We start from the raw sequence: 60,948 nt of genomic DNA, 5'->3' as shown, positions 1-60,948 counted from the left end.
GCCTAAGTCTGATGAAGGCATTATAAGACGCGGCGTTCCGCAAGGATCAGTTCTTGGACCTCTGTTGTTCTTAATATTTATTAATGATCTTCCAGAAAATATTTTAAATGGAACTCCTTACCTATATGACGACGACACTTGTTTGATTCTGGGTGCAGAGACTCAAGAAGAATTGCAGAATATCGTGGCTGGAAAAATCTCTCAGAATGGTTCTCCGCAAATGGTCTGTCGCTCAATGACAAGTGTTACTACATGATTTTTAAACGTGCATTCAACTCAATGGACTGTTCTCTAAATCTCCCTTTTGCTAAATCGGATTTAATTCGTTTTCTTGGTATCGAACTGGACCCATACTTAAGGTGGCATGACCACATAAACTATGTTGTGAAACGTCTGGGAAGTGCATGTTATTCACTAAAATCGATGGCTAAACTTAGCGATAAGCATATCCTGAGAACTATTTACTATTCATATGTCGAGAGTATAATCAGGAATGGCATTGAAGTATGGGGCAATAGTCCAAGTGTAAATAAAATTCTACTGATGCAAAAAAAATGCATGCGCTTCATTGAAGGTTACTTCCCTTATAAACAACAATATACTTACAGTAACTGCGTTGTATATATATATATATATCAAATCTGTTTATTTGTTTATAAAAATTTAAGTTCACACAAATCCAAAAAAGAATGTGAGAGATACCCGCTTCGCCGCAATTTTATGCTACCTGAATCACACTTTGCATACTATAAGATATCGCAATTAAAATGTATTATAGTCTTGACATAAACATTAAGGATTCCAGTAATGTTAAGGAGTTCAGTGCAAATCTTAAGACATATTTAATAAGTAGACCATTCTATAACCTGGACGAATGCTTTGGTAAGATATTTGATTAACACAGACTGACAATTACACTCATTTTATTTAAATTTGTATTGTTTTAGACTTTTATTTACTATTTGTAGAATTATATTATGTATTAATCTGTATAATTATTCATAATTATTGTAATCGGAATGACCTTATCAATTTTAATTATGTGTTATTTACTGGGTATCTATATTTAGACATGTTTAAAATTAATTGCTTGTACTATTCAAATTAGTTTGATAATGTGTATCCACTACTGCATGGATTCTTCCTAATTAGCAATAAAGATACTGAGTATTGGGTATACGACTTTTTAGATTACGAGGATAATAGGGATGATGTTATGCCAAATGAAGTAGACTATTAACTTATGTTTGATTTAGATATTTTCTATATTGTAATAAATTACTTCTTACAGATTAGTATTTTCCTTTTCTCTTTCATGGGATGGAGCTATAAAAAACCTACCTAGTTATTTCAAATTAATAATCAAATTTGGTATTATCATTTTATAAGAGTATTGAATGATTGACGGTTAGTTTCAGTAGACTTATATCGGGAGCTCATAAACAATATAAAAGGTAATCACGGTCTATATAAGTCTATTGTCATTTTATATTGTAGTATTTGTCATACTTTCCATTCAGATTCCCACAAGACGCTATTCGCAGAGAACTATGGAAAAAAGCTGTCTAATTAGAGAGACATGAAATTGATTGGATGCCTGGCAAGAGATCTAGAATATGTTTTATTCATTTCAAAGATGAAGATTAAGAAGATTTCCACTTGTCAAAAAAAAGAGTTCACGCAGCTTAACACTTTCGGTGCCAGGTGCGGTTTCCAGTACAAAATGAACACACGTGTTCCACTGTACCGATTTGTACTGTTTTTTGGATGAAATAATATAACTGAAAAAGAAATCACTTATTGATTCGAATAAATGCTATCTTCCATAATATATAATATAATCCAAAAACCAGTGCTATACACGGTGTTCGGGAGGAACCCAGAAGATTCTAATAACAGCGCATTCTTGTATGGCTAAGACATTTTGTCGAATCTTTCTTCCGTTGTGCCCACAAGATGCTATTCGCAGAGAACTATGGAAAAAGGCTGTCCAATTAGAGAGACACGAAATTGATTGGATGCCTGGCGGAGCCCTACGGGTCCGCGGAGCACACTTTGAGAATGGCTGGATTAAAGGCACTGTAAACGTATCGTCTTATTTAAATGTAGGCGTTATTGTGTATACGTGTGTTAATTGTGCCGAGAATTTGAACGGTAATGTTCTCAAACGCGGCTTCCGTGTTTTATTTCCGTTCACTGTGCGTAAGTAACAAGGGTTAGGTAACAAAACAAACATTTCAGAAGAAAATTTGTATAATAGGTACTTTAATCTTAAATGTATTAGCACTTTAGGAAATACATACTTTATGATTGTAATAATAATATAAAATAAAACTTTAAATACACTTATATGTTAATCGGAGGAATCGAACCGGAGGAAGCTGGACTCATCTGACGACAATTCCTGAAAAAAAAATTTAAAGCAAATAGAAATGGTAACTGTACAATAAGGGTAACCTAGCAATTAAAGGTGAAACTTATATGACGTTGGTAATTGCTAAAATCACTTTTAAATGCTAAATATGATTACTGTAAATAGCACAATCGGATTAGGACTAACCTCGAAATCTCTTCCAAAGTTATGAAATTTGGTATGTATGTTAATTAAAGGTCTCTTTTTCATGTCCACACTATTTGACATTTGGGGACCTCGAGGAATCGCAGCCATCTTGGAAAATGTGTACCATCCTGGAGAAATTTGCGTTTTACTCTAAATATACATTCTCTATGAAAATATGGTGTAAGGCAACATTAAATCTTATTAAATTCTACACAAAAAAGTCCCAGGTATCTTTGCGGAAAAAATACATCTTGTTATAATAGAAAATAATTGCTGAATCCAGATTTAGCGCTTATGGGGATTATATTAGACATATATTTCTTAAAGCCTAATTCATATAGACTTGGCACATAATTAGTTGTAGATTTTTTTTATTTTTTCATGGCGGGAAAAAAATTGAGAATTCAAAGTATTCATGGAGAAAATATTATTTTGCTGGCTTTATGCATTTTAAAGTTTTCGTCCATGGTAATTGAGAAAAAGAGATTGATCGTGCACAAATACCTCACAAATTCTTATTGGTCTGGGAAGACAGCAAAGTCGCTTAAGATGCTAAAAACTAGTGTTTGTAGAGTCATAAAACGTTGCAAGGAGACTCTATCCGCCAACAGGAAGATACCAACTAATCGGAGGTATGGTACAAGTAATAAGATTTTGGAAAAAAAGTCCTAAGGTCAGTCAAACAAAACCCAGGACTGCCTGATTACGATTTATCACGAAAATTCATAGAATGTCGTAGTACTGTAAATATGATTCGTTTCAGAGGTGGCTATTAAGAGCTATCGATCAATTAAACATTCAAATTGGACCGTTAAATAGAACCAACAAGCTAAAACACGAGCTCGAATATTGTGCGACAGAGTTTTGACAAAATTCGAAGGTTGCTTGTTGTTGAACGACGAGACGTATGTAAAACTCGATTTTAATCAACTGCTCGGTTCGAAGTTTTATATGGCCGATAGTAGAGTACATTTGTACCCGAAAAATATAAGTTCGTGAAACTTGACAAGTTCGCAAAAAAAAAATGATATGGCAAGGAATTTGAAGTTGCGGCCTTAAGACGAAAAGTTTTATTACATCGTCAACAATAAAGTCGGCCATTGCCATTTATTAGAAACCGATAACACGCCCGTGAAATTTTGGCCTGATTTAGCCAGTTGCCACTACTCCCAATTTCGATCCATCGAAAACTACTTGGCAATCAAAAAAAAAAATTAAACATGACTAGTCAAATTGTCTAGGATATCAATTCGTTTCGATCTACATGGGATCAACACGCCAAGAATGTCGAAAAAGTGTTGTGCAGAATATGATGGGGTCCATTACGATAAAAGTTCGTAATTATTTATATAACAGAGATTTATTTATTTATTTTATTTATACATATTTAAAAGCTAAATACATAACTATTTAAAATTCACTTTCTTATATCGTTTTCTTAAAAAAATAACAATTTTTTAGTGCGTACCAATTCTATATAAACTATGCTTTAATATGAAACTTGGAGGAATATGAATTCCACTATTGTCTATACATTTGTACACGTTCTACCCTAATATCAACATTTTACTGGACTGCGACAAACAGAAAGTAGGGTTATGGGTTTAAATACTGAAAATCAGTACACCCTGTAGCTCAGGTTCAGGATACTGGACGGATTTTTTAAAATGACGTATCGGTATTCCTCTTGCCCTTCACAACCTGTTTACACTGGTTTTATAAAAAAAAAACAATACAGCCGCCTTGAGAGGACGCCGAATATTAAATCATATTTTTTCTTCTAGCGCCTAAACTATTGAGTGGATTTCAATTAAATAGACATCAGTAGATCCATAATTGGTTCACGAGTACTATGCAATACAAATTTAAATCCTGACCAGTAATATATGATCATTTTCAAGAGGGCGCTGTTCTTACTCATGTATAGGGCGACAGTTCAGTATAGTGTGAAAAAATTATCCCCTGAAAGGGTATAAGCGCAAAATCTGGATTCAGCAATTATTTTCTATAACAAGATGTATTTTTTCCGCAAAGATATCTAGGACTTTTTTGTGTAGAATTTAATAAGCTTTAATGTTGCCTTAAACCATATTTTCATAGAGAATGTATATTTAGAGTAAAACGCTAATTTCTCCAGGATGGTACACATTTTCCAAGATGGCTGCGATTCCTCGAGGTCCCCAAATTTCAAATAGTGTGGACATGAAAAAGAGACCTTTAATTAACATACATACCAAATTTAATAACTTTGGAAGAGATTTCGAGGTTAGTCCTAATCCGATTGTGCTAAAAGCAGTAGTACTGTTTTGAGGTAATGTGGGTGAAGCTGAAGACCAAATGTTTTGCAAATATTAGAAACTAGTGGAATGAAAATTGTCTTAAACATTACGTACAAATGCTTTTACTGAAAGCTGTTTTGTACAGAGTTAGAAATTGCTTAGAAAAAACGGCAACTCCTGTCACAATTAAAAGAATTTCTTATTGAAATCTTTGAAAATCGAACAAATTTACCCGGGACTAATTATTCGGTTCCTTTGCTATTTCCAATGTACACTAACTGATAAATAATTGTTATATGATAAAGAACTAATAATAATAATAAAATAATTTTTGAATATCTGAAAGTTCTACTTTTGATGAAATGACTCATAGTTGACCCCCATTGAGACATAATTATGTTTACTTCAATCAAAACAATTTATACGTATGCAAGGTGACAAGGTCAACCGTTATTACGTCTATTTGTTAATTTTTAAACAACGTGTAACTATACTACAGCTCCTACCTACCATCGGTAGTACTATTAGTTATTCTGTGCTACCATTTAGTGATAAAGGCACAGAATAACTAATAGTACTACCGTACAGAAAATTCGCTCCTTTACAAAAGTCAGATTTAGGTATAAAATTATACCTATACTCGCCGCCTGCAAACAAAATTGAAACTTATAACCGCGCACGAACCGTGAATCTTCTTTGCGCGCCGCAGTTTTATGACCGAGCTGCGACTGTCGGCACGGGGTTGTCACTTGACAAGTTTTTGTACCTATACCTACTTATTTATTATTTTTAAGACAAATATGTAGGAATTACAAACGTTGATTCTGTAAACATAGTTTTTTTATCCGGAGATGGTATGTCTGATTCTCACGGAAGTAGTTATGCCACAGAAGTACTTATTTCTTTGAAAATATGTCGGTCAATATAGTCCGGAATTAAAAAAAATGTTATTTCTGCTTCCTTGTTCTTCCGTATATTCACACATCCGTAAACAGAACAATATCTATAGATTTAGGTTTCGAAGGCATTATGCATTTTCAATTTTGCGCGAGTCGAGCGGCAGCCCATTGCCATACTCCTGCCCGGGAGGCGCGCCGGCCAAATGTACCTAAACTGCGAAGTGACACCCCCCTGATAAAGGTTTGAACTACTTGGAGGGCAACACGTAACATAGAGGGCGTTTTACCGAATCGTATTCAAATAGTTGGCTATTTTGAGAATTAGTTTCACCCCAAACCTACACGGTGTATGAGGAAAGTCAACAAAATCCGTTGGAAAAACAAGTCAAATTCTTGGACGATATTTTTTTTACTTGGCAAAATGCGTCAATGTGTGTTGAGGTAATTGCGTCTATGTACTTACACACATTTGCCCCAAAATCAGTGGTCAACAACCTTTTTCTTGATACGTAGTTTTAACAGTATAGTCTAACCCGTTCATATAAAAATACCGCAAATCGATGTACAGGTTATTCGTTTGGCACACACATACTAGAGGCCAAAACAAAATTTTTGACCCGCAATTCCTAAAAAAATTTCGCTTCGGGGGGGAGTGGTAAAACATTATTTTTTTTGTATGGAAAAAAAAAATTTTTTTTCATCAAGCCACGCCCCGCGCGAATTATAATTATTATTTACTTAGGCACCTATTACAGATTTATTATTAGAAAATAATGGTTCACGGTTTATGCATAAGGTTTATGTTTATCAAATTAAATGTTTTTTATTTTATTTTTATATTTCAGTTGATTGAATGAAAGGTAAATTGCGGTTTACGATTTATGACGTATAAAAAAAACTACTTACTAGATCTCGTTCAAACCATTTTTCGGTGGAAGTTTGCATAGTAATGTACATAGTATATTTTTTTTTAGTTTTATTATTCTCTTATTTTAGAAGTTACAGGGTGAAGTGTCTCTCGCGCAAACTATTCAGTTTAGAAAAAAAAAATGATATTAGAAACCTCAATATAATTTTTGAAGACCTATCCATAGATACGCCACTCGTATGGGTTTAATGAAACAAAAAAAAATGAGTTTGTTCTAAGTATGGGGAACCCCCAAAATTTATTGTTTTTTTTTTAAATCTATTTTTGTGTGAAATCTTAATGCGGTTCACAGAATAAATCTACTTACCAAGTTTCAACAGTATAGTTCTTATAGTTTCGGAAAAAAGTGGCTGTGACATACGGACGGACAGACAGGCAGACATGACGAATCCATAAGGGTTCCGTTTTTTGCCATTTGTCTACGGAACCCTAAAAAGAGCACGGAATAATTGTGTATTTCTGCATTTACATTCAAATAACCCAAAATTTGTTAGTTTCTAACTAAGAAATCCCCAAGATGTCATTTCGGCACTACTTTGAAAAAATATCGTATCTCACATTGCTACTTAAAGTTGAAACTTTGATAGGCAGCATTCCATACATAGATAAGTAGGTACTACATTTTTCTTTTAATTGACAAAATAAGAAGTTTTTTTCAAAGTAGTGCCGATATGTATTTTATCTACGCACATATCGTTAGTGCTCTAAAATGCGTTCAGAAACCGTAGGAAATGACCAGCATTATTACAACCAATTTTACTATGAGAACTTTCTTATCTGTGGTAGTAGGTAAAATCTGTACTTTAATGTTATTACATTATAGATTTTTGTAAGGTTATGAGTTTAAATTGGTTTAAATTTGGAACAGCTGTCGGAACTCAAGGGGTCTTTATTCTAGTATCCATAGATATTAAAACAGTTTTCGATACGAATTCAGTATGTTGTTTTAATATAAACCGAGCGGCATTTGATCTCGAGTGACATGAGAATAGGGAATTCATTCGTTTGTTTATAATTTAAAAACAATCGTCTTGACGGAGGATCGAATTGCCGCCATTAACTGTTGTCATTTGTTTGTTGGTTTTTTGCTGTTACGAAAGTAGAATTGTGAAAAATTGTTTGTAATTTACATTTTAGTTGAAAATATAAGTAGTTTGATTCTGTATTTGTTCAAATTTATTTTTTATTGCATCATTTTAATATCTATAGATATTGTACAGGTAGCACTAGTAGCAATGCAGGTCATTTCTCTACGGCTTCTGAACCTATCTTAGAGTACTTGTTGCGAACGCAACCTTTTATTTGTACAATGCAGTAGCTAAACGCAGCCGTCGGGCTCGCTTACTATGCGGAGGCTTTCTAAAACGCACCAATAGGAGCGCTCCACATAACTTGTATCGCGGCCAATTAGAGGCACCTAAATTCAAAGTACCTTTTTACCATTCAAATTTAGCTTAATCACTCTTGCATCAGCCTCCATACTAGAACCACCACTTCTGCACCCTTTAACCGTTTTCGTCAACTGTACCTTGTTGTAACGTAACCAGCACCTATTAATTATAAGTTTACTACAAATCGAAGTCCTTTTATATGTCGTCGAGACCTGCACGGCGGCTCCAGTACTAATGATATGTGTGTAGATAAAGTAGTGTATGCAACTGTACATAATTAGGTCTTAAAACACTCGTGTGATTCTATTTTGAAACCCTCTAAAGCTCGTTTCATAAAACCACACTTGTGTTTTAAGGCCTCTCATTATGTATCAATTGCATAAACTACTATTGTATGTCATTCAAAATTTAAGACATATAGCAACAGAACATATAGCAAATTGTGAGGGAACGTTTTGCGAAGGAACGTAATGCGAAAGGGTCAAAGAAATTTCGCGAGATTATGCGTGCTAATATTTGTACTTAAAACAGTTTGTCACGCGTCATAAGATCTAATCAGTGAGTCCTTGTTAGTACATGAAGGCACTGTGGGGTGGGTCGGAGCTCACTTACCAGAACCTCGTCGTCCTCCAGCGCTATGCCGTCGATCTCCTTATCGATCTCGTCCATTATGTCGAGGGGGTCCTTGTGATTAGATGTACTGTCCGTCGGTTTGGTAACAATACTGAAAAAAAAACCATTTTATTTAGTATAGGTTTTGTGGTAATTGGATTGTCTGAGTATAACATTTGATAATGTAGTCACAGAATAAGTAATAGTATTATCATTATCATACAGAACGGCCACGCACCGCCCCGCCCCGACTCGAATTACCACGCCCCGCGACAGAAATCTGGCGGACTTCTGGCGTACTCTCAGTTCGGTTAGCGACGCGATGACGAAACGTTCAAAATACCGGTGTATTGTGCTAAGGCTTGTACCGAAAAAAAAAAGCTAGTAGTAGTAGATTTCAAACAGCTGTAATTTTATTTCTAAGCAAGAAGACTACGGCTTTCTAACCGCGGTAAAAAGTTATTATTATATTATATATTCCAATATAAATAATTCTGGTTTTACGCTATCCCGCTATCTATAGAAGATCCCAATTTCGGTTTTTCACTTATATCTTGGAAACTTTGCATCTTAGAGGCATGACTACCTAGACAAACAGAAAGCTGATTAAATTTGCTACCAGTTTAATTTAGTTTTCAGGATATTCTGTTTTGAAAATTTGTTTGGGGCTCTCAATTTTATCTTGACTTCTACATCAGTGAAGCTACTAGGTACTAGGCCATGTTTGGTATCGCTTTCGTATAAATCGGGAGTACTAAATTTATTTATGGTATCACATTGACATAGTGGTGTGTGCTGCAACTACTACTATTAGCTACTAGGCCAAGTTTGATATCGTTTTCGTTTAAATCAGGAATGCCGAATTCATTTATGATATGAAAGTGACACCATAGGGTATTTGACAACATTAAAAATATATAACGAAATGCTGTCATCCTGAAAGATAATAAACTAATAAAGTATATTTCACTATATTTGAATGTAAATTATGTTTATTTTTTGGAAAATAAACGAAATAAAATTTAATATTTTATGAAATTTCTGCAGGGACGTGAACGCTGTGATTGGTCAACGCTCGGATGACGTCACACGCGGGTAAACATTCTTGATTGTCTCGAGTGTTTTAACTGTTTTATTTGTATTTAGTTAATTTTAGTTATTGTTCCACAGTTTTCTGATATATTCCGATTTATCCGTATATCTAGTGGCACAATATTCAAAAGAATCTCAAAATGGAGCCGAAATACTCGTATGTGAAAGCCGACAGCGGCAACCTACCAGACATAGACGCATTAATGGTTGCACTTTTCTTTAAAGATAATCCGGATTACTATGCTGCGGAACTTAGAAATGTAAAAACAGCTGTGTGAGTATACGTAGAAATTGTTTATTTACGAACCTTTCGATTTCGATGATACGAATACGACGACGATATATATATAGAATACGATGACGAGAATAGTATCTCCATACTGCACTTTAGTTTGAAAGAAAAAGTATGCTACTAACTACCTACTAATGCTGAAAGAGCTATGTTATGAGGTTATGTAGTAATACATTAAATACCTAGATCTTGTTTCGTTAAATACAACAAAATCTGCTGCTTTAATTATAGTTCGTAGATTTCAAACAGTCCCCTTTAGGCTTATCCTTTGTCTATTGTTAAATGAAACCGCTCGTGCTACTTACTAGCATAAAAAAACGGTATGGCCGTTTTAACCGGTTATTCAATTACCACTCTATGGAGATTGCAATAAGGTTTAATATGAACTAATGGGAAAACATATTCCTTAACTGTGTGGTCTTTGCGGTTACTGAGTGTTTTACTGGACTTTCGATCGCATATTTATAATTCGATTGTAAATATGTTCCGACCGTAGGAAAGCGCTAAGACCACCGTCATATTTCGACCATGGGAAGGCGCTAATATCAGCGTCATGTTCCGACCATGGGAAGCCCCCGATAATAACGTGTCGCAGCCGCCGATAATAAATGCAAGCTCTAGCAGCCATCACTCGAATGTGCCCGTGGTTGATAAACGGACCACAAGAGTACTCTAGTCGCTAGTACTCGACGTAGTGTTCTTCAAGTATATGACAGAGTTCGAGGTGAAATTGGACGACGTGGCTCCGTAAAACGTACAGCGTTTCTCACAAATCCGCCCCTGTCCCTTACCTGGTTCGTGCAGCGTGGCGAGCGCGGGCTAGTCCAATGCTAAAAAAAACCAGTGTAAGTGCGCTCTCCGATAACGCGCCTTTGTTACGCATATCGATGACACATTTTAGACTGGTTCTGTAGCGTTCGACTTGCCGGCACTCAGTAACCGATAAGACCACACAGCTAAGGAATATGTTTTCCCATTAGTTCATTTTAAACCTTATTGCAATCTCCATAGAGTGGTAATTGAATAACCGGTTAAAACGGCCATACCATTTTTTATGCTAGTAAGTAGCACGTGCGGTTTCATTTAACAATAGACAAAGGATAAGCCGAAAGGGGACTGTTTGAAATCTACGAACTATACCATATTTATTTACAGTTAAATATTACTTACATCGAAGTTGTCTTCACACATAAAAACATTTGTATGCGCTAAAATGCTCTTTGGGTCTCTTCGCGCTAGTTTTAACCACATTTTTCTTTTTTTGGGATTCGTTGGAATGGAAACAAACGATTTGTCTAGATTTTTCATAGTCGTACTTGAACATTGCGGCACTATACACCATTTATGTACCATTTTACAGTGAAATAATGAATTCAATGCACATAAACCATAAGATTAACTAAGATCATTGACTGAGTTTACTTGCGCGTGACGTCACACGTGTCACGTGATTAGCCCCTTTGCAAAAACAGCGTTTAAGGCGCGTTCAAAATAAATAAACTTTAACATTGTTTTTTTATATTTAATACAGTAAATTTCACGGAAATATCAATGTAGTGTAATCAATTAAATCCATTTTCAAAAATTAGACAATTTTTTTTTTCGAAGTAAAAACACAAAAAATAAGAAAAAAAAAATACTTTTTTTTAAGTTCCTCTTCACCCTTATAGTTTAAATTAGGTATAGAGATAGTTTGGTTCGAGATAGGACATATAGTAGTTTATGCAACTGATACATAATGAGAGGCCTTAAAACACGTGTAGTTTTATGAAACGAGCGTTAGTGAGTTTCATAATAGAGTCACACGAGTATTTTAAGGCCTAAATATGTACAGTTGCATACACTACTTTATCTACACACATATCATTATCACTCTAAGATGGGTTCAGAAGCCGTAGGGAAATGACCTGCATTGCTACTTAGTGCTACCTGTACAATATCTATGGACTATAGATATTAAAATGATGCGTTAAAAATAAATTTGAACAAATACAGAAACAAACTAATCATATTTTCAACTAAAATGACAAACAATTTTTCACAATTCTATTTTCGTAACAGCAAAAAATCAACAAACAAATGACAACAGTAATGGCGGCAATTCGATCCTCCGTCAAGATGTTTTTGTTTACATTATAGATAAACGAATGAACTCCCTATTCCATGTCACTCGAGATCACATGTCGTACGTCGTACGGTTTATATTAAAAAACATACTGAATTGACGTTTCGTATCGATAACTGTTTTAATATCTATGGATACTAGAATAGAGACCCACTTGAGTTCCGAAAGCTGTTCCAAATTTAAACTCATAACCTTACAAAAATCTATAATGTAATAACATTTAAGTACATATTTTACCTACTACCACAGATAAGTTCTCATAGTAAAATTGATTGTAATAATGCTGGTCATTTCCTACGGTTTCTAAACGCATTTTAGAGCACTAACGATATGTGCGTAGATAAAGATAGTTTTTATCTCAAAAATCATCCTTTAAATGTGTGAAATGGGGGGTGGCGGGAATTCAGCTTCTTCGCCGGAACTGAATTCTTGAGGTTGATACTGTTTAAGTTTAGGCTTGAAGCACAGAACTATATCAAGATAGAAGAAAAGAGTGTATGTAACCTCGCGTGGCGAAACTACGACCCGGTGGCTCAATTGCTCGCCGCGAACTTCAGTCTGCTCCCGATCGATGTCTGCTTGCGACGTCAGGTTTTAAAAACAAAATGGTTTCTTGCGCAATAATTAACTGTTCAAACACTACCAATAAAGTTGGAGCTGTTAATGGATGTATTTCCTTTCATTGGTAAGTACAATTTGTCCTTAAATATCTGTTATTGATTAAAAAACTATTTATTTTATTATTTTCATCAAAACAGTAGCGGGAGATTGTGTGCCAAGCTAGCTTTCCATTGCGGCTTAAATTTGACGAGTCAGACTTGGCGTGCGTTTAAAACCAGCGATGTAAAAATAAGCTATTCAAACTGTCGAGCACTGTCGCGAGTCACGTTCAAGGTCGATTTCTCATTTTTTCTGTCAAAAGTAAGAATAGTGCTGCACACTGCGATTTTCTTACTCGATTATTAAAATCGATTTTGAAAACAGACGAAACGATAATTACGTTTAGCAAACGCCTGAGGGAGGCCACAGGTGACCCTCGCGCGGGCGGCTTTCTCGCGCAAAGATTGGCTATAGCAATCCAGCGCGGGAATGCCGCCTGCGTGATGGGCACCTTGCCTAGGGGGCAAAATTTAGAAGGGCCTTTTATGTAAGTATTTTTAAGTTTATTTTTACTTTAGTATTATTATTTAGTTTGTAATTTGTTTATTGTTTAAGTATCTTTTAGTTTTTTCTTAATTCTTTCTGTAATTTATTTTAGTTAAATAAATAAATATTACCCATTACGTTCTTATATTATTATGCAGCTATATAATGTACGTAGTGCAAAGCAAATATTATTAGCAAACAGGTTATGGTTACTTGTATATTGCAATTTTGTTTTAGTTTTCCGAATGATCCTAATATTAAAAATAAATGAATTGAAGCAACTGGTCGTAAAAAATGGTTTCCTACGCAAAATGTTACACGCTCGGTCTCTCTACAAATTGCTGAACTCTTTCCTTCTATCTTGATATAGTTCTGTGATTTTTATTTTAAAATTTAATTCAGGCAACAAGGCCCATATTACATATACCTTATAGACTAACATACATATAAATTTCATAAACTTAAAAACTAAACACTATTTTGGCAATAGAACGTCGTGGCTCCGTTGAATCGTCAACGTGAATTATCATTTCCTCTGTTGAAAATAATCTTCATTTCTTCTGTCGGTTCTTATCGATATATTAGAATCTATGCCGTGTTCTAATCGATCTGTGAATCGATGCTTTTGAATCGTTTCGCGCGGCTTATGTTTCTCATCACTAAATTACGCTCGTGACGTCGAAGTACCTACGCAAAATGTTACACGCTCGGTCTCCCTACAATTTGCCGAGCTCTTTACTTCTATCTTGATATAGTTCTGTGGCTTGAAGTCATGTTTGGTATAATTTTAAACTAAATCAAACATGTAGAGTTGTAGACCATCCCAAATTTCATTTAAATCGGTTCAGCGGTTATTGATTCCCCATACAAACTTCCACCCCACTTTTCATAACCAAATTTCAACGAAATCGGTAGGAGTTAAAAAAAGTATTTAATTATTATTTTGTTTTTATGAAATAGAACTATAAAAACGGATTATATCGCGTATATTGAGTTTATAATACATCCCGACGTTTTGAACCCTTTATAGCGTTCGTGGTCAACGGGTGACTGAGGAAAAACTACAAAGTGCAAAAATACCCACATACAAAAATAATGAACCATCATAGACTACAAACTTTAAGGCTGGTTTTACATGCAAAATCGGTTCATAAGGCTAGTTATACAATACAACTATTTTGAAAGTTAAAACTTAAACTTAACGTAAAATAAAACTATGAAAACGGATTATATCGCGTATAGATACTTATATTTTTACTAGAAAATAGTTGTATTGTATAACTAGCCTTATGAACCGATTTTGCTTATACAACCAGCTTTAAAGTTAATAGTCTATGATGGTTCATTATTTTTAGGATGTGGGTATTGTAACGTTAATTTATGCCTTTAGTTTAATATTCTTGCCAACCGACAAGTATCGATGTCGATATTGTCGATACTATCGACTTTTCCAATCGCGGCCCCGAACCGGCTTCTTGTTTACGCGATAGCCGGCGCCATGTTATAACGGGCCGCCGCAGCCGCCATTGGAGATCTGACTGCAGCGCTGTACGCAGTACGCACGTCGCTCGTGCATGAGAGCGCTAACGGCCGCGCCTTGTCTCGCGATGCCGAAAGTAATACTACTTGTATAGGGAACAAGTGCTCTTCCACTGCTGTGCCACTAAGTTTCCGATATAATCAAGTGTAGCTGTTTTCCCCCGCTTTGGGGTCTACCCTACGGCTAATTGGTCGTTCAACCTCCGCGCCTGTGCTCCTCTCGCTGTCCAGCGCTAAACGCCGGGCTGCCACTACGCCAGGAACGCCAGTCCAGGACAGTAACATCCAGCTACACACCGATCCAAGTGCCGTCACCAAAAAGGCTAACGACCCACCCCTAATAAAACTCTATTTTTGTAGCCTAGGCCTTGTCACTCATCTGCCGTAGATACCTAACGCTACAGTATTTTTGCACTGTAGTTTTTCTTCAGTCACCCGTTGACCACGAACGCTGTAAAGGGTTCGAAACGTCGGGATGTATTATAAATTCAATATACGCGATATAATCTGTTTTCATAGTTTTATTTCATGAGTAACTATCGCGGTAACCGAAGACAATATTATTAACTTAACGTAGGTAACTTAAAGTTTATAGTTTATGATGGTTCATTATTTTTGTATGTGATGTGTGTATGATTTATGACGGCTCGGAATAATTTAAACGTACAGAAGCCTCACAGAAGAAAAGCAAGATTTGAGCTTCTTTTGCTTGCTAGGGTTGTTAAGCTTGCGCCCCATTCGCGTCGCTCAGCATAATCAACAAAGCGCCTCCTTTGGCAAGTAACGACGCACACGGCACATGTAGCTGCCACAGGCTGAAGCAAGTGCAGGCGCAGGCAACTTGCTTTAAAAGTATGTTCAAGTTTGATGCATTAATAAATCAGTTGTGCCTGTAATCACGCAATCAATCAATCAGGTCGCGCGGTTTACTGCTGGACGGCACGGTTTTGTACCGTCGTTTGCAAGCTGCATATAACTTGTACAAGTTACACGCACTGTGTGCAAGTACCACTGCAAAGTGTACCTAGTACGTGGTTTTCGATACGAACCTGTCGCTGCTGGGTCCCTGCGCGGCCTTGGCCAGCTTGTCGTCGTCGGGCGGCGGCGCGGCGGCGCGCTCGGGCCGCTTCCACCGCCCGTACTGCGCCGCCGCCGCCTTCTCCGAGGCGAGGTCGCGGTCGATGTTGCATTGCTTCCAGTTCGACGGGTACTTCGCTAGCTGTGAACTGTCCTCAAAGCCAAACTCGTTTTGAAACCTCTCCAGTTCTAATGATTCCTGTTGACAAAAAACGTAGGATACACTTCGATACTCGTATACAATGTAATGTACAACCTTGCCAGACTTTATTATCCTGGCTCTATGAGCTGTAGACCTCGCAAATGTTGCCATAAACTGAATCGTCAATTTTACACATAATCATCGAATCTGCTCACAAAATTTCAAGAAAATTGGTTGGAAAAATTCTACCGGTAGAGGAGAGCAGCCGGACTTACGAAAGCCTTTGCCCAAGCTGAAACGAAGATGCTTCGCGCTCACGCACTCTATTATGATTCCGCTTTCACACACAAAACATCTGATTAGTCCGTACGGTCTTTTCCAAAGGGAATATATACACATTTTACAGTATGCACACTTTTTAAATGTAAATTAGTAAGAACTAGTAGGTAGGTTACTAACCGCAAATTCAGGGAACAAGTTGTCGTAGTTGTCGGGATCAGCGAGTGACTGTCCGGATCGTTTGTTGATGGCGCCGACAGACTCGCGCCACAGTTTCACCACCTCGACCATCTTTGAAGGAATGTATGATCTGCAACAAAAACACAACAAATTTAGCACTGAGATTTCCAGAGCTTATACAATTTTTGACATTTTACTGTAAATAAAACAGATTGTTTTCATTGTACGTATACTTCTGATAACAAAATATTACGGTCCGTTTAGTAAGTATTACATTGGTGGAGAGTGGATTGAAAAATAAGGCGTCAAGGCGATTGAGCGCGGTGTTAATGGCGAATGTGATGTTGTCGTCATTATGAATAAGGATATGGACATGAATCGCGAATATATAACATTATGGTTTTACCATAGCAGGGTATATTAGAATGGTGAAAATCATATTTTGTAAGTGTAAATATGCGTAACGTAACAAATTAATTAATAATAATCAAAAATATTTAAAATAATGCCCAGTATCAAGTGAGTGCAAACGCCAATAGGAGCGCGTTACGTCACGGTGTGAGAAACACCCACAGACAAGTTGTCAAACTTGACCGTAATCCATACGTCACCACCAAAGAGTTTGGATGTTGTATGTTTTGTTTCGCCACTAGACATTTCACGTACAAAAAATATTATTACTTGATATAAAGTATTTATTTATTTGTTATTAAACAAATAAAATGTTATATTATATAATACGATATTTCGCTAAAATATTTTTAATTATTTGGCTGAATGGAACAATAAAATGGAACTATCATTGGTACGTTGGCTGTCAGAAACAGAAAAAAGAAAATTTAAAAAGTTTAACCGGCGCCCGCTATTTGCACTCAAAATTTAGTTGCATCAAAATAATTCATCTTAAGGTGGTTCGACTAGGTTACCCAAAGCTTAAACCCCGCTAGATGGCGTCACTTTCGCAAATTTTCAGGTTTAATTTTTTTGTGGAATAGTGTTGGTATCTGTATACTTAAAAGTATGTTTAGCGCACTCTTTACATAAATACTGAACTATTATAATAAACATTGAATACTTCATTAGTGCAAAAAACACTTTTAAAGTCGACAGAGTGTTTCTGTCATGCTATTTCCTACTATTACTCACACATGCAAACAGTGTTTCCGTGATGCTTGTAGTAGACAATTTCATGCAGTGTAAGTATGCTGCAATGGCGTTGCGGTATGTTCGTGGAAATACGTGCAAGAGGATTCGGGTTCGAGACTGGTACGTCAGGGGTACTTTTTTTGTCCTTTTTGTGTTATCTTATGTTTCTTATACCTTTTATTCTTCGAATTCTTGTCCGATTCCGATATAACCGAAATATATTTCAGTGATATCGGAAACGGCTCTAACGATTTCGATGAAATTTGCTGTAAGGGGTTCGATCTAGCTAGGTCTTATCTCTGGGAAAACGAGCGTTTTTGAGTTTTTACTTATGTTTCCTTTTTCTCCCAGATATTCAGTATTATTAATAAATTAGTTTATAACGTTTTATAAAAATATGTGACGTTTTGAACTAAAAGGTACCACATTGTCGGTTGTCGATTAAGTTGATTTCATTTTGAAGCTTTATGGAATTATGACAACAATAAGTAGGTACCCGTTTGGTTGAAAACGCCACATATATTGAAAACCTGACTTTCACAAATCTCACCTTTTTGGGTTCTTCCAACTCAGAAAGGATGGAGAATACTGACGATTCTTAGTAGCACTAGCCCAAGGAAGTCCAGGTTTGTAAGTGTCAGGTATCAGTTTTTTTTAAAGCGCTAAATATAGTTCTACAAGTAAAGCAATCCCTTACTGCCCAGCCTCTATAGTATTTTTCAAACTGGAAGCGTACGATGATAGATTTCATCTCCATACAATTTATAACCTAATAATGCCAAATGTTGCAAAATTATATTGAATTGAGATCTATCATCGTACCCTTGCAGTTTGAAATATTTATTTACGATACAAGTGCGGAAAAGAGAAAATTCGAAACGAGTGGCGACAGATTAAAACACGACCGCAGAGAGTGTTTTAAATCGACACGAGTTGCGAATTACCTATTCGCACGTGTATCGTACAACGTTTTACAGTACATATGGCCCTTTAAACTTTCGACATATGCATGAAAAGTGCTCTTTACGCACTAGGGCGAGAAAGTTGCACCATATGTACTGTAAAATACTTTTTAGTACATATGGTGCTACATATACGTTACCGCCCTAGTGCGGTAATTAGTACAATACGTGCATATGTCGAAAATGTAAAGGGCCATAATTATGTACTGTAAAACGTTGTACAATACACGTGCGAAAAGGTAATTCGCAACTCGTGTCGATTAAAACACTTCCTTCGGTCGTGTTTCAATTTATCGCCACTCGTTGCCAATTTCCTACTTTTCGCACTTGTATCGTAATGTACTAGTAATAAAGTAGTAATTGTAAAATAAAATTAAAACTTTTTTTATATATTTTTTTTTGGATTCAAGTAGGTACAGTGAGTAACAACATTGCATGGCCTTCTAATTATAACTATTGTAGAAAACGGGATATTTATCATGTTTATTTATATTATTTATTTCTCGATATTTTGGCCGGTCTTGCAAGACCAGTCGTTGTGGAGATCCCTGGGGAGGCCTATGTCCAGCAGTGGATGTCTTGTTGGTGTAGATGGATTCACACAACAAATGAAATAACATTTTTTCATATTTGTTATCCGTAGTTGTCCCTGTACCTGAAAGAAAAATAATATCATGATAGCACAAAATCTCTAATGTTATAGGAAGAAAGATGATGCAACAATATGGATTCTAATAAAGTTCATCATTTACTTACCTAGTAATAATTGTGTTTTTCATTCATAGACAAAATTCCATAATTTTCATCCCCAGGAAATGTTTTATTTTCCTTTATTGCAGTGAGGATGTCCTGATTTTTTCTGGCTAATGAAGGAAAACATTTTATTTCCAAGAATGCCTCTTCATTTTGCACAATACCTAAAAAAACCTAGAGTTAGTGACACATTGACTATTCGGCAACCAAAACAGTAATAATTACATTATATAGGTATTGTTCACTGCTTATATCTACCATTACGGAAGAAGTGAGAATTATTTTCTAAAAAGATCGGCACGAGAAAATTACAATGTACAATGAAGGAATGAAACTGTACCCACCTTACGAAACTTCACCATCATGAATTCCGCTTCAATTGAGTTTGAATTTTTCTGGATTTTCGCGGACCAGAACACCGATGATTTTTGTAACTTGATTTAGACGTTGCTATCATTTTCAATTTATACAAACAAATTGATAAGCATAGATGTAGGTATCCATGTTGATAAGTCACAATAAACATGACCCTATGTGTCAGTGTCAACACTGTCAAATAAAAATGCACTAAACATGACGGCACTGCAAATCCTGCCAGGTCGGCCAGGCAACGTCGCCAACGTCATAGAGCGGCAACGCCGCACGCAACGTATTTGTACACGACATTTGTGACACACACATACGTAAAATTGATGAAAAAATTACGTTGATTTATGTATGATTTCTGTATGAAACAAAGTTTTTCTATTAATTTAGCGCAAACGAATATTCGAAAGTAGATAAATGAGCAAATATTTGTGTAGTAATAGTGTGTAGTGCCTTAATTAAAGCAGACTGAATTTTGTATGAAAATCGAACCACCTTAAATTGTAGCCGAAAGTGTTTTTGTATGAAATCAGTTATTGTGAATATTTTCGGCAATGTATTTATCATCGCTGAACGTAATATATGTATAGTGCCGAATTAACAACATCATTCAAGTTAAAGGCAAAATTCGTAACTGTCAGTGTAATACTCATGCCTCATGTAACAAATATTTGTTTTATTGTGATTTTTTCGCAAATGTATTAAAAAACATAGGTCATGGTACATGAGAAAATGTTATTCATTGTTTAGCTTATAACTTTTAGAAAGAGAGAAATTAAATACTACAGCTTTTGATCTACGCTATGACTGACAGTTTAACAGCAGTTAGTTTATTTATCACATCGTGTCGTCATCAAGATCACGTGACAGGTTGGAGCGTTCAGGCTCGAAATTTTAAACACTAAAGTAAACTCGATTTTATATTAATAATTAATAAATATTTTTTTTAAATAAGGTACAGGGGGACAATTTCGACTGCGGGAAATTTCAACTAATCGAAATATCTTCCACGTTTTACATTTTTAACTAGAGTGCCATATATGTCCAGATAGCGGAAAAGATTGTTCATAATTTCACCACAGATGGTGTTAATAGACCGAATGCTTTCTGAGTTACGTGGCCACTTTGTTTTTGACGAAATCCGTTGTGAGCACGTGCGAGTTGACTCTTCAAATATTCTATAAAAATATTGGTTTTTAATGGGTCTTTTTAGTTTTTAAGTTTTTCAAAGGTGAATCCCATATTTATAGCTTATTCTATGTTTGTATGTCACTGAATGTAATGTAATTTATGTTTCAATAGTAATTTGGCGATAGTTTAAATAAGTAAATAACCCCGCTAAAATTGAGATGGCGGCTAATTTTTAGTTGAAATTACCCCTCCATATTTTATATGAAATTAAACAAACACTAGTGATGTACACGATTCAAGATTGTTATCGATGCAAATACCTCATTTAAAAATGCTGGCACTGTACAGGACTATATTTTTATTTTATTTATTTTAGTATTAGTTAGTTATACCGCTAAGCTTAAGTGGGACTGGGCTGGGTATGTCTGCCGCATGTAACCTGAAAGGTGGGCCAAAATGGTTACCGAGTGGGACCCATGGAACGCCATAACTAGTGCTGGCCGGGGTGCAGGTAGGCCGAAAAGGAGATGGCGGGACGACTTGGACGCATTTTATCCGGATTGGCGGGAAACTACAAACGACAGGGTTGAGTGGAGGAAGCGAGGGGACGCCTTTGCCCAGCAGTGGGACACTAAATTAGGCTAGAGAAAAAAAAACTAGTATGCATCCCGCGTCAAATTGAATGTATACATAGTGTAATATGTATATGAAATTAATCGTTGTCATTGTTAGATTATGATGGTGAAAACTAGAGATGGGTAGGGGTGAGTAAATACTGAGTATTTACTCGGTATTTACTCAAAGCATACAGTAAATACTCGTATTTACTCATTTTGGTGAGTAAAACCGATTATTAACAAAATTTCAATATTTTGGTGAGATTTAAGTACTAAATTGGTTTTTATTTAATTGCGTTAACGTGTATTAATGATATTTACGTTATAAGAAGCTTATCACGCTTAGTTTTTTGGCAAAAAGGTGATTATCAGTGAGAGGTAATTTGGAATTTAGCGGATATAGACGTGATAAAGTATAGTTAACAATTTTGTTTTAAATAAGAAGGTACTTAATTACTTTCAAAGTTACTTAATTACTTACGTTCTACATAAGTGCATGTTGCAAGCTGATTCACATATTATATACAGTTTTTAACCAGTTGTTTATTAAAATAAAACTGCGACGAAAAGACTTTACAATATAGCTCTTACCAGATAGCGCGGCGATTGTTACATAGTATGTATAGTAGTTCTTACGGCTAACTCTTTGTCTAAATAGTCAGTAAAACCGCACGTGCTACTACCTGCAAAAAAGGTTCGGTCATTGGCATATAATTCTAATAGGGTATTTGACTACTAGTCATATCAGTTTCTTTTTTCGAACTGTCAAAACGATTTTGCTACTATGGAGTTTATATGAAACACTAGCATGTGACGTCACAATCAAATTACCTACTCTTTATAGTTTTATACGGGCTTTAAAATAGAAATTGTGTCTAAAAATAACTGCTGTCTACGTTTCTCTATTAATCTTCTGGTGCTTTATTTCATACATGGTATAAAATAATTAATTTTAAATACAGTCAAATATAGCTTATTTGACTGTATTTAAAAAAATATGTGAACCTGTAGACACATTATCGATTAATTCTAATAGACACGAGTCCCATCACTACTTACTATGGAGACCAGTTAAAAGTTACCCCGTTTAAATCTATTAAGTCTTTTTTGCAGAAATAAACGTAGCTACATAAATAAACGGGTTCAATATAGATCCCTTACGCCATAATTAACCACAAGAGCTCAGGTTTAGCCGTGCAAGTTCACTGTAATGAAACTTATTGTGAATACATCAGGGACCGGCCCGCTATCCCTTATCAGGGTTTTATATTGCATAAGGCGTAACTCACTATACCCTTTGCCAGACGAAACCCTTTCATTTTGCTTTTAAAAACCTTTATATAAATCTAACACATTTGAGTAATCGGTAGCCCAAATACCCTTACAAAACCCTTATCTTCCGCTCACCAACACCTTGCATATTGCTTATAAGGGTTAGCCTTATAAAGGGCTTCCCTTTTAGCATATAAGCGTGCTAATTTAAGTCGTCTACCTTGTTCATAAAGCACATATTACTTCGAATCCGAGCGATCGTCGGCGGCGGCGGCGGCGTTCTTTGACTAGTCACGTATTTTCTTTCCTTTTAATACACTAGCGTAGATATATACTAATCCTGTCTCTTTCACGCAAAGGGAAACCTTTATAAAAAGCGCTCAAAGATAAGGGTAACCCTTATTAAGGGCTAGCCTTATTTTTGGTTAGCTTTTCGGTAGGGGTTAGTCAAAGGTAGGGGTATGAATGGGCTTGCAGTTCAAAAGGGAAAGTCTTTCAATGTGTTAGCCGTGTTTAAGGGACGCCCATTGAAAGGGTTTTATCGCGGAAAGGGTTGTCCGGTCCCTGGAATACATAATTGTAATTGCCCCTCGACCGGATAATTACAACTATTTTTGCCTTTTTATATAAAATGCTCATTTTAAAGTATACAGACCCAACCAACATTTTTGAATGTGAGTCTGAAAAAATTAAACCAAGATAACTAATCTACAGTATGAAGGATATCAGTTGCACTTTATAACTTACCAGTCGAAATTGCCCCCCTGTACCTTAGGTATTTTTTTTGTAATAATTACGTGACTATCTACAAAATTTAAACAGTTCTAAAAAATTGGGTAGGTAAAGTTTTTTGAAGATAGGCAAATTATGTTTTTATCCGATAGTATTCGTCATAACGATCACGGAAATGCAGCTCTTTTATTTTTATTTCGTTTTATTTATTAAATATATTTTTTTAAGTGACCGAGATGACGTTTGTGAAATTTAATAGCAGATCAGGCACTAATGCCTGTGCACGTGATTTAATTGATGAGATAGAAAAAAAAACGATGTCACCTGTCAGTGTCACTTAGCTGTCATTGCCGAAAAATGTTAATAACAAAATGTTTAATGTATGTATTTCACGGATACGTACAGGAGGGCCCTCTAATTTCGGCGGCATTGTGCTTATCACTGTTATGATAATAATTTAAAATCATAACTAGGTCCATGTGGGTCAAGTTTGTAGAATTTGCTTGCATAAACTCGCTCATCCTTCTTGCAAAACTCAGTCCAAGGGTCAGCGCAGGGGTCGGGTCGTCGTAAGGGAAGAAAACGTTGTCCAATAAGCAGTGCCAAGTTGTCGAAAGTAGATTCAATATTTGTCCAAATACTCGCAGATGTCGTGGGAAATCAGAAGTCCTTGGGTCGTGCTGAGCTGAGGTCGTCAAAAATATTAATGATAACCATAACAGTAACAGAAAGGGTTGGGCCGTTATGTCTGTTATTTTTCGGCAATGACAGCTAAGTGACACTGACAGTTGACATCGTTTTTTTTCTATCTCATCAATTAAATCACGTACACAGGCATTAGTGCCTGATCTGCTATTAAATTTCACAAACGTCATCTCGGGCACTTAAAAAAATATATTTAATAAATAATACGAAATAAAAATAAAAGAGCTGCATTTCCGTGATCGTTATGACGAATACTATCGGATGAAAACATAATTTGCCTATCTTCAAAAAACTTTACCTACCCAATTGTCAACATCCTAGGTCTTACCTGGCGAAGAAGGCGGCCTCGGGCAGGCGCCGCCGGGCGATGAGCAGCTGCAGGCAGGCGTCGAGGCGGTTCAGCGTGAAGTTGGCGGCGAACGCGATGTTGTCGTCGCCGCTCGCCGCCGACAGTGTCGCCACCTCCTCCAGCAGTGCTTCGTCGGCTGGAACATATGCAACGATTATAGCATAGGCATAGATTAGAGCATAGGAAGCGATATACTTATAGTGTGGAAACCAACAAAATGTAATTACTATCAAAGTATTGTGTGTGTCAAAGGCGCGCATTTATGAAACTTATATATTATGCAATAAAAGGAACTGTTTTACCCCTGAAAGGAATATAACGATTATTTAGGTCTTAGCCGTAGCTTGAATCAATAATTAAGATTACCTTTCGATTCGTAACAGACTATCATTTCTTATTTGTGGTATCATGCGAGAGCGAGACAAATGCTAGGTTATCGCGCTCTCTCTCTCGGTTTGTGGCAGCGCCCAGAGGCCATTTTCTTTTTCAGTACGTCCACTTCAGCCGGCAAGGTCCTGAAGTATTGGTTCAAGCTACGGCAGAAACCTAAATATCCGTTTTATTCCTTTCAGGGGTAAAAAGGTTCTATTTAGGTATTATGCCTTGCTTGAACCAATTATTGAGACGTGTTTACTATCTGCCGGCGCTGCCCAAGTGTACTGTGAGAGAGGGGAAGCAATGTAAATATTATAAGCTATTAATTTAAAAATTAAACTCAATGGAAATAATCTAATTCGTTATAATTAATATCACAAGAGCAATAGCTGAGGGAAATTAGCTAAAATTACGGCATAATTAATGGAAGACTTTTTTTAATTGGGATATGTACGTTATGGACCGAAGTTATTTTTCATCAACCCTCCCCATCCCTCCCCCCTCTGCGTCACCCCCCCACACCCCCGCAAAGGGCCCGAAACGCGGTTTTTCTCAAATTTTAAGGAAACCGTTCAGGATACAGAAAAAGTGTGGAACGAAGTGATCATTAATAAATTTGCTATTTATCTCTTATACACACTACAGTGCTATCACTAATAGTTTTTGTGCAATCTGTCACCAAAGATGCAAATTTTTAAGCATTTAACGTTTTTTTCTTTTTTAAGATAACTTTTCTCAATAAATACTCATCATATCGCCCAATTTTGTTTTATTTAAGTAAATTGTTAATATGTTCTTTAAAACGAAGTATTGTAAGTATTTATTATTAAACTCCTTCATTTAACGATTTTATGCCATTTTCAAAATACACCCTCGTCAAACATTTTTAAAGTCAGCGAATATCCTTATTAACCACTTGTCTGTATGAAACGGACCCTGACCGAAATTGATACCTAAAGCACAACCCGAGGGTAAACGCACGATTTTCGACCACCACATACATATGAAAAGTAATGTGCGAAAGAGATATAGATAGTTGGATCATAGAGTAACTTATACTAGAGCGGTACTGTCATAGTAAATTTTGTAACCACAGAAAATTCACTGCCATCTGTCGACACACTTTAAAACTAAAAATGAAGATTTATAAAAATACGTTAAAATGTATTTAAATATGGATAAATGATTTTTTTTAATTTCATTAATTATTTTTTTCTACTCGTCGAGTATAATCTGTGTATTACAACTTCACACGCAACACTACAACCTTACTCTTTGCAACGTTGTATAGTCTATGGCACTTCCGACTCAAGCATAAGAATTTTATCGATACGGTTTAGTCAATTATAAAAATTTTGAAAATGGAACTTCATACATTTTGATAAATTATTTTTTGTTTAAGGAGACTCGATTCAAAACATTTTATTTTATGTTGTAGTAGAAACAATTGCTTCATAAGTCAGAAACGTGCATGTGACACCCTTTATATAGCAACATTCATACCCTACGAAAACCGCTTACCGTTGCTTGTTAGTCTCCATAGGCTACGGTGGCCAAAATCGAGAAAAAAACAGTCTTAAAATTGAATTTAGCGCGGAGCAGGTACCAGGGCCTCATGAGTTACGAGGAGGTGTCGTTGACCAACCCGCCGGGGGCGCCGGGCCCGCGGCGGCCGCGGCCGGGGCGCACACGAGTATGAAGGTATCGCGGGCTGCGGCAGCTCACGTATCTTAGCTGTATAGGTGCTTTTGGTTTTGGTTTGGTTTGGTGGTATGATTCTACTAGTTAAAAGTATAATTTTTTTTTGTCTCGTAGAAAAAGTATTGTATACAATAGTGATATAATCAAGCTTTTCAATCTCGTACCTTAGTTAAGCAACTCAGCAAGCTTCGTTGCTTAAACACGGTACTCGACTGAAAAGCTCTCTATTATATCACGATTGTATAAAATACTATTATGATTTTGACCCATGTTCTTTCATTGATATGCGTTAAAATTGTTAAATAACAACGATACCGTTAACGCCATCTATACGACAGTAGGCCAAAGCTAGTAGCGCCCTCTGAACGAGAATCAAATTTTCTTGATTTTCTAGGCACGTCTTTTTCTGAGACTGTATCCATCTATTACGGAGTTATATCTATATATGGTTGGATTTTGCTGTTAGGACACTCTCTACGAATGGGAAACGTAAACATTTCAAAAGTTCCCACGTGTGTCTAATGTATATGGTTCCGTGGTTACTTTTTAGAATTCCGTACCCAAAGGGTAAAAACGGGACTCTATTACTAAGACTCCACTGTCCGTCTGTCTGTCACCAGGCTTAATCTCATAAACCGTGATGACAACACGGGCGCTTGTTTTTTAAGAAATTCTGCACCTGAATAGATATTCAGGTCAATTTGGTATAAATTCAGATATTATTTGTCAAATAAACTGGTCGGAATGTCTATCCTACCTATTCATAAACATTGTCTTAAACTGAAACCAAAGATAGATATAACTCTGTAATAGATGGATACAGTCTAAGGAAAAAACGTGCCTCGAAAATCACGAAAATTTGATTCTCGATCAGATGGCGCCACTAGTTTTGGCCTACTCTCGTATAGAGGGCGTTGACTGTTTCGTTTGTTATTTATAATTTTAACGCATACCAGTGAAAGAACATGGGTCAAAATCATATAAGAATCATTAATGCAAATAAAAAAATCATTTATACATATTTAAATACATTTTAACGTATTTTTATAAATCTTAATTTTTAGTTTTAAAGTATGTCGATAGATGGCAGTGAATTTACAGTGGTTACAAAATTTACTATGACAGTACTGCTCTATCTTATTATATCCTCATTGCTGAAACTGAAAAGTCCAGACTCAAGGTTTGTCAGAGAGCAATGGAACGCAGCATGCTGGATGTTCGTAGAACCGACCAACCGAGCATATTACATATAAACACCGCACTGCGATCCAAAACCGGTATTGTGGATGTGGGCATGAAGGTCGCAAAGCTATAAGTGGGCTCAATGGGGCTGGGCCCTCACGTTGGCCGAATTAATGAACTAGCCACATACTGGCTTCATCAGGATGGACCTCGGGGCAGAGGAAGACCAAAATGGAGGTGGCAGGACACATATGGGGGGAGGGATGGGGAGGGTTAATGAAAAATAAGTTCGGTCCATAAGGTACATATCCGAATTGAAAAAAGTCTTCCATTAATTATGCCAAGTTTTCCATATATTTCGTTCCAGAAGCAACGTACTACAAGTTATATCACGATCAGCGCTTTGGCACGCACAGACTCCTAACTTAATCATATGAAGAATAAAAATACGCAGCGTCGTGTACGTATAACGCACAGCATCGCAAGCACACAGGATCCCGTCCAGTAGATCTGTGCGAGGGCAAACTGCAAAGTTTGAGCTCCCACATGTACATGTGTGTGTTTTATGATAGAAATCAATGAGAAGATTCGTGAAATGGTGTTTCTTGGGTAACAGAATCTGATGCTTGGCAACATACGGTAGGTTGGCCCGATTTATTCTGCCGGCGACCCTGAGGAGTCCGGCATCGTCCAAGAAAGGTTTCAGTTTCTGAAGATGTTTTGTACATCTATCGTCTTTGAGAAGCGAGATGTCTTCAAAAAGCATGCCTTTGGACACGTGATTATAGTTCGACTGAAATGAGAGCCTGTTTTGTAGGAATATTAGTTTCACTTTACGACATTTATATATGAGGTAACGCAATATCTTGTAGTAATATGATGTGATGAATAGCAACAAATCGAAAGCGTACTGAAAGAAAAAATGGCCGCTGGGCGCTGCCACAAACCGAGAGAGAGAGAGAGAGAGCATCGATAACCTAGCAATTGTCTAGCTCTCGCATGAGACCACAGATAAGAAATGGTAGTCTGTTACGAATAATAGAAAGGTAATTTCAATAATTGGTTCAAGCAAGTCATAATACCTAAATAACAGGTTTTACAGCACGTGTATTAAATTCTCTGGTGATGACGAGAAGATGGTGAGATGTCTGAGGGTATAGAAAAGAATAGAATAGAATAGTTGTTTTATTGCATTGCACGGGTGGATCGACACCGGCAGTAATATGTGAAAGAAGTCCTACCAGTACTGGCGGCGAAGAGCAACAGCGCACTATAATCCTGCGCCTTCTGGTAGCAGGTCTTAGTTAGCTGCTGGTCAGCGTGCGCGGCAGCGGCGGTGCCGAGGCGCGCCCAGCGCGCGGCCGCGGTGCGGGACGGCACGCCCTCGGCCGCCGCCGCCTCCTCGGCCAGCGCGCGCGCGCGGCCCAGCTCGCCGAGCGCGAGCGCCAGCTCGAACTGGTGCTCCGGCTCCGTCGATACCGCGAGCGCCTGCTGCTTGAAGCCCTAGTAACACAAAGCTCCATTTTATATATGCTTCCATTTAATTTGTACTGTCAATAAATATACCGTGATATTTCACGGTCATTCAGCACCACTGCGTCATATACACGCTTCAAAATTAAAGGCAGGTAGTAACCTGACTACCTGGTACCCGGTAGGAACCTGTAAACCTGTTAACACAAGCATTTATTATGCTTCACTTATTCGCATATCAATGCATAGATAACCTAGCAAGCTTCAAAAACAAAGCACAGAATTGCTAGCAAAAATCATATTTGTATTTTTCATTTGTCAATAAAATACTCTAAAGAACGCTCCGACAAATAAAAGTCGAAATATTGTAAAATTAATAATATTCCTCGATGAAAATCAGGACTTTACGCTCATTATTAGAAACAAAGAGTACTTGTTCTAGTAAGAGCGTCTTCTTGTCTTTAGGAATATAATTTTAAATATTAGAAAAAGGACTAATTAAATTAGTAATTAAATAAAACTATGAAAACGGATTATATCGCGTATATTGAATTTTATAATACATCCCAAAAATCGAACACGTACACACAGGATGACACGCATTATCGTGAAGCGTTCCACATTTTTGGGATGTATTATAAATTTAATATACACGATAAAATCCTTTTTCATAGTTTTATTTCATGAGTCATGAGTAACTATCGCGGTAACCGAAGACAATATTAAATTAGTTTGAATTTATTTGATGGTCGTTTACAAAAAACCGTGTAAAGCATTGAATTGTGAGCTCTTATTTGTAAATTTTGAGAAATTTACTCTGCAAAAGTTGAACATTTTGTATTACTAATATCCTGTACTTTGATATTTTTCCTACATCCCTTTGAGAAAGAGAATCAAAGTAAAACGTATTAAATGTTCTCTTTGAAACAGGTCATTTTCATACTCAAGCAATCTGCAACGTTTGCTTATACGATTGATATACATAAGTATTTATGAAATTATAATATATTTTCTGGGCAATTTTTTGAAAACTACTCGAATATCACCGATACGTGAGCGTTCTCATCCTCAATTCCTCAGTACCGCGGTAGAGCTTGTAGAGGTAGCACGTGTGCTGGTCTCCGCACGTTCAACGGCGACGAGGTTTTTTATTTATCGTTGTGTGCGGCGGGCGCCGTGTATAACGCTATACTGTTGCGTGTAAACTGCAACTGAGAAACTTTTATCCTAGTACTGTAAGTATTTGTTTTTATAGTATTATAATAGTATAGTAATATAACAAATTACCACTAACTAAATTTGAAATGACCTGACATTTTATAGGTACTAACTTAAAAAAAACCAGGCCAAGTGTGAGTCGGACTCGCGCACCGAGGGTTCCGTACTTTTTAGTATTTGTTGTTATAGCGGCAACAGAAATACATCATCTGTGAAAATTTCAACTGTCTAGTTATCACGATTTATGAGATACAGCCTGGTGACAGACAGACGGACAGAGGATTCTTAGTAATGGGGTCCCGTTTTTACCCTTTAGGTACGGAACCCTAAAAATGGCTGACTACAAATCCTTTTGATGACATGTCAGAATATAGAGGTTTCAATAATATATACATGTAACAAACTAAATTAGTAGCTTCTGTCGGTTGTTCTATACTAAAGCAGGTCTCCGTTAGGTAGGACGACGAGCGAAGTTAGGAGGAGTGTTACTCGTAGGTTGAGCTGCAACAAACAGCGCGCCACTGCGCAAGCGAAGCGAGGGTGCCGTTTGAGTGGTGGAAATAATATATATAGTATGTATGTTCTTAGACCTACTAACTGATATGGTTCTTGATCGTTCGACTATATGTATAATTTTTATGAAATTTAACTTTTGTCCAATATGAAATTATCTATATTGAATGTTATTTAAAAACAAATGAGACATTTTGACATTATACAATTCGAGTTTTATACAATGTAAATCTTATATTACCTATTCAAAATTATACAAAGTGAGCGTATATCTTTATTTTAATAATTGGTACATATAATATTATATTACCCTTGATTGGTACCCATGACCACCTTCACCATCATCATCATCATCAGGCTTCGTCATCAGACCCTGAGTACTAGCTCGTTTCTAAACCCTCGTTAATACAAATTAATTGAACAATGGGATTTTATTATACATATAGTAAAAATAGTAAGTATAATTATAATTTATTTCTAGTAAAAAAATACTTAATTATTATTAATTGTATGTCTTTTCCATATCTCGGGACCATGGGGTCCCGGACCCTTTGGGAGGCGTGCGTGGGGCCGAAGCCAACAGCCCTCTGCGCTGCGCGCTTAAGACAATAATTTAATCTAAAAGCAAGGGATACACGTGGCGGATACCATCCCCGAAAGCACAATGTGATATACTGATTTAAACTAACACGATTGTCACTCATAATTTTAAAACTAACACGGGACTTAATCGCGTACTAACTTACGTTTATTTATGGCCTGACGTTTCGAACGTGACGTTACGTTCGTGGTCACAGGCAGACTGGCGAGGCATTGTATCAACATCTTCTTGCCTCGCGGGTTTTGCGAACTACCCGCACTTGATCTTGATTATTAACTTGTACGCTAGGGTTGTCACTTTGCCTACACACAACACTCACGACATCCGATGGTACGTGGTGGGATGTTTTTCCCCCTTACATTTGCTAATTACTGGATTCCACGAAGACGAAATCCCGTCCCTCATTTTGATTGAAATTTCGATGTTTTTTGATTTCAATTGCTTCACGTACCTTCCTGCTGTGGTAAAGACGTTCCGATGAGAGGACTTTGGGACTATGGAGCTCAATCCAGTGGTTTAGTCCCGACTGTAGCAAATGTTCGGCTACCGCAGACTTATCTATTTAATAAACGTAACATAAATAAACGTAAGTTTGTACGCGATTAAGTCCCGTGTTAGTTTTAACACAATGTGATACATCCGGAGATGGTCCCCGCCAGGTGCAAAACTATTGCAGTGCAGCACTTTTGTGCTGCGATGGGAACTAAGGTCATGGGCTATTGATTTGAATGTTGGATGGACTGGATAATGGGCTATGGGGGGAGACTAGCGGACACCTGCCGTGACAATCAGTGTCAACATTGTGTAAGACAGGTGGTGACTCGCCTACTCATTTAGTGGGCCCCATAATGGCCGCACGCACAGTGCGACAATAGGGCAACACTTCAGAGCGGCTGTGAGGTTGTATAGGTAATCCGTTCAGCAGGCCGCCGGCGTTATGACATTTTTAACCGACTTCAATTTCATAGAAAGAAGAGGTTCTTTATTCGGTTGTGGCTATTTTTTTTTATGTATGTTCACCGATTACTCCGAAACCCGTGGTCCGATTTGAGTAATTATTTTTTTGTTCGAAAGGAGCTACTTCCAAGTTGGTCCCATATTAATCTGGTTCTGATCTGATGATGGGATCCCTGAGGAATTAAGGGAAGTCCTCAATTTTTAAAGGCACATGTATGGTGATTTGGGTGTTTTCATAAGCAACTTGAGCATTTTCTCTCGAAAACGACCAATTTTATGAAGTGTACCTGATGATGATGATTGTTTTGATGATAGTGATGATGATTTTTTTAATGTAGGATGTTCAGCGATTACTCCGAGACCCGTGGTCCGACTTGAACAATTCTTTTTGTGTTTGAAAGGAACTACCTCCAAGGTGGTCCCACATTAAACCTCAATTTTTGAAGGCACATGTATGGTGATTTGGGTGTTTTCTTAAGAAACTCGAGCATTTTCTCTCGAAAACCACCAATTTGATGAAGTGGAGCTGATGATGATGATTGTTTTGATGATAATGATTTCAGTGATTACTCCGGCACCCATGATCCGATTTGAGTAATTCTTTTTCTGTTTGAAAGAAGTTACCTCCAAGGTGTTTTCGTAACATTTTTTGTTTTGATCTAATGATGGAATCCGTGAGGAATTGAGGGAACTCCTCAATTTTTAAAGGCACGTGTATGGTGATTTCGGTGTTTTCTAAAGTAACTCAAGCATTTCCTCTCAAAAACCACCAATTTGATGTAGTGCAACTGTAGCCTAACCACGAGTTTGACACTAAATATTCGCTAGCGTCTTCGTAACTTTGTACACTAATATTCCAGTACGAGCGAGATGCAAAAACAGTAAGTTACGCACACGATAGCGAATATATCAATGTCAATCTCGTGGTAAGGCTACTGATGATGAAGACTACGGACGAAATGTGGAACTTCCCTCGTATGTGTATTATGATTTTTGATGTAGGTAGTGTTGGAAACAACCAAAGAGACTGAGAAGTGAGGGGTAGGTGTGAGAGGTAAAGTGCGGGTTAGGGTATTAGTATTTGGGGGGTTTGGGGGTTGAGGGGAGGTGAGTTGATGGGTCAGGGACTGAGGGGTTGGTAGTTAAGGGATTGGGGGTTAGGGTTAGGAGTTAAGGGGTCTGGGGTTATGGGTTGGTGGTTTAGGGTCGAGGGGTTCAGTGATCAGGGGTTGATGTGCTGTGAGGTTGAGTGATCGGGAGGTTTGAGGGATTGGGACAGTGGCGGGGCGGAGAATGGATTTAGTGACAGGAATGATTTCCCAGACGGACTCGAGGAAAATTCTGATTATTTAATAAAGTTTACGAATTTAGAGTTATACATGATTATGTTTTTCATTCATGCGTCACGCTCTTAACAATGTCAAAACTAAAAATGGAAAAATAATAACTTTTATAAAAAAAAAGTTAAACCGACTTCAAAAAGGATGAAATAAAATATGATCCTTTTAAGGGTTCCGTGTTTAAGTATATGCGTTACCAACTGATATGTTTGAAGTCGGTGCCAAGCCAAATTTTGAACCATATATATATATTCATAGTGATTTTGGTGCAATTCGATAAGGCTGCGGCTATATAAGTATGTACGTTGGATTGCCTAACGCAGCATACTACGTAGGCGAACAACACGCTAACGCTAAGCGGCGCGGCACGGCGTCTTAATTAATCCTTTGATACCTATAGAAGTGTCCTACGTGGGCGATCTCTTTGCGAACGCGAACGCCTTGGGCCGGCCGCGCCGCGCCGCGTCGGTTCGCTTCGCGTTCGCGACTGTTCGCCTATGTAAGACGCAGCGTTACACGACGACAATAAACGAACTTTCTGTATGTATTTAAGAACACACCTCAGAACAGAACACACGGTTGAACCTTCTTGGCGCAGTTCGTACCATGCTTGTCGGCACATTAGTGTAAATCTAATGCGTTTATATCGTCGTATTTTTTAAAGAGCATTTCTTACTAATTCTTGAACAGTCCATAGCACGCAAGTGTGGGATTGGGACTGAGTTATTTTCTGTCGCTTATCCAGAGGACTACATTTCAAAATAAAAAACAATTCAAGGAACCTTCATGCCAAATTTCAGCTAAAGCGGTTCAGTTATTTAGCCATGAAAGGTAACAAAGAGGCAGACAGAATTACTTTCACGTTTATAATATTTGTACAGTTGTAATGGGATTTATATACATAAAGCTCATTATTTTTGACTGGTATTGTTACTACTTGGCTTGGCACCGACTTCAAACATATCAGTTGGTAACGCATATACTTAAACACGGAACCCTTAAAAGGATCATATTTTATTTCATCCTTTTTGAAGTCGGTTTAACTTTTTTTTTATAAAAGTTATTATACACTCAACCTGGAGCATAGGTCCCGCTCTTGCGACTCCACTCTGGCCGGCCAGTCAAGGCAAGCACAGAGGCGAGGGCCAGATGACAGGGCCTCTGGAATAAGGGTCCGCGGTGTCGCCACAAGCTACCCCCCGCGGGTTTATTATTAATATTATTATACATAAGTACATTTGCATTGGATTTTGTATTTTCGTACAAAATAAAATTTATTAGGACTTAAAAATTTGATTACAGATAGTGCCATTATGGTGGTTTTCGATATGCTTCACGAAGGATCAAAATTGTTTAATCCATCATTGTAGTGCGAGCGAGAGGGAAAATATGGTAGAAAGGATCGGCATACTGAGCTCGCACAGCGCGTAAAATATCTAAACTCACTCAACGCCGAAACGTGAGAGTGCTCTTAAGACCCACGCGAGTTATGAAGAAATATGCGCAGATATATTTATGAGTAATAGTAAATATAAGCATACCTGTTTCTCTAGGAAGTGTGCGACCCTGGTGCGGTGTTCGTGCGGCACGGTGGGCAGCACGCGGTCGGCCGTCTCGAAGTCGCCGCGCATCACCGCCGTCTGGTACTCTAGCACCGACAGCAGCAGCGAGTACGATACCACGTTCAGCTCCTTGTCGTTTAAGTATAGCCTGCACATGCCAATTAAATAGATACTTAGTAACGTATTTAAGAGCATACACTTACAGATGATACTCTTCTTATTGTTTCGAATTGAAATTTCAAACCATAAAAGATTTTTCATAACACTTGCGCAGTAAGCGTGTTATTTCACGCAAGTGCAGCGGGAGGTAAAGTCCATTTTACTCCCACGGGAGTTATAGCTATTCTTTAATCATGTCACTATACGAACAAAGTAGGTTCTAAGTAAAAAACTTGTTAAAAGTCAAGGTATAAAATGAGGATTACTTTCAAAATACTGAAGATTATAATTTATTTGTTTTGTTTATGTTAAAAATATTTAATTTGATTAATTTAATAGCCGTTTAAAATATTTTTACACAAATTTCAATTGTGTCTGAATGCGAAAGGGTCGGTGTCTACGATGCCTTGGGTAGGTTCAAAAAATTATGAAATGGCGGACGAATGTCTGAAATGTCACCGTATTTAAGAATGATCTCGTATAAAATTTAGTTTTTTTCGTTGCAAGCGTGATGAAAAACATTGTGGGTGTGTCCAGGGGTAAGAATATTGTTACTCGAGTCTTTAATTTACTTCAGCCTGCAGTCATGAATATATAGACTATCGTACAATATTTCACTTCCTGTCAACGTGGGGGGTTGCACAATGTACAGTCACGTTCCGTGATTGTTGAGCCATTTAGGGTTCTAGCTAAATTGGACAATCCATAGCGTAAATATTCAACAACCTTTTCAGCTAGGACTGTAAATGTCTTAACAATCGCGGATTGTACTATATAATTCAAAATGGCGTCGTCCAAGTCTTAAAACCTAGGAGGCAACATATTAAGGGTTTACCTTGCCTGTAATTGTAAAGAGCTCGCAAAAAGACACGGCATAGATATATAGCGGGTGACTAGCCCATTTGCAAGTTAAAAGACACGGCATAGATATATAACGGGTGACTAGCCCATTTGCAAGTTAAAAGATACGGCATAGCTATATAACGGGTGACTAGCAGTTGCAAGTTAAAAGACACGGCATAGATATATAACGGGTGACTAGCCCATTGGCAAGTAAAAAGACACGGCATAGATATATAACGGGTGACTAGCCCATTTGCAAGTTAGAATACACGGCATAGATATATAACGGGTGACTAGCCCATTTGCAAGTTAAAAGACACGGCATAGATTTATAACGGGCGACTACCCCATTTGCAAGTTAAAAGACACGGCATAGATATATAACGGGTGACTAGCCCATTTGCAAGTTAAAAGACACGGCATAGATATATAACGGGTGACTACCCCATTTGCAAGTTAAAAGACACGACATAGATATATAACGGGTGACTAGCCCATTTGCAAGTAAAAATACACGGCATAGATATATAACGGGTGACTAGCCCATTGGCAAGTAAAAAGACACGGCATAGATATATAACGGGTGACTAGCCCATTTGCAAGTTAAAAGACACGGCATAGATTTATAACGGGTGACTACCCCATTTGCAAGTTAAAAGACACGGCATAGATATATAACGGGTGACTAGCCCATTTGCAAGTTAAAAGACACGGCATAGATATATAACGGGTGACTAGCCCATTTGCAAGTTAAAAGACACGGCATAGATATATAACGGGTGACTAGCCCATTTGCAAGTTAAAAGACACGGCATAGATTTATAACGGGTGACTACCCCATTTGCAAGTTAAAAGACACGGCATAGATATATAACGGGTGACTAGCCCATTGGCAAGTAAAAAGACACGGCATAGATATATAACGGGTGACTAGCCCATTTGCAAGTTAAAAGACACGGCATAGATTTATAACGGGCGACTACCCCATTTGCAAGTTAAAAGACACGGCATAGATATATAACGGGTGACTAGCCCATTTGCAAGTTAAAAGACACGGCATAGATATATAACGGGTGACTAGCCCATTTGCAAGTTAAAAGACACGACATAGATATATAACGGGTGACTAGCCCATTTGCAAGTAAAAATACACGGCATAGATATATAACGGGTGACTAGCCCATTCGCAAGTAAAAAGACACGGCATAGATATATAACGGGTGACTAGCCCATTTGCAAGTTAAAAGACACGGCATAGATTTATAACGGGTGACTACCCCATTTGCAAGTTAAAAGACACGGCATAGATATATAACGGGTGACTAGCCCATTTGCAAGTTAAAAGACACGGCATAGATATATAACGGGTGACTAGCCCATTTGCAAGTTAAAAGACACGGCATAGATATATAACGGGTGACTAGCCCATTTGCAAGTTAAAAGACACGGCATAGATATATAACGGGTGACTAGCCCATTTGCAAGTTAAAAGACACGGCATAGATTTATAACGGGTGACTACCCCATTTGCAAGTTAAAAGACACGGCATAGATATATAACGGGTGACTAGCCCATTTGCAATTTAAAAGACACGGCATAGATATATAACGGGTGACTAGCCCATTTGTAAGTTAAAAGACACGGCATAGATATATAACGGGTGACTAGCCCATTTGCAAGTTAAAAGAGTAAGAGGTTCACAGTCGGCTGGCTAATTTTATAGGGGTATGTGGACTATGTGGGTTGTAGGTTAGAAAACTCCTGGATTAGGTAAGGGATTTGCTAGCCTCAGGCTGAAATCTGAATCAGGGGGAGAAAAGTATAGCAGCTATGATTGTGAAGGGCATATATAGTTCTCTAATTCCAAAGCCTTCTCTAAATAAATAAATATTATAGGAATTCGCTTAAAACTGTTATAGACTGGATGGGTGAAAACAACCTAGTAGTAAATTTAGAAAAAACAAAATGCATGCAATTTCACCTCCAAAGGTCAGGGTCCTCGGATGATGTTGTGGTCAAATATAAAGAACAAAATATAGAACACGTAAATTCTGGGGCAATGCTGCTGATTGTGATATCATGCCTTTATTTAAAGCCCAAAAGAAAATTGTACGAGCTATGTTTAAAGTTAACCAAATGACAAGCTGTAGACTTTTGTTTAAGAAATTAGGCCTGTTACCACTCCATTATATGTATATTTACGAAGCATGTGTATTTGTAAAACAATATATGGACCGATTCACTGTACATGTAAATACTCATCCTCGCCCAGCTACAAATACGCTAAAAATTCTTCCCCCAAGAAATTGTATTTCAAAAACAAGCTTTTATACAAATACCATCTACACAATGGCCCCTAAATTGTTTAACAAATTACCGGATCTGCTCAGAAAGGAACAGCTGTCGATATTAAAGATTAGGTTAAAAAAAATATTAAAAGATAAATGTTATTACAATATTGATGAATTTCTGATGGACACTTTGACAAATGAATGATTGACTTATATAATTACCCATTAATCATTATTTATTTTAAATTATTAATCAAAACTTATTGATTATTTTTATTTTAAATATAGTGACATTTCTAATAATATTGCATGCGCATATTACAGAGAACAAATTGTTTATAACACCTGTATTCATTACCTGTAATGCACAATTGATGAATAAATGATTCTAAATGATTCTAAACAAGACATTATTATACATTATTACACAAATTTACTAAGTTCCACAGTAAGGTCAATAAGGCTTGTGTTACTTAGACGAAGATATATATATATATATATATAGATACTTAGATAGAAAACACTTCTTGTGTCAGGAACAAATATCTGTGCTCATCACACAAATATATGCCCTTACCAGGATTTGAACCCGGGACCATCGGTTTCATAGGCATGGAGGGTCTCTACCCACTAGGCCAGACAGGTCGTCAAATATCGCAGTAGCGATTGTTTGCATTACCTGTTCTCCTTGGCGACGTATCCGAGGATGTACATGGTGTGGTCGAGATGCGATATTGTAACGATCTCGCCGCCGACGTAATAGTTCAGTCTGTTTAGCGAGTTGGTGTAGATGAAACAATCGCCCACCCACAGCCCTGTCTTCACTGACTCGTTCACGTCGCCAACCACCTGAAATATAACCATCATAATACCATACAATATCCCCTTTGCTGACTGCTCTCCTGTAACCCGAAAGGTGAATGGGACAGGATTCACTTCCTCGGGCTTGCCTTAGCCAGCCGTTCAGAGTGGAGTCGCGAGAGCTGCATTCTCGTGGGTAGATGTCGAAACGTAAAGTGGCGAGTTGGTTGGTTGGTTGGATTAATACATCATCTGTGAAAATTTCAACTGTCTAGCTATCACGGTTCATGCCTGGTGACAGACACACGGACAGACGGACGGACAGCGGAGTCTTAGTAATAGGGTCCCGTTTTTACCCTTTGGGTACGGAACCCTAAAAAAGAACTAAGAGGTAATTTTTTTAGTGACGATGAAGAAGTGAAAACGGCTATTTTGGCTCATTTTGAGGGCAAAGATAAAAAAATATTTTTTGATGGTCTACATAAATTAATTAGTCAATCTGAAAAATGCGTTAAACTCAGGTAAATATATTGAAAAAGAAAAATACTTCTATTGTTTTACTTAATTTTCAAATACTTTATATCTTCAGATACGAGGGGTACCTCCCCTCGTATCTGTATCCACGCTGTGATATTCTTTCATATCTTGATCAGATGTATTAATTGTTATATTATGTATGAGGACTAGGACTAGGACTACCTCCCCCTGGGTCATCAGCATCATCGTCTCCACCGCCGCACCGCCCATGGCGGTGAAATATATACAATAAAAACTTACCTCATCATCATCTCAGCCGAAAGACGTCCACTGCTGGACAAAGGCCTCCCCCAGGAATGTCCACAACGAACGGTCATTCGCTGCCCTCAACCAACGGCCCCAATGCAAAGAATTTCTCAACAAGTGGATCTAAGGATGAACATGGAGAAGCCGAAAATTATGACAAACTTCCATGTTGTACCCACTCCTTTGAAAGTTGGAGAATCTACGCTTGAAATTGTTGACGACTATATATGCCTGGGACAAACAGTCCAGTTAGGTAAGTCCAACTTTAAGAAAGAGGTTGCTTGTCGAATCCAACTTGGATGGGCAGCGTTTGGGAAGCTACGTAACATCTTCTCGTCCAAAAAACCGCAGTGTCTTAAGACGAAAACTTACCTAGACGATGACTATGATGATTTTATATATACAAAATATAATAAACCAACTAATACTAATGATATTACAAACTAATTACACTGAGTTGACCAACCACACAAAAAATATTTAAAATTTGTTAAATGTAATTTTTTTTCGGTAATGTGGTTGAGAACGGTGTTTGGGCTATAATGGGCCTAATTTGTCACCTCGAAAGCGTCCTCGATGCCGTCGTCAGTGATGCCGGTGTTGGAGGCTCGCGCGCGCGTGACCACGGCTGCGTTGAGCCGCAGCACGTAGTACGTCTCGTCCGTGGCCAGGCACACCAGCGACCCGCTCTCCGACCAGTACACGTGCCGCGGCTGGATCTCGATGCTGCACATAACACTCAACTTAGTGACGTTCCACAGATTATCAACAGTTACATTGTAAGTATTGTAACGGAATACTGCACTCGCTAAGGCATTGGCACTTTTGCATACATATTACAGAGTGCAAGGTTACTGACGCAGAGCTGGGAACTCTTTAGTGTGTCAGAAGCCGCATTGCCCTTCATCTTCCAATTTCTTTGGGTATTGACATAGCAAGGTCAATGATGTAGTAAACATGTAAACTAAATAAACTTCCACATACAGGATTCCAAAATACATTTGAATATATGTAAGGATTGGTCAGTCGCATGCTTCCCGCGAGGAGCAGGTTGATTGTAAGTAGATGATTTAACAGTTGTGTAGCGTAGTGTTAATGCTCAGGCATGATGTGCGAGAACTAGCAAGAGATGCAAGTTTCATTACGTTGCCGTACTACGTAGGTACACAAAAAACAAAGCATCGATAAAGTACCGCAATGTTATGTAATGAAAGTAGTAACATTATAGACGTAATGAGCCAGCTTACACAAAAGTGCATAAACAACATTTAGTAGTACATTATTGCCGAGGCTCGGAAGTAGCTACTTGATGGCTGAGAATTCGTTTTAAACGGACGATCTTGGGAGTCCGTTTAATTGAATCCGAAGCCAGCAAGTAGCCTTCCAGCCGAGTCATATATAGTGCTTTTCTCAAAAATGGCGCAAATATAATAGAAATATTTTACAGAAGCAACGTTATTATGTATATATTTTCACAGAAAAAAGTAAAAAGATTTGCTTTGCCGCCTTTTCATTTTTTTAATTAAAAATAGAAGTGTATTTTTCTGCTGAAAATACGCCAACCTATTTGAGACACAAAAATAGTCGCGATACCAACATTGTAATTATAAGTACTGATCATCTGTTTGGCTGTTTAATGGACCTCGGCCTTCATTTGATATGGCCACTTCAACTTTTAAAATGTTTGGAACTCGACAAATAATGGAATTTGTATGCAACATTGCAGTCCCGAAATCGAGACTGCAATATTTTTTACTTTTTAATTTTTTGACTGACCATAAACTACGCACTTCGCGACCTACTTTTTAACCGGCAACGTCGACTTTGCCGTCTATTTTTGAGAAAAAATAATATACAGTCCGCTGACAGACAGACAGATGGACAAACAGACAAACGGAAGGACTTTGGCCTAATAATAGTTCGTCAACCTTCGGGTGAGGCGGGATAACGAGTGAAAATAATACTTTATGTTTATACAGATGGAACAAGATATGTAAACATAGACATAGTATATACAAGTAGTTATAGACGCGCCACCGAGCGACCGGGGTAAGAGAAAGAATATTCATATAAAATTTGGGCAGCATAGGATTTTTTCTCTTTCACTCTTATAAATTTCGGTATTTCGCCATCACCTACCTACGATGCCACCCGTTCGGTGATAAGGTCAAAGCATGGCACTATTTTCCCTTATAGGAATCGCAATAAGACTATCTTTTTCTATCAAAGAATATCAGGCCCTTGTATGTAAACCATTAAGTGTGATTGAACTCTAATTTAATCACTAAAGGAAGTAGGAAAGGGAAAGAATTACGAATTTTCTTCACATGACAAAGTTAAGTTTTTTTTTATAAACATTCATCCGCTTTAGCCCAATAGGAAATATTATATAACATAATAACAGGTGTTTAATCTACTCAATACAAGCTAATACTATTTAATTTATGTAAACTTGTTTTTAAATCATACTATTTCAATATTTTAGGTATTTATTCATTTGGGGTAAAAATATCTGCTGTAAGGTTATGTTGCAGTGGCGAGTAGTTTCTTGTATTTCTCTAAACCTAGGGCATATTAATATTACAATTTACTTAAATGGTGTTTAAAAAAACCGGCCAATTGCGAGTCGGACTCGCGCACCGAGGGTTCCGTACTTTTTAGTATTTGTTGTTATAGCGGCAACAGAAATACATCAACTGTGAAAATTTCAACTGTCTAGCTATCACGGTCCAAGAGATACAGCCTGGTGACAGACAGACAGACGCAACAGACGGACGGACAGACGGACAGCGGAGTCTTAGTAATAGGGTCCCGTTTTAACCCTTTGGGTACGGAACCCTAAAAAAATAAAGCATAATAATAGTTATGTTGGTTTCGACTTAAATTTAAATCTTTACTGATAATGATAAAATAAACGAAGTCTAGTGATACTTCCTATTATTTCCAAAAAATCTTACATCTTACTACTCCAATCTTACATCTTACTACTTCAATGTACAGATCTAATGCAAAATGTCCAAGCAGCAGTAACAATATTACAAAACTCGCATTGGTCTAACAAGTAGAATGTTAAAAATAACAACTGGTACGCACACTTAATAAAATTAGTTTTTTACCGTCTTATCAACTCCAGGTGCTCCCAGTCATAAAAGGAGAATGCCATTCCGCTGATCGACTTCACTCCTAGCATGTACCCGCCAAATATTCCTACGAAACAAGACAATCATCTCTCAACACAATGATAAAGCCAGGCAGATTCAATGAGATAAAAATTTATTGGAATTCTTACCTTCAGCTCCATACTCAGGCTTGAAGCTTTTTCTTTCTTTAAAGTTCTTAAAAACTTTGATTGTGCTGGAGTTCTCTAGCGTCGCATACTCCGAGCTGTCGAACGCCCACACAAACTCCTGGGCGGTGCCGAAGGCCTTGTTCCTGAGGGCCATAGCTGTGTAAATGATGTATTCTCCATCACCACACACCACGACGAATCTGCCGTTGGGGTTATGTGCAATGGTTTGAGGATAGATTTCACAGGACCCCATGTCTTTCGCAACTACTGGAACCCGTTCACCGTCTCTCATTTCAGTACCTGACATAGATAATACCGTTACTATAATACAATTACTAGGTCAACTTTAATAAATAGAAACGTTATGAATTTATACCAAGATTACCTTCAGGTAAAGCTTTCAAATTAACTTGTTGCATTTCGGAATGTTTTGCCCAGATTATTTTGCCTCCATTGACATCCATGGAAATAGCTGGCTCTTCCCTACCAACTTTGATCATTATGGTGCCTTCATCATAGCTGAAATAATGTTTTAGTTGAATAAATGAGTACTTATATGAAAAACCTAAATTTACACAAAATAGTAATATTTATATCAGAATACATCAATACACTTACCCAATAGCCACATTATTCGAAGCGTGTATTGAAGAAATGGTCCAAACTCTTTCAAAGCCATAATTAAGCGAAGATTCGAGTCTGTAAGTTCCGGCGTGCCATATACGGACAGTGCCGTCCTCGGAACCGGTCAGCAAGATCGGCAGTTCCGGGTGGAATGAAACAGCCGAGACATTTTGCGCGTGACCTAGATAACAACCATTATATTGCATAAGTTGCTTGAGATCAACAATCATTGCCAGGAAAATTTATAAAAATACTCACCTTCCAGGGTCTGCACACATGTTTTGTTCTGGTAGTCCCAAATTTTGACGAGACGGTCGTCTGCCCCACTGATGAGGTAGGGTTTGTCCCCTCCATGGTAATAGTCAACACAGTTCACCCCTTTCTCGTGCCCTTCTAATGTGAAGTTTGATGTGGAAGAGCCCAGCTGCCATACCTGAATTATTGAAGAAAAGAAAAAGCTATGAAACATGCTGAGCATTTTGTAAGAAAATAAAATCAAAAGGGGCATAACCTACCTTCACAGTAGTATCAAGACTGGCACTTGCAAAAGTGTTATTGTCTTTGGGGTTGATGACAATTTGCATGACATAATGAGTGTGCCCTTCAAATACCTGCTGGCAAGCCCAGTTTCGGTCCCAATTCCATAATTTTATCAATAAATCATCTGCAAGGAAAATCAATTATATGTTAACACATGTTCAATAAGCCATGTATTCTTCTTAAGCACTTAATGGTCTTCATGTAATAATAGTCCAAATATTAAAATGATAAAAAAGTTATATTCACACAAATTACTTACCACTGCAAGTCATAATGTAAGGTTGTGTGGGGTGAATAGCAATACATCGAACATAATCTGAATGGGCTTCAAACGAGTGTATTCTCTCCAGGGTGTTGTAGTTGAACACCCTTATCTGCATGTCATCAGAACCTGTGACTACCCAATTTTTTCTGGGTACAAATTTGGCCGACCGCACAGGTAAGTCCATGCATACCTGTAATATTGGGAATATAGTGCATATTAATTTTATGGCTACTAAGTGAAAAACATTACAAACAAATGGTCATCTAAAGCATTTAGCATCGGCCCATTTTGTAGTTGTTCATTTGCAACAGCTGAACAAACAGTATGATAAAATCATATTTCTGCATCTTAACAATGACACATTTTAATAATAAGTACATAATTAATTGTGTGTGCTAAAAACTAATTTTGTATAAAGTCAATTATTGACTATTGTCTTTTAATATAGTCTTACCCGTTCGTATAAAAATACCGCAAATCGATGTACAGGTTAGCCGTTTGACACACACATACTAGAGGCCAAAACAAAATTTTTGACCCGCAGTTCCTAAAAAACTTTCGCTGCGGGGGGTGGTAAAACATTATTTTTTGTATGGAAAAAAAAAATTCCAAAACCTATGGTATGTGGTATCTTGCGAAAGGGCTTTTTGAGGCGATTCTAAAAATATATCACATCATTACATATCGGGCATTTTTTTTAAATTAAAACAAAAATAATTTTCGAAACATACCAAGTTTGGGCACCTCCAGACACGATATGGCTGATTTTTTTTGTAAAAAATGTTAATGATACGTTATATCCTCATGTCTAACTCCAAGAAAGCAATTTTGAAAATAATATCATTAACATTTTTTTTTAATTTTTCAATTTTACAAAGTGACGCAGTTCTACTTCAATACCTATTTCACGAGACTTATGGAACTATACTGCAGATATGGTACATATTAATCATAAAATGATACGTAATATCCATATATCGAACGGGAAATACCTCTTTAACCCTTTAACTGCGCCTTTCATCAGTTGGTATAGTTTGTTTGGTTTATGACACAAAATATCGACTTGGTATGTTTCGAAAATTCTTTTTGTTTTAATTAAAAAAAAATGCCCGAAATGTAATAATGTGATATATTTTTAGAATCGCCTCAAAAAGCCCTTTCGTATGATACCACACTCGATAGGTTTTGGAAAAAAAATCTTTTCTTCCATACAAAAAAAATAATGTTTTACCACTCCCCCCGCAGCGAAATTTTTTTAGGAACTGCGGGTCAAAATTTTTGTTTTGGCCTCTAGTATGTGTGTGCCAAACGGCTAACCTGTACATCGATTTGCGGTATTCCTTTGAAATTGGGGTCGAGCGGCTTCCGCTAATAGAAGTAATATTTTTGTTTGATATTGATATATGAATTACCTCCACTCCAAGAGAGTATCCCCGAAGGCCCCGAAGGTTTGTGTTCTTCTCCCACTCTCACTGAGCACAATGGATGTGCGTGCTCGGGACCCATGATATCATGTTTTTGAATTTTAATTAGTTTTGAGTTTTAACAAAAAACAAATAATCAATGAGTTCCCTCAAAAATATAATTACGCATTTTGAGAAGCAATTTTCATATTTTTAGCTTTTGTGCATTAATTGTTACAAATTTTTAAAGTGCATTTTAGATCTATGTTTGTGATTTTTAGGGTTCCGTAAATAAAAATAGCCTTTATTTCTACTATTACATTTGATTACATACGAGTAATATTATGTATAATCAGTTTAAAGTTTATTCAGGTAATCGTAGCCGCCTCCGTGGCGTAGGCCTCCCCCATGCTCTTCCACAGTGCTCTGTAACGAGCCTCGTCTTCCGTACCCAAAGGGTAAAAACGGGACCCTATTACTAAGACTCCACTGTCCGTCTGTCTGTCACCAGACTGTATCTCATGAACTGTGATAGCTAGACAGTTGAAATTTGATATACATAACATTGTTAACTACCTACAAAAGTAACACGCCCTTAAAACTTAAAATATTGCTGTAGTTTTATTGTGAGTATTTCATTATTTTTTGATTTATGTTATTTCTAGTGATATGGTATTTAAGGTAATACTTAATTAATGAATAGGTTAAAAAAGAATAATTAATTTACATATGAAACAGAATACAACATTATATTCAGAACAAGATCATACTTGAATTAGAATGTGGAGTGAAATCCATTTCATGTTTTGGGCAAGTATCTTTTATTCTTGATGTTTGCTGGTGACACCAGTTAATCTCAAAAAACTCAGTATTATGGATTAAAATATAAATCCCACTCAGTACATGCATATTCATGCATATAATGATTAGGGTTTCTGCTCGAGAATTCTCGAGGAAAGAAATCTCGAGAAATTTGTCCTCTAGTCGAGACGAAAAAAAAATCTCAATGCCTTGCGAACTCGAGAAATAAATCTCTTGTGGTAAGTAAATATAAAACACGCGTATAACACGTGATGTGTCCATAGTAGTACAATCGGATTAGGTCTAACCTCGAAATCCTTCCAAAGTTATGAAATTTGGTATGTATGTTAATTAAAGGTCTCTTTTTCATGTCCACACTATTTGACATTTGGGGACCTCGAGAAATCGCAGCCATCTTGGAAAATGTGTACCATCCAGGAGAAATTTGCGTTTTACTCTAAATATATATTCTCTATGAAAATATGGTGTAAGGCAACATTAAAGCTTATTAAATTCTACACAAAAAAGTCCTATATATCTTTGCGAAAAAAAATACACCTTGTTATAGAAAATAATAGATGAATCCAGATTTAGCGCTTATACCCTTTCAGGGGATATTCTCTTAATATAAAACTTGGAGGAATATGAATTCTACTTTTGTCTATACATTTGTACACGTTCTACCCCAATATCAACATTTTACTCGACTGCGACTTAAACAGAAAGTAGGGTTATGGGTTTAAATACTGAAAATCAGTACACCTGTAGCTCAGGATACTGGACGGATTTTTTTAAATGACATATCGGTAGATTCCTCTTGCCCTTCACAACCTGTTTACACTTGTTTTATTAAAGAAAAATCAATACAGCCGCCTTGAGAGGACGCCGAATATTAAATCATATTTTTACTTCTAGCGCCTAAATTGAGTGGATTTCAATAAAATAGACATCAGTATATCCATAATTGGTACACGAGTGCTATGCAATACAAATTTACTCAAATAAACGGAGGAAAAATGTTTCGGACTAAAAAATGTGATTGTAAAAACAGATTGTAGGTCTTAAATGGGGTTTAAACAATAGTGATAGTAATCAAATTTGACACCTACAATGACTGGGATTCCTGTTTGATTGTCTTAAAATTTCAACTTCGGGGACCACAGGGATCAGACGGAATATGAAAAAATGTTGATATTGGGGTATAACGTGTACAAATGTATAGACAAAAGTGGAATTCATATTCCTACAAGTTTCCTATTATGAGAATATCCCCTGAAAGGGTCTAAGCGCTAAATCTGGATTCAGCTATTATTTTCTATAACAAGATGTATTTTTTCCGCAAAGATATCTAGGACTGTTTTGTGTAGAATTTAATAAGCTTTAATGTTGCCTTACACCATATTTTCACAGAGAACGTAGATTTAGAGTAAAATGCAAATTTCTCCAGGATGATACACATTTTCCAAGATGGCTGCGATTCCTCGAGGTCCCCAAATGTCAAATAGTGTGGACATGAAAAAGCTTTAATTAACATACATACCAAATTTCATAACTTTGGAAGGATTTCGAGGTTTGACTTAATCCAATTGTACTAAAACTCTTGTTTAATTATTTAAAATGAAAAAAAAGCCAAAATTGCATTCACGCGCGTACTTTAAAATTGACTAAGGTCTGTTTACAAACAAGTGACAATATGGCGCGCATACCTAATGCGCGCGCATTCGATGAAAGGGCGCAAGGTCAAAAGGGCTAGGAAGCGCTGCTCCAATTTTACCTCTTTCTTCATAGAAAATCTTCTGTTTCACGTGCGGAACTGTGGCAAAACTTCTCTTTCGCTCTTATTGAATTTCCTATTGATTTCATGTACTAAATCTTTATTATAAGAGCGCAATTCAAAACGCTCCACTTCATGCGTTACCTATGATTCCTATATGAAATTATAGGACTAGGCTGAGTAGTATAGGCTGTTTATAAACTTATAATGAATAAAGGTAATTATTTAATTGGTATTGACTTTTTTACAATAGATCTTAAATAGTAATATATTAATTAGGTACTATAATCTCATTATGATTATTTATGGGAGTGCACTGCACAAGCGCTCCTTAAGGCGAGCCGCGCCTGATGGTCCATAGCCATGTAATAGCAAATATCACAAAACAAATTTAGTATTGATAAATCAAATCATCTCGATATATTCCTTTTAGCAAGTTAGCACAATTTTAAGTAGCAGCTTCATTGTTATGTTGAGTATTAATATTATGTAGTAATACTTGTGTAAGTTTGTCACATCGAGGTAAATTAATTGACTTTAATTTTCTTGCCTTATAAAATACCATATTGTGGTTGGTTTACATTTTGTTAAATACCTAAAGAAATATACTGTAGCATATATCACATCGCGGCATGCATGCCAGCATCTAGTTTTTTTTTTGTTGTTGAATTTTTGATAATTAAGTGCAATTTATGGTAACTAAAAATTTACCATTTGTTAGATTATTGGATCTCACCTACGACTCCTATGAGTCTAATTTGTAATAAAGCAGAAAAATGTAAATAACATGGTATTTTATGAAACTCAAAATTTCTCGAGATACTCAAGAAATCCTGGTCGAGAAGTCGAGAAAGGTTGAGAAACCAGAAATCCTAATAATGATACAATTATACCAAAATAAAGGTAGTGTTATTAAGATTAAGTCCCCCTGTAATTGGAATCAACAAAATAAGCTAGCCAAAAATATAGATTAGGTTGAACAATTGACCTCGAATCTCTTGATCTGCAGCTGAGTGTCATAGTTCCATATGTTCACGTCACCGTTGTAGAGCGAACATAGCAGCCAGGGCTCTGTGGGGTGCTGGTCCACGCACTTGACGCGGTCCGACCTCGCCGTCAACTTCCTTTTGATATCCAGTCTCAACGGCTTTAAAAACATTCACATTTTAATGAAAAACACTTCAATATAAGGCAACAGAGTATATCAATAAAATATAGTTAGCACAAACGCCGAAGTATAACGTTGGCGATAATGACACACTATGTAAGTTGTTTAACTACGATACGTATGACTGCACCGATTATTTTTATATTTTATGAAATCTAAATCACAAGCAATACCTTATAAATCTTACCATTTTTTTAATTATCAAACATGAAAAATTATAATGCAGAAATTAGTGGCCGAAGAACCATGTAAGTTTGACAGGGTGGGTGGACGTGTCACTTAATTTTTTTAACTAACCACAGATTCACGAAACATTTTAGAAGAGGTTAGTATAAGTTTGTCAAAGGTCTGTCTCATTTCAAACATAGACAGAGAGAATCATACTATCTTTGTCTTACATTAGTACTAGCACCCAAAAGAAAAGGAGGAGTATAGTTTTTTTGTTCCTAATTACTGATAAGATTTGCTTGACCAACTTATACGCATATAGTTGGTCAAGCAAATTTTGTCAGTAGAAAAAGGCGCGAAATTCAAATTTTCTATGGGACGATATCCTTTCGCGCCTACATTTTTTAAATTTGCCGCCTTTTTCTACTGACAAGATTTGCTTGACCAACTATAGTATTGTCCAATAAAGGGTTGCTATTATTGTATCAAGACTACAGTTTGTCCAAGGACATCTCATTTCAAACATAGACAGAAATAATCATACTCACAATAGGCTATTTGACTAATTTTTGAAAATGGTTTTAATTGATTGTTTATGACTTAATAATTACACTACATTGATATTTCCGTGAAATTTCCTGTATTAAATATAAAAAAACAATGTTAAAGTTTATTTATTTTGAACGCGCCTTAAACGCTGTTTTTGCAAAGGGGCTAATCACGTGACACGTGTGATGTCACACGCCAGTAAACTCAGTTAATGACCTTAGTAAATCTTATGGTTTATGTGCATTGAATTGATTATTTCACTGTCAAATGGTATATAAATGGTGTATAGTGCCGCAATGTTCAAGTACGACTATAAAAAATCCAGATAAATTGTTTGTTTCCGTTCCAACGAATCCCAAAAAAAGAAAACTGTGGTTAAAACTAGCGCGAAGAGACCCAAAGAGCATTTTAGCGCATACAAATGTTTTTATGTGTGAAGACCACTTCGATGTAAGTAATATTTAACTGTAAATAAATATGGTAGTTAAAGCAGCGGATTTTGTTGTATTTGGGTATTTAATGTATTACTACATAACATCATAACATAGCTCTTTCAGCATTAGTAGGTAGTTAGTAGCATACTTTTTCTTTCAAACTAAAGTGCAGTATGGAAATACTATTCTCGTCATCGTATTCTATATATATATATATCGTCGTCGTATTCGTATCATCGAAATCGAAATGTTCGTAAATAAACAATTTCTACGTATACTCACACAGGTTGCCGCTATCAGCTTTCACATATTTCGGCTCCATTTTGAGATTCTTATGAATATTGTGCTACTAGATATACGGATAAATCGGAATATATCAGAAAACTGTGGAACAATAACTAAAATTAACTAAATACAAATAAAACTGTTAAAACACTGAAGGCAATCAAGAATGTTTACCCGCCTGTGACGTCATCCGAGCGTTGACCAATCACAGAGCGTTCACGTCCCTGATGAAATTTCAAAATATATTAAATTTTCTTTCGTTTATTTTCCAAAAACTAAACATAATTTACATTCAAATATAGTGAAATATACTTTATTAGTTTATTATCTTTCAGGATGACAGCAATTCGTTATATATTTTTAATGTTGTCAAATACCCTATAGTACAATAGTAATATTTTTCTACTTGTTTAAACCATGTTTAAACTATGTCTATGTTATCAAGTTATAAACGAATACTAATCAAGGCCTATTGACTTCCTTAGAAATATATACTCAGAATAATGACTAAAGCATAGAAGTCGGGCAAAAATGCTTCGCAAATATGTATACCCGTACTTTACTTCCTTACGAATTAGATAATGTGCCGAAAAGAGATGCATATATGCTTGTTATTTCTCATTTACGTACGGTGTCATAAGTTTGATAATTTGCTAGGGATGTACTGTGTCGACTTTTTATATCGATAAATTATGCATAAGTTTATGTGCCGTGTAAAAGAATAATCACGAAATTGGCAAATTGATAATTGTCTGGCTAATGAAAGTTGAACCTGAAAAAACGCGGCAATTTCAAGAAATCTGTAGCAGGCGTCTCGTTGAAATGAAATGAAATGCGTTGAATACAAGGATTGCATAACTTTAATACTTTTTATAATTTTCATATTCTAAAAATCATTAAAAAGTATAAAAATTATGCAATCCTTGGAATCAAAGAGCCGTCTGATATGAGGATTAATGCATGTACCTAATATAGCTTTTATCTCATTTGCAGTCTACCACTCAGAACCGTCTAACTATACCTCTCGTTTTTTTATCATTAGAAAGAAGGCGAGCGATCTTAACGTGTCGTTTTATCGAAAAACACTTTGAAAATAAGTCACAACAAATATAATATACGATCATTTACATACTTTTGCTTTCATAAGGAAAATATTGCTATATTTATAAAAAAAACTTGTCAATAAAAAGACACGTGGAAATGTATAACCGTTTTTTCTAATGCTAAAAGACTAAGTATAGTTTCTAGTCATGTGTACAGTCAGCTGCAGAGAAAAGGCACCCCCCCTGCATACAAAGTTCTGTAAATTAGTATGGACGTGGGGTACCTTTTCTCTGCAGCTTACTGTACCAAATAGGAAATGAAAAAAAAAACGTTCGTGTAATATATTTTTTTTATTTAATAATAGGGAATATTACGCGAAACTCGGCGTAGGTGGCGCCACTATCACAATCTGAGGATATATCGCGAAACAAGAAAATCGAACTTTCGTTATCTAACATCTCTGTCACTCTTGCGTATTCGAGCGATAAAAAGGCAGCTTGATAACGAAATTTCGGATTCGAGTTTTCCGCTAGGTCCCCTGAAAACTTGTCAAAAACCTGTTAAAGGTACAGTATGAATAAGTTACTCTACGGTGCACTAAAAAAGCTAGTGCTGCACTCTGGTGGCAGAACATTGCAGTAATATCCCCTACTCCTCGTCCTTTGGAAATCTGAAATAAAAAGTTGAGTTTTGTGACCAACAATATTAATAAAAGGAACATTCATCAATGATCATTAATGTCTTTTTTATTAGGGTTCCGTACCCAAAGGGTAAAAACGGGACCCTATTACTAATACTTCGCTGTCCGTCTGTCTGTCACCAGGCTGTATCTCATGAACCGTGATAGCCAGACAGTTGAAATTTTCACAGATGATGTATTTCTGTTGCCGCTATAACAACAAATACTAAAAAGTACGGTCCCCTTGATGCGCGCGTCCGACCCGCACTTGACCGGTTTTTAGTATTAAACTATAGTCTGGCAAACACAATCTGTCAGTAAGTAAGAACAAAGAAAACTATAGGTACAGTCGAAGGCAAAAATATCGATCCAGACAAATGGCTTAAAAATATGTGAACACGATTTTATTGTCTGAGCGTACACATATTTTTGAGACTTTGGGAATGTATATATATTTATGCCCTTGACTGTACTCATCAATTAAAATGAGACAGTCCTGGGCCAAACTATAAAAAAGCTGTAAATGTCGATAGGTTATTGATCTGAGATCGATACATCATTATGCCAAAAATATTACCTTTCATACTTAGCAGAAAAGTTCGAAAATATATGCAAAAATCTATATAGACTTGAATGCAAGTAATAATTACATAAACAACATATCGATTTCTATGTTTAGGGTCCGGTCCTATAAATTAATTTCTTCAAAATTGAACAAAACTCACCGATTAAAGGTTATCGGTTCGTGCGTATTTTCTTTTCTTCCTGTATGCGATTTACAGCCCTCGATCACACAAGACATTATCACAAAGGGAACTTCAAACCATTACAAATAAAAACTCAGCACGTTTTCCAACAATCTTTCAGGAATAGCAACAATATAATTAAAATAAACCAAGATGACCGCTGAAATTCCCGAAATATTTCAACTAAAATAATACGACTATGTCAAGTTGTTACAGTTGACACCTACCTGTGAAATGACGAACATATATTTTATTTGGCTGGATTATATTATAGAACCACATAGGACCATTTGACATTTCCCTCAGTTCATCTTATGATGACAATACTGAAAAAAACGAAAGAACTTGCGGATTGTTGTCTCACTCGCTCATAGACAAAAAGTAATAGCGTGTTGTGAATACGATATCTTTTACCAAGCTTTTATTTTTGCCCGGCTTCTTTGCTTTAGTCATTATTCTGAGGAAATATATGACCCGCCAAAAGCTTCTATGGGTTGTCCGTTCTCAAAGAGTTCAGAAAAAGTTGCCAGTAATTAACATCAAAATATTTTACAACAGCAACTTTGGGCTTCGTCTATACAAGTCCGGGAACGAACAAATCAAATCAAATTATTTTATCAAAGATTTTGATTTATATTTATAATGTATAATAGTCATACTACTACCTATAGGTAAATTATTATTTATTTTTGATATAAATATTATCTATTTAAGTTTGTATTTGTCTATGTTTATAAAATCTACAGAGGGTTGACGTGCCCCTTGCACTTGGGTCTGGCTGGTAAGAACTAAGAACATAGACAAAACTTTTAATGTCGATGCTGTCATTAAAGTCATTGAACGCAAAAAAATCAAAGTTTTCATATAAAACTAACGATTTATTTGCTTAAAATTTTTATTTAGTAGTTTTAAAAATTAAAACTATTAACTAATCATATGCGCGAGCAACGTATGCTAAATGCGTCCTCGCACAGACTCGGTTAAATTTTAACCGTTGTAGTAATAAACCAAAAAAAAAAAACACAAAAGGATTATAATAATAAGATAATAATAACCATATGGAGCGGCCTTGGCCTGGGTCAAGTGGAGAGTAGGAGTGGACTGTATATATTTAAATGATAAAAATGATGGAAAAATAGAGATTTATTCTAAGAAGCACGTTACATGTTGAAGGCTAGAATTGAAGAGGTCGCTATAGTAACGAAAATCACTGTTGTCACATATTTTAACCCTTAAATGCATAATGATGTATATATGCATCGTATATTTGATGGTCCGTGGCTCAATATGCAGCTATCCAAAATCACATTTATTACTTTTATACAGCATGACACATCTATTTCAATTTATTAAAAAGTTATACAAAAAATCATGCATTTAAGGGTTAAATAAAGAACATAAGTTTATTTTTAATGTTGCTAACATTATTGCGCCTCGAGAATGAAATTTAATTAAATTAATTTAAAGGCACATTAACATGAACAACATTTAACATAAGTCGCATTAATGTATACTTAGTAGACTTAAACATATTATAAAATTAAGGTTACATTAATGAATTACATCATTATGTAATATTACATGTCAATCATATCTTATTTACTTTTATAAGGCATGTTGAAGTATAACAGTGATGCAATTATTATGTTTTAATCATTAACATTCAACGAAATTAAATTAATAGCACTCAGACCGAGCGCATATAAATCCAACAAAAATCTTAGCAGATGTAAACAAAAGCTAAAATGCAAACATATGTATACCTTTATAATAGGCAATTAAGACACTTATAAAACTAAAAATAAGGCCGTTATATATCGTTATATATATATAGGCAGTACACATATTTTTGTAATAGACCTATTGTGCGTATGACCGTTTGGCAAGCGTACCTCAACTGCGCGTACTATACCGTCCTTCCCCGGAAACAAGTTAGTTGCCCTCGCCATAGGCCACTCGAGAGGAGGTGAATTATCACTACGCAGTATGACTAAACTGTCAATAGCTACATTTGGCGAAACCGATTGCCATTTTGGTCGGTTTTGCAATTGATTTAAGTAATGTTTACTCCAATACTTCCAGAAAGTTTGCTTCATACTGGTTATAGTAGACCAGAACCTAAGCAAATTAGTGGGTTTATTACTTACATCTTGTTCTGGGTAAGTGTTTAGAGGAGCACCAGTAAGGAAATGTCCTGGAGAGAGATATGAAAAGTCGTCTGGATCATTGCTTTTTCCTGAGTAAAAACACAAAACTGCGTATATATAAGACGGTCATACGGCCGATACTCATGTACGGATGCGAGACTTGGACGCTAAAGAAGAAAACAAGCTCCTGGTGGCAGAAAGGAGAATACTCAGAAAAATCCTGGGTCCTGTGAGAAGGGAAGATGGCAGTTTTAGACTCCGAAAAAACGTCGAGATTGAAGATCTTGTGGCTGCACCCAACATTATAGGCGAGACAAAAGCTCACCGTCTCCGCTGGTTCGGCCACGTTTTGAGAATGGAGGAGGATCGCGGCGTTAAAAGGGCGTACTTGGGACGCCAGGTGGGGCGGAGGCCGGTCGGACGTCCCAGGTATCGCTGGGGCGATGCTGTTGGAGTAGATTTGAGCGCTCTCCATGCCGATAACTGGCGGGAGATGGCACAGGATCGAGACGACTGGCGTATACTCGTGTCGGAGGCCAAGACTCATTTTGGGTCGCTGCGCCATTAAGTAAGTAAGTAATAAACCAGAAACAATAATTATTTCAAGGTAAGAAATATATAAATCTTTAAAAAAAATAAGCGTACTACGTATTGCCAAATTCAAATATAATAATTTAATCTTACTATCACTTTAAGTCCCGCAGACGCTATATTGCGTCCGAAATTACAATAATAGTTCATCATAGATGATAGATGCAAAACCTCAAATATTGTTTAAGCTCAAAGCTGGCAAATTTAGACCCCTGGTAGCAATTTTAAGCGAGGTTAGTTAGAAGGAAGTTAGGTAATATTGTTTAATTTGCGACTGTTTTGTTTTAGAGAGTAAATCAACAGATGGCTTGAGCGTGAGATGATAGTATAACCACAGAATAACTAATAGTACTACCGTACAGAAAATTCACTCCTTCACAAAAGTCAGATTTAGGTATAAAATTAGATCTATACTCGCCGCCTGCAAGCAAAATTGAAACTTATAACCGCGCACGAACCGTGAATCTTCTTTGCGCGCCGCAGTTTTATGACCTAGCTGCGAGTGTCGGCACGGGGTTGTCACGCCACAAGTTTTTGTACCTAATGATTTATTATTTTTAAGATAAACATGTAGGAATTACAAACGTTGACTCTGTAAACATAATTTTTTTATCCCGAGATAGTATGTCTGATTCTCATGGAAGTATAGGTATGCCACAGAAGTACTTATTCCTTTGAAAACATGTCGGTCAATATAGTCCAGAATTAAAAAAATGTTATTTCTGCTTCCTTGTTCTTCCGTTTATTTAGACATCCGTAAACAGAACAATATCTATAGATTTCGATTTTGAAGGCATTATGTATTTTCAATTTTGCGCGAGTCGAGCGGCAGCCCATTGCCATACGCCTGCCCGGGAGGCGTGCCGGCAAAATGTACCTAAACTGCGAAGTGACACCCCCCTGGTATAACCCTGGACCGTCATATATAATATATTTGAAAAAGCTCAAAGGGCAAGGACTGGCGCATATCCAGACTAGTTTCCCGGTGACCAAGACCGCTGCGCTGAGCTGTGGAGTAGAAAATGTCCCATAACCGGATAGACGTAATAACAACTTTAGTTGCCATTTGCCATAATCAATGTATTTATTCTGTTTTGGACTGATAGATGTGATATGATCACAATTTACATTACCTGCAATAATTGTGGTGTGTGACCATATGTTCCAAATATACTCAATACTTTTATTCGGACATGAAATGGCAATATAGGTACCAAATAATAATATTTTTGAGGTAAATATATAAAAAGCCATATTAAAAGCAATATTGTATTCGACAAGCCCACCATTTCAGTGCCAATAAGTTTTTAAATAATATTATAAACAAGTTCCAGAGTTAGTTCCGTCCGATGCATAATTTTGTATAGAATACGCCTTTTTTTCTGCCTATTGTATTTTGTTCTAATTAAGCTTTTTTGATCCTACGTAATAGGAATGAAAATATTTATTTATATCATAATTAATAACTGTTTGTCTTTTTGTATTGTAAGAATTTCCAAATATAATAAAAATCATTATCTCTTCACATATTTATTTATTTATTTGAGAAATAAATTAACCCCAACAAAAACAAAAAAGAAAAAATACAAAAAGAAATTCCCTCGCTGGGATTAAACCCAGTATAGACCTGTACCGCTGGCTATATTTTGACCCCTAGGTTATAAAAATATTAAAGTCAATTCTGTTTTCGCTTATGAATACTTTGTTAAGATGTAAATCTTACATTTTGTTTTGTGTCATATATATAATTTGCTTTTCTAGTAATTTGTTATTTTGTGGTAATTATTTTTTATTTTGAATTATCTTGGAGAAAAAAATATTCGAGAGAAAACATGTAACTGTGTTGCATTTAGGATAGTGTTTTTAGTGTGAAAACATAGTTTGTGTCAATTACGTCCACTGCAATCTGATACTATGTCATAATATTCTAAATGACACAAAAAAAAATTAGAGTTAAAAAAAATTACTTAGGTCGAATTTAATCGTTTAAATAGGTCCATTAAATGATTTTGTGTCTTATTAAGGCATAGCTTCATAAGATATTTGATGATTTTGTTGTAACAGGCTGTCACCGTTACAAAAGAATATTAAAGATATTAGAGTTTACATCTTATTAATTTGAAATGCGGGATAAATAAGATGTATGAATTTGTGTCACTTGCATCCACTGCATAAACAAATATTACAAAAATATTATTTGCGTTCAAACGAAGCTAGCGGGCGGTCTGAATGGGCAACGGAGGCCGTGCAGGGTGGGGCCGCGGCGTGACCTTGCCGTACGCAACGCATGTTTACTTCGCCTGTGCGCCAAATTAACGCAACTTATTCAAAGAAGTTACGCAAACAACACAACAACAAGCAAAAAGCAAGTAAAGAATGCGTCGAATTATCTTTTACCTATTTAAAACTCATAGATATTGTACAATGTCACCATTATGCAAAAGAACTGTAAGTACATGTTTGATTTGCGAGCGAGCTGGCAACATTGCGCAGGGAAATCTTAAAAATATCGCGTTTACGTGAACGCCACATACATTTGTGACAGTGATAGGGAAAAGGTACCAATAAAGTAAAATTTGGTTATTAATACCGTGACTTTCTTTCATTCTTTGATAAAAAAAATTGCTATTTATGCAACAAGTGCGGAAATCATCTTTACGCACGTGTATCATACAATGTTTTACTATGCATTGTGCGAGTAAATAAAAAAACATGTCATGGCAAATAAGTTTAATTATTAAAAGGAGTGTTTTAAATCGACACGAGTTGCGAATTACCTATTCGCACGTGTATCGTACGTTTTACAGTACATATGGCCCTTTAAACTTTCGACATATGCACGGTAAGTGCTCTTTTCCGCACTAGTGCGAGAAAGTAGCACCATATGTACTGTAAAAAAAAATTGAAAACAAAAAGCACTTGTGCGGAAAAACAGTACTTTCCGCACGATATGGCTCCGTAGGAAACGCACTTTTCGAGCACATGCATTGTAAAAAAATATATAGGACTGTATCTCCTAAACCATGCGTCGTAGCGCAAAAATAATAAAATTTTCGTTCCCCTTTATGTAACCCAAAAGTAATACAAGAAAAATACAATGAAAAAAAAAAGAAACAAAATCTTTATAGGGCTGTATTAGCTGTATCTCCTATATCGTGCATCGTAGCGCAAAAATAATCAAATTTTCGCTCCCCTTTAAGAAGCCCCTAATTAAGATTTAAAAACGCAAAAAAGAAAAAAAAGAGGAAAAAATCTTTATAGGGCTGCATCTCCTAAACCGTGCATCGTAGCACAAAAATAATCAAATTTTCGTTCCCCTTAAGAAACCCTTAATTAAAACTTTTAAAAAAACCAGGAAAAAAAACTTTATAGAGCTATTAAAGCTATATATATAGATATAATATCTCCTAAACCGTGCGTGGTGGCGCAAAAATAATAAAAAATTCGTTCCCCTTTATGAAGCCCCAAAGTAATATACTAAAAACACAATGAAAAAAAAGAAAAAAAATAACAAAAAACTTTATAGGGCTGTATCTCCTACACCGTGCATCGTAGCGCAAAAATAATTAAAAAAATCCCTTTATGAAACCCCTAATTAAGATTGAAAAACGCAAAAAAGAAAAAGTGGAAAAAAATCATTTTAGGGCTGTATCTCCTAAACCGTGCGTCGTAGCGCAAAAATAATAAAATTTTCGATCCCCTTTACGGAACCCCAAAGTAATATACAAAAAACACAATGAAAAAAACAAAACAAAAAAAACTTTATAGGGCTGTATCTCCTAAACCGTCGTAGCGCAAAAATAATCAAAATTTCGTTCCGCTTTGTGGAACCCCACAATAATATACAAAAAACACAATGAAAAAAAAAAACAACAAAAAAAATCTTTATAGGGCTGCATCTCCTAAACCATGCGTCGTAGCGCAAAAATAATAAAATTTTCGTTCCCCTTTATCCCTTTATGCAACCCATAATTTATATTTTAAAAAAAACGCAAAATTAAAAAAAAAAAACATTATAGGGCTGTATCTCTTAAACCATGCGTCGTAGCGCAAAAATAATTTAAAAA

At 36.5% G+C, this 60,948-nt stretch overlaps 1 protein-coding gene across 2 annotated transcripts; it reads right to left on the bottom strand.

Moving 5' to 3' along the window:
* Positions 1-2,235: 2,235 nt before the first annotated feature.
* LOC134754184 (coatomer subunit beta') lies at positions 2,236-50,545 on the bottom strand. 2 transcript variants are annotated; one of them, XM_063690317.1, is made up of 18 exons: positions 50,426-50,545; positions 50,059-50,217; positions 45,087-45,282; positions 44,803-44,951; positions 44,546-44,720; positions 44,282-44,468; positions 44,049-44,182; positions 43,664-43,963; positions 43,491-43,581; positions 40,935-41,100; positions 39,470-39,639; positions 35,476-35,644; positions 29,074-29,335; positions 24,554-24,710; positions 16,542-16,671; positions 15,913-16,139; positions 8,670-8,781; positions 2,236-2,404 (listed from the first exon to the last, which is right to left on the bottom strand). In XM_063690317.1, the coding sequence occupies exons 1-18, from the start codon at positions 50,426-50,428 to the stop codon at positions 2,354-2,356; spliced, it is 2,838 nt and encodes a 945-aa protein (XP_063546387.1). In that variant the 5' UTR covers positions 50,429-50,545; the 3' UTR covers positions 2,236-2,353. The 2 variants fall into 2 exon arrangements, with proteins under 2 accessions (XP_063546387.1, XP_063546386.1); XM_063690316.1 differs by lacking the exon at positions 50,426-50,545 and having other exon boundaries at positions 50,059-50,229.
* Between the last annotated feature and the right edge of the window lie 10,403 nt (positions 50,546-60,948).

Source organism: Cydia strobilella, chromosome Z (assembly GCF_947568885.1).
Source record: "Cydia strobilella chromosome Z, ilCydStro3.1, whole genome shotgun sequence".
NCBI lineage: Eukaryota > Metazoa > Arthropoda > Insecta > Lepidoptera > Tortricidae > Cydia > Cydia strobilella.
Note: the sequence above shows the minus strand (reverse complement) of the source record. Positions and strands in the feature narration are given on the sequence as shown.

Coding starts and splice junctions, on each gene's coding strand:
- LOC134754184 (XM_063690316.1), bottom strand. CDS start 50,229: ATGTTTTTAAAGCCGTTGAGACTGGATATCAAAAGGAAGTTGACGGCG. Junction 44,952..45,086: donor TTACATTATGACTTGCAGTG/GTAAGTAATTTG, acceptor TTTTCCTTGCAG/ATGATTTATTGATAAAATTA. Junction 35,645..39,469: donor TACGTCGCCAAGGAGAACAG/GTAATGCAAACA, acceptor TGGCATGTGCAG/GCTATACTTAAACGACAAGG.